Source organism: Humulus lupulus, chromosome 1 (assembly GCF_963169125.1).
Source record: "Humulus lupulus chromosome 1, drHumLupu1.1, whole genome shotgun sequence".
Taxonomy (NCBI): domain Eukaryota; kingdom Viridiplantae; phylum Streptophyta; class Magnoliopsida; order Rosales; family Cannabaceae; genus Humulus; species Humulus lupulus.
In genome coordinates, this window is record NC_084793.1 from 156,514,111 (window position 1) to 156,586,199 (window position 72,089).

General features: G+C 41.8%; 1 long non-coding RNA gene across 1 annotated transcript; it reads right to left on the reverse strand.

The window, feature by feature from the left end:
- Positions 1 to 18,613: 18,613 nt before the first annotated feature.
- LOC133799523 (uncharacterized) lies at positions 18,614 to 20,736 on the reverse strand. The gene is made up of 2 exons (XR_009876419.1): positions 19,500 to 20,736; positions 18,614 to 19,416 (listed from the first exon to the last, which is right to left on the reverse strand). It is a non-coding gene; the product is annotated as an uncharacterized LOC133799523 (long non-coding RNA).
- Positions 20,737 to 72,089: the final 51,353 nt, after the last annotated feature.

Here is a 72,089-nt window from a genome sequence, read left to right on the forward strand (position 1 = left end):
AACAGAGTTGAGTTTGTCCCGGAGCAACGTTTATCCAAGCAACATCGATTGGAGAAGCAACCAATCAATTTTACTAAAGAAGATGCTAGCCAGGTCCAATTCCCACATAACGATCCTCTAGTCATAACCGTCCAGCTCGCCAACCAGAAGGTTAGGAGGACACTAGTGGATAATGAAAGTTCTATGAACCTACTATTCAGGTCTACACTAGAAAAGATGGGATTGTCTGTGACCGAGCTAAAGACCACCTCCATGATGATGTACGGGTTTTTCGGTGAGGGATCAGCAGCTATCGGAACCATCGAGTTAGTGATAACCTTGGGTGAAGGACCACGAACTATTTCCAAGCTTCTCGAATTTGTGGTCGTTGATTGTCCGACCGCATACAATGCAATCTTGGGTCGACCTACGCTGATGGCATTCGAAGCCATAACATCTGTCTGCCACCTTGTGATCAAATTCCCCTCATCTATGAGAATATGTACTATATGAGGCGATCAGATTGCTACCAGGGAATGCTACAACATTTCCATGAAGGGAAAATCACAACTCAGGCAGCAAACGATGGCCATACAGACGAAGGCGAGGAATCCCAGGAAGTAAGGACTGCTCCTAGAATGGAAGAACCTCAACAAGCCAGTGGCAGGGATATTGCCCCGAGTGATGATATGGATCCATGAGTATGCGAAGATAGATTTGAGCTCCGAGTTATTGAAGAGCTCGAAGAAGTAAACATCGATCCCAGAGATGCTTCAAGAGTCATTAAGCTCGGGAAAAATCTTGGCGGTGAGAGGAAGGCGGAGCTGATAAATTTTTCACAAGGGAATCTAGATGTTTTCGCCTGGTCTCATGAAGACATGGTAGGGATAAGCCTGAGTATGATCATGCACACCATGAACTTAGATAAAAGCATGCCTGCGAAATCCCAGAAACAGAGGCGTCTGGGTACAACCCGAGCCAAGCCCTGGAAGAAGAAGTAGCTCGGCTATTAAAATGCTGGTTTATTTGGGAGGCTAAATATTTGATCTAGGCCACAAATCCTATCCTGGTCCCAAAGCCAAATGGAAAGTGGCGGACCTGTATCGATTTCTCCAACCTAAACAAAGCTTGTCCCAAGGATTGCTTCCCATTACCAAGGATTGATCAGTTGGTGGATGCCACTGCGGGGCATGAGCTCATGTCCTTCATGTATGCGTATTCTAGATATAACCAGATTGCGATGAACCTCGTGGACCAGGAGCATACTAGCTTTATGACTCCAACAAATGTTTACTATTATAAAGTTATGCCCTTCGGGCTAAAGAACACTGGCGCTACCTACCAGCGATTGGTCAACAGAATGTTCGCTAATCAGATCGGAAAAAACATGGAAGTGTATGTTGATGATATGTTGGTCAAGTCTAAGACTGTCGATAACCATGTTCCCGATCTGAAGGAATGTTTTGAGATCTTAACGAGATATAACATGAGGTTAAATCCCCATAAGTGTACTTTTGGAGTGGCATCAGGAAAATTTCTGGGATTCATAGTCAATACTAGAGGGATAGAGGCGAACCCCGACAAGATCAGATCGTTATTAGAAATGCCTTCGCCCAGGTCGCGTAAAGATGTCCAGAGTTTTACTGGAAGAGTGGCAGCTCTTAATCGGTTCATTTCTAAATCCACTGACAAGTGCTTTCCATTCTATAACCTACTACGAGGAAATAAGAAGTTTGAATGGGCTGAAGAGTGCGAACAGGCATTCCTCGATCTAAAAACACATTTGGCCGAGCCACCAGTATTGTCTAAACCAGTGGCGGAGGAGCCCCTTTTTCTTTATTTAGCTGTTATGGAAAATGCAACTAGTATCGTATTGGTTCGAGAGGAAGATCGGGTTCAAAAACCGGTATATTATATAAGCAAAAGACTTCTCGGAGCTGAATCACGGTATCCCTTAATGGAAAAGATGGCATTCTGCCTTATTATGGCCTCCAGAAAGATTAGGCCGTATTTCCAATCCCATTCAATCCACATCATGACCGATCAACCTTTAAGGCAGGTATTGTAGAAACCTGAAGCATCAGGACATCTTTTAAAATGGGCAATCGAACTCAGCCAGTTCGAAATACTGTACATACCACGAACTATGATCAAAAGCCAAGCCCTGGCTGATTTCATGGCTGAATGCACCAGATTTTAGGAGGAGCTTTTGAAAGAACCGGTACAGGCATTGTGGAGAATCTTCGTGGACGGTTCATCTAACGAAAATGGGTCCGGAGCTGGGATCATTTTGATCTCTCCAGAAGGGCATCGATTCCACTCTACGCTACGGTTCGGGTTCGAGGTCTCCAACAACGAAGTCGAATACGAAGCTTTGTTGGCTGGGCTTAGAGTGATAAAGGAATTGAAGGCCAGGGCCGTCCAGTGCTACAACGATTCCCTACTCGTGGTAAACCAAGTGTCAGGGGAATACCAAGCGCAGGGGGCCAAGATGGCGGCTTACTTAGCCAAGGTGAAGAAAGAGCTATCAGAATTCGAATATGGCATAGTCGAGCAGATCCCTCGCGAGCAGAATGCCAACGCTGATACGTTAGCAAGACTCTCTACCTCCAAAGAAGCCAAGACACTAAGCATAGTACCGGTGGAATACTTGGAAAGCCCAAGCGTGGTAGGAAATGCGATGGAGGTCGAGATGATCGACACCAGGCTAACCTGGATGACCCCCATAGTTAAGTATCTTACAACAAGGAAGTTGCCTGATGAACGACAAGACACGAGGAGGATACTCTATCAAGCTCCAAGGTATACAATCGTGGATGGGGCATTGTACAGACGTGGCCATTCCTTGCCTCTTCTATGATGTGTTCTGCCAGAGGAGGCCAAAACTATTTTGCAGGAGGTACATGAAGGCTTCTATGGGGATCATGTTGTGGGGGGGGGAACTTGGCCTTAAAAATATTAAGGCAGGGATATTATTGGCCCATTTTATCAAAGGATTCCATTCCCTATGTCTAAAAGTGAGACAAATGCCAGCGGTTCACTACAGTTGCCCGAGCTCCACCAGTCGAGCTAAAAATGATCTCATCCCCATGGCCATTCGCAGTATGGGGGATTGATTTAATATGATCTTTACCCATGGGAAAAGGAGTTGTTCGCTATGCAGTGGTAGCCATTTATTATTTCACGAAGTGGGCAGAAGCTGAGCCCCTGGCAACAATCACCTCAAAAAGAGCCCTCGACTTCATAGTCAAGAGTATTGTGTGTCGATTCGTACTGCCCAAGAAGATTGTATCAGATAATGGAACTCAGTTAGATAGTGATCTCTTCACCGAGTTCTGTGAGAGGCATGGCATAATTCAAAGTTTCTCTTCAGTGGCCTACCCACAAGCCAATGGGCAGGTCGAGGCCGTGAATAAGACCCTCAAAGCGAGCCTTAAAAAGAGATTAGACTAGGCCAAGGGAGTCTAGCCTAAGTAGCTCCTGCAGGTGCTATGGGCATACCGGACCTCCCACCGAACTTCTATGGGACACACCCCTTTCTCCTTAACCTTTGGAAGTGAGGTCGTCCTTCCTGTCAAGACAAGGATAACTATGCACCGGATCCAAACATTCAACCAGGAGCGGAATGATGAGTTGCTCGATGCGTCTCTTGACCTAATTGATGAAAAATGAGAGGATTCGCAGCTACAGCTCGCACATTATCAGCAAAAAATCACTCGTTATTTTAATTCCAAAGTCAGAAGGCGTGTCTTTGGTTTAGGTGACCTAGTACTCCGAAGGGTCTTTTTGGCAAGCAAGGACCCCAAAGACGGTGCTTTAGGTCCGAGCTGGGAAGGACCCTATCAAATAGTGGAGGTATTACATGAGGGAACCTTCAAGTTAGCTTGACTTAATGGTGAAACATTCCCACAGACCTGCAATGATATGACCTAAAGAAGTATTATCAATAATGATACCACCCGTCTATGTAAGGTTTAATTATAAGAGTTGTTTGATTAAAAAACAAAGGAATCATTGTGTACTTATTGCCTTTCATATAATTCATTTACGTATTAGTTCGTGTGATAACATTTTTCCAAGCAACCAAGAAAGTTCACTTTATGATTACTTGGGGGGCATACAACCCTAGAAGGATTAAACCTTGGAAGATAGCAAATCTGATAAACCGATGTTTTCTTTAAAGAAAACACGAGGTGTCAATAAGTCTAGCACGAACTAAGTCTTAATTAAAAATCTTGGACATAACCAGGTCCAAAACTTGGAAGTTAGTAAAATTGATAAACCGATGTTTTCTTTTAAGAAAACACGAGGTGTCAAAAAGTCTAGCACGAACTAAGTTTTAATTAAAAATCCTGGACATAACTAGGTCCAAAACTTGGAAGTTAGTAAAATTGATAAACTGATGTTTTATTTTAAGAAAACACGAGGTGTCAATAAGTCTAGCACGAACTAAGTTTTAATTAAAAATATTGGACATGACCAGGCCCACGACTTAGAAGTTAGAAAAATTGAGGATCCAATGGCTTCCTTAGAAGCTCGGATAGCAATAAAACCTAACAAGAACTAAGTTTGAAATATTAAAAAATCTCAGATATAACTGGGTCCAAGGCCTGATTCTTAACAGGTAGGATATAAATCAAACATTGATTTTGGTTGTAACCGAAATTAAAATACCTATCCCGATCTAAAAAGTCATTTCCTAAGATTTTGAATGTACAAGTCATAATAAACATAAGAAAAATCAAGGAAAAGACAGGTGGATAAAAAAGTAGGTATTCCAATTATAAATAAATTGTCTCGAGGAAAATAACCTCATACCGAGCCAAAACGGCAAATGTTTACAACAAAAAAAAAAGACAAAAGAAAATTAAGACCCTCCAGGGCGCTCTGAGGACGTCACCTCCTCAATCTCCTGCTCGCCAAAGGTGGAGGCCTCCCCGGTCTCAGACGACTCTTGTTGAATTTGAGCCTTGAACTTCTCGAGGTAGGGATCCCACACTTCAGAGGCCAAGAAGGAGAAGTTACCATCCTAGTTGAAGGCCCAACAGTGATATATCATACTCTCCATGGAGGATATCGAGGCCTCCTTTTCCTCCTTAGTAGCAGTCTCGACCTCCAACTGCTTTTCCTTGGCCTCTGCAAGCTCAGCTTAAAGAGCAGCCAAGGAAGCCTTTGTAGCCTACTCACCCTCTTGAGTCGCTGCTAGAGCAGCCTTGGCATCTAATTAGCTTTGCTGAGTAGTTGCAAGGGCGGCTTGGGCAGCGGTCTAGGCGCCCTGAGTGGTCTGGAGCTCGGCCTTAAGCTCTTCGTTTCTGGCCCTGGCCTGAGCTATACTGTGGTGCTGAGCCAAGACCGCCTGCAAAAAGTAAGAAAGGAAGTTAGACACATACCAGGATAAAATCAAAAGAGTATGTTTAATTAAGGAAAATTGGCTTACTGTAAGATTCATCCCCAGCCCGGATTCCATGACGTTCTCCGGGCTCTTTTCCTTGATCACCCTCAGATCCTTCGGATTGGCCTTGTAAAAATGCTCCACCATATGGTTCATTGTCTCGTAGATAGTCCCCCGAAAGGTGTCTAGGATCTTCTTCAGGTCCTGGGCATTGACTGGGATGCATACGGTGGTGGCGAGGAAAATCTAAGCTAGAGGATCAGACGGTGCTGGTTGATCCTGAGCAGGGCCGGAAGGAAATCGGGGAGGAGGTGGAGGCAGAACCCTTTTCTCCTGAGCTGCAGCAACCAAAGCTGTCGAGCTCTAGCCTTTCCCCTTAGTCGGGGATTTGGAGGGCATCCCGGCAGCAGGAAGCGACTTCTTTGGTGTAGGCCGGGGCTTCTTTACGAGTGGCCCGCAGCTGGATTTTCCCTCCTGCAAAATCGCGCGGATATCAGGAACCTCGTGTTGTGCCATCTCCTCACCTGAAAAAAAGTGGGAAGGATGTTAATATACATACAAAATCATCAGTTTACATAAAATATGTATACATGTATAGGATTTAACAAAAAGTCCTACCCTCCGAGCTAATGGAGGAGTCTATTGCCACGACCTCCGGCCTTGGAACCGCTATAGGAGAATGGGAGCCTAAGTCTACAACTTCTTGGATTAGGGGAGGTTCAGGCTCAGGTTCTACCTCGGGGCTAGACTCCTCTACGTATTGCCTAAGTCCAGGCACAATGATACCCTGGAGCAGGGAGGGTCAGGACCTAAGGTTGGTCCCGTACTCTTCAAAAAGGGCTGACCTAAAGGATATGATATTGTCTACAACTACAGTGCCCTTAGGATGGCCCATGTCATGGTGTAACACTAAGTGATCCACGCACTGAAGCAAGGTTATGTTATGGTCGGAATCATTGGGGTGGCGATGTACAAGCTGGTTTGGGTTAAACCTAACTAGCCTAAGGTCGGCGACAACCCTATCTAAGTCCCTAAAGGGGTATGGGTTACCTTGGCCGGAGAGGCCGGCTGCTGCCCCCAATGAAGCTCGCTCTACATCAAGGTCCCGAGCAGCCTCAGGAGCTCACCTCTTCTGCATGAGCGGTATCTCGTCTTCTTCTTCCTCTTCACCTTCGTTGACTTCAGCACCCCCTTCAGGGATAGGTGCTAGCTCGCGGACTATCGGGAAGTTAGCCCGAGTTCTTCTCAAGGCCAGAGTCTAGCCTTCGGTAATTAGCTTACATGCCAACATTGTGTCATCGGACACGAGCTGGCGGTCATCCTTCTCGCTAGGCGAGAGCCTCGAGAGAGTATTGTATTGACCCCTAAGGGTCACAGATTTGGTCGTCCTCGCACAAATTGATGCACGAAGATACTACTCATTTAATATACACGTGAGAGGACTCTAGATACAATGGAAATAATTTCACGAGCTCAGAAAGGAAAGAAGACTTATGAGGACGGTTGAAGTATCGATGTTCGCAGTTGCAAAACCCATTCGACATAAAGAATTGATCTTTATAGTCGTTGGGATGGCTGGGCAGCTCGATGACTGCGGACGAGTTCAGAATCGGGTCAAGTAGTAAAACCCATCACCTCACCCTCGTTGATCCTGGCTGGCCTTGAGGCAGAAAAGTAGAGAATGTCTGCGGGGGTGGGGACCTCCCACTCATGCTTCAGGAAAAGGTACTTCAACCCCGCCAGCAGTCAGTATGAGGTCGGGGGGAGCTGAAACAGTGCCAACTTCATGTAATTGAGGAAGTCAGCAAAGTACTGATCAAGGGGAAGGAAGGCTCTTGCCTTTAGGTGCTCATCACTCCAGGCCGCAAAGTCGTCCTGGAGTGGTGCGCAGCTCCGTTCCCCTTCAAATGGAGATCGAGAAATGAGGATGCCAGTCCCGACCTCAATGTTGTGGGACAACATAATCTTGTTGACCCTTCCTTGGGTTGTGATCTTGGATACAATCCTCTCTGCCTCGAAGAATGCATCAGGTCCGACCACGGCCTCCTCCTCCACCACAGGGCCAAACTGGGGGATAGGTGATTCAGAGGCGACCTCTTTTCCCTTGTTGGCTCGTTGGGACGATGCACCGAATGCACACTTCTTTGGTACATTCTTCTTGGGCACCATTAGATCGCCTAGCTAACAAGAATGATGAATCACTTAGTAGGCGACCTAGAATTTGTATAAAGGCAAGAAAGCACGAAGGAAGGCTGAGGATTTTAATGCACGAGCTGAGGTAATCTCAGGCCGCGGCGTGATGCCACGCGCTACGTACGCTACACGCCTAGGTTTCCCAAAAGACCCCTGATGTTTAGGGATTCGTGTGTCAGAAAATCAGGCCACTATTCTCCTTGGGGGACAGTTTAGTGCAAAACCACCCAAGAATCGTAACCCCTAAGCAACCTAGTTTCGAACCCTAAAAACTCTTTACCTTCTATATCCTGAATGGGTATTTCCTAAAATTCGCCATAAATTGCCTAGGTTTACCCAGAAATTACCCAGTTTTATGAATATCATAGTTCTAAAGATATTTTAAGACCTACTCAGTAAACCTAAGTCGAAGCCTATGTACCTAAAACATTTGGAGAACAACCTAATATTGACTACGGTGAAGTGCGAATGAGCATGATAAAAAAACACACACACAGAAACCAATAAAAGAAAAGTTTTGGCAAAACCAAAAGACTTACAGTGTGTTCTTCAATAAAAAAAAATAGACTTTGCAGGGGAGAGTTCCTGGAAGACTCCTGAGTAACTGGGTTTTCGAGGGTTTTTGCAACAGATGGTTTTTGGATTCTTCTGAGAAGGAAGAAGGGTTTGGAAATGTAGAAGAGAGAAAATGTAGAAAGATTTCAAATGAAAGGTAGTGGATCCTCGAAATTTCCAACCTTATTTATACGTAAAAGGTATAAAACGACGTGGACCGTTCGATCAAACTAGTGCAAGATCCGAGGATAGTGTTTCGAAAGACGAAACGGCAGCAAAAAGTTGACCAGGCCATTAATGCAATCCTCGAAACTTGAACAGATGCCTATCGCGGCGTTCCACGTGTCTAGTACTCAAGTAATAGGCAAACCTGGATAATCGCGACAGAAGTTTAAAAGTCCCCGTCGTGTAAGTCAGAAAATGACGTCATAGAACACGAGCAGGGACTTGGGAGGCAAATGTACGTCCTAAAATTTAGCACGAGTCTTTTAGACAACTCGATTACAGCTGGCTAGCCAAGAACTATAATAGATGATCCACAAGTTCATATTTCCTCTGTAGATAGCACGAGCTAATGAATACAAAGAAATAGGCACGAGCTGGAAACACTTATGAAGCATAGCATCCGAGACACGAGCTGACGCTACACTCAACTCAGGGGACGCTAAAGATCTGCCATTTCCCTGGATCTTTATAAACTTGGATACATTATATAAACATGCATGATCAGACATCACATGTCCATTTATCCCTGAATTCCCAAACACGTAATATAATCGTGCATGATCAGACATCACATGTCTGTTTATCCCTGATGACCAATTGTAATATTTATCATTAGTGTGAGACAGGTTACATGAGGGATTTGGATTCACGTGATGACCCCAATGCCTATAAAGGGATTTTCTCTATAAATGCTAAGACCTTGGATAGGGGGAAAAAGAATTGTTTTTTTTATTTGTTTCTGTAATGCAAAATCTCTGTCAAAATATAGAGAGATATACAGTAATAATACAAACTCATGGACTAGGGGGATTTTAACCTCTGAACCACATAGAAAGGGACGAATGTTCTTGATATTTCGTTTCTAGTGTTTTTACATTTCATTTTCTTATTATGGTTTACCATTAAGCACTAATCCATCCCAGTTATTTTCATAATTCACTGTTGGTGAAAAACCACGTCAACACCTTACCTTCGGGGGAGGATATGATGGTACGGTCTTGGGTTAGAGTCATACCAGTCTGGATAAAAGGTCGAGAGTTGACCGTGGATTTGCTAGTTTTAGATTTACATGAGTACGATGTTATTTTTGGTATGGATTGGCTAACAAAATACAGGGCGGTGGTTAATTACAAATGAAGAAGGTGACTTTTAACCCACCTGGAGAAGAACCGTTTGTGTTCCAAGGCACAACCCACAAGAAGAATTTCGCTATAATCTCAACCTTGAAGGCTAGGAAACTACACGACGATGGATTTATCAGCTACCTAGAGAACGTAATACACAAGGATAGAGAGGCTAAGCTACAACTGATAAAGGTAGCTATGGTGTGCAAATTTCCGGACGTATTTCCTGAGGATCTTCCAGGGATACCCCCAGACCGAGAAGTCTAGTTCGAGATCGAATTATTTCCAGAAACCGAACCCATTTCAAAGGCACCATATCGAATGGCACCGTTAGAGCTCAAAGAATTGCAAGCACAACTACAAGATTACCTAGATAAAAGCTTCATACATCCGAGTCATTCTCTGTGGGGGGCCCCGATACTAATCAAGAAGAAGAAAGGCGGCTCCATGAGAATGTGTATAGACTACCGCGAACTCAACAAGGTGACGATCAGGAAATGATACCCATTGCCCAGAATCGATGATATATTCGATCAACTTCATGGAGCATCGGTATTTTCGAAGATCGATTTAAGATCTGGCTACCACCAGTTGAAGGTCAAGGAATCAGATATTCCCAAGACCACATTCCGAACTTGGTATAGCCACTACGAGTTCGTGTACGTCTTTTGGACTCATCAATGCACCCAAGACATTCATGGATATTATGCATAGGGTATTGGGTGTGTATCTGGATAAATTCATGATTGTATTTATAGACGATATACTCGTATCTCGCAAAACCAGGAAGAACACGCTCAACACCTAAAACTAATCTTACAACGATCATGTGAGAAAATTTGTACGCCAAATTCTCCAAGTGCGAATTTTGGTTGACTCAAGTGAGTTTCTTAGGATATGTGGTGTCAGGAGATGGAATTGCAGTCAATCCAAACAAAATCGAAGTGGTGGAACAATGGAAAGCTTCAAAGAACGCACAAGAATTTTGCGGTTTCTTGGGTCTGGCAGGATACTGTAGGCGCTTTGTGGAAGGATTTTCCAAAATAGCGATGCCTATGACCGTAGTAATCTGAAAGAACGTCAAATTTGAGTAGACGGACAAGTACGAACAGAGCTTTCAAGAGATAAATACCAGATTAACAACTGCTCCTATACTCACCAATCCAAAGGGTACCGAGGGATATGCTATTTATAGCGATGCATTAGGTCAAGGGCTCGAAGTTGTACTAATGCAACACGAGAAAGTGGTCACATATGCCTCCTGACAACTGAAAAACTACAAGAAAAACTATCCAACCCACGACTTGGAGCTAGCAGCAGTAGTATTCGCATTAAAGATTTGGAGACACTGTCTCTGTGGGATTCACTGCGACATATACACGAATCACAAGAGTCTGAAATATTTCTTCACCCAGAAGGAGTTAAACATGAGACAACGGAGATGGTTAGAAATTTTTAGCGATTATGATTGCGATATACTATACCACCCAGGCAAGGCTAATAAAGTAGCAGACACTTTGAGTCGGCAACCAATGGCTTATATGATGACAGTGAAGGAAATGCCCCAAGAACTACAAACTGAAATCTCCACCTGGATTTGGAGATAGTAGTGGGAAGATTAACAAAGTTATCCATGCAACCCACAATCATGGAAGCAATCCAAGGGGGATAACTCGCAGATCCGTGGATCCAACGACTGGTGCATGAGACTACGAAAGATATGTGACCAAGATTTCACATCTCGAAAGATGGAGTGTTGGGCTTCAAGGGTAGAATATGCATGCTTGATGATAAGGAGATCAAGAGGCAAATCTTTTATAAGGCTCATAAATAATTCTTACACTATGCATCCAGGAACCACTAAGATGTATCAAGATCTCAAAAGATACTTTTGGTGGGTAGGAATGAAGAGAGATGTAGCGGAGTACGTGGCACATTGTTTGACATGCCAGCAAACCAAGGCAAAGCATCAGCGACCCGCAGGGTTATTGCAGCCGCTAGAGATCCCTGAGTGGAAATTGGAAATGGTCACCATGGACATTGTTACCGGGTTACCACACACTCCGAAATCGAAAGGGCACAATGCAATATGGATTATTGTTGATAAACTGAAAAAATCCACTCATTTCATACCCATTAAAAAAATGAACGGTGCGGTTAAACTGACAGACTTGTACATTGCGGAGATAGTGCGATTACATGGGATTCTCATCTCTATAGTGTCTGATCGTGATGGCTGATTTACCTCCTTGTTCTAGAGAAGGATGCAAATGGGATTGGGAACTAAACTCAAGTTTATTATTGCCTTCCATCCATAGACAGATAGTCAGAGCGAACGAATGATTCAAACCTTGGAAGACATGTTGAGAGCTTGCGTGCTGGATTTTCAGGGTTCGTGGAGTGTAAAACTGTCATTAATTGACTTTTAAATAATATTTTCAGGGAATTATTGTGATATATTTTTATGTTGAAAATATTTTTGTTTGGATTTAATTTGATCTTTGTTTGCATAAAAAATAACATATTTGGCAGAATTGAAAATGAATTAAAGAATGACAAATTGAACGCTCAAAACAACAAAAATTGGCATTTTTGCAAAGAAAAGCTGCCAAAAAATAGCAGCAGGCCCACACGGCCCAAGACCCAAATCGCCTCCGTGGTGCCATGTGTCGTGTACTGCACATGCCAACCGCTGAGACCCACCTATCCCCTGGAGCTGACTCGCCCAACTCGCGTGTGTGGCACATGTGCTTTCCACCAGCCAACCATTTGGCTCACACACCCCTGCCGTGACTGAAATGCTTTTTGCCTTTTTTTTTACATGCTTCCAAGTGTCCCATTCTCATCAAATGAGGTCTGGACAAGTGTCCCATTGCATCCCACTTCAACCAATGAGTGACTGCCACGTGTCAGTTGCAGCACAAATCAACCAATCAACTTGTGACACGTGGCAAGTGGGAATTTAATATTTTTTAATTGCAAAATTATCCTATGAAATTTGTAGTAAATTTTATTTCATTTTTAGTCATTTTACCTTACTATAAATAGGTGCTTAGGTTTTTAGAAAAAATATACCGTTTAAAATAGAAAAATCCAGAGAAAACGCTGTGCGCGCTCAGAAACATTTTTGTTATTTACTTATTTTTGTTATGGGTTTTTATGTTCTCTTATTATTAAGATGGATGGTGAAACCTAGTGTACTTAATTAGGAATTTATTTTTGTATTTATTCTCAATAGTACAATATAATGTTAATGATTTTCGCTTCACTCAATAATTTATTTCATCTTTAATATCAAGTATTTTTTATAATTAGAAATTATTAAAGCTTTATTTTATATTTTGCTAAAAATAATTTATTTTATTATTTCTAGTTTCATTAAATTGTCTCACATTTAATACTTAGAAGTTATAATTTTAAAGCGAAGGAAAATCTATTTTAGAAAAAATTGTTAGATTGATTTCTAATTAATTATGAGAATCAATACATCAATAAATCCTATTATTTATACTTACGTGGAATCTAAACTCTTAATAATTCTTACTCAAATTATTAAAATAATCATTAAGTTAGTTATTTTCATATCTTAAAAAGTTTAGTTTGATACCAAAAATCTCATCATTATTGGAACTAGGTTAGAATTAAAAAAAAAAATTAAATTGGTTTTTCTTGAATTTTACACAATTCTTTTGGGTTCAACCTCGTGCTTACACAATCTCTATACTCAATTAAAGATTCGTGTGCTTGCGAGTTGATAAATTTTAAAACATACCACTTTTTGGTCCAACAACACACTCATAAGACAAGCAGAAATCGTCTGCCTAATGATATAATAAGTGGATACCATCCATGTACTGATGAGATAGGTCAATACTATCAAAGGCAGAAACTGTCTGCGCAGTCATTAAATAGGCGGAAATCGTCTGCACTGTATGACAACAAGTGGAAACCGTCCACGTTAAAATCACATGTGGAGCGTAAGCACTTCCTAGTCATTGCCTCTAAATGAGCCTTCTCTCTCTAACTAGCGTATAAGCCCTACTTCTAGCAAGTAATACACTAGTTAATTCATGTTGCAAAAATACAAATCATAGAGTGACTTACAAGTTGTCCTTTGTTGCGCACGAGCAATCTTCCTACAGAGACTCCCGTCTTGTTAGCCAACACTGCAACTAGCATACAATGTATTAGGAATGATTATGGTATTATAGTATATTATCATTCTACTTTATGCATTAAGGTCGCAATCGAATACCCACTAAGGGTATTTTCGTCCTCACATGTTTTAAGCCATAACGACATTCAAGGTTTTCGAAAAAATTCCCACAACGGGTTTAGTTATTTGAAAGTTAGCTTTAATAAACTTTCCCCACTCCATTCTCACTATCGAACCTAGACGGAAAATAGGGTTTTGGAAGTTTTCAAGCTTTACCGATTTTAGCCTTTCTTTGATAAGTTACCAAAAATCCAATATTTTTTGGTAAAATCATTTATATCATAAAATTTGATAAATTAGGTTAAATTAATTGATTAAGAAATAATTATAATGATATTGATTAATTTTAGATTATTTTCGATAAAAATTAAGAGAAAGTTGATTTTATTTTAAAAAGATGGTTTAATCCATTTCTTTGCAAAATTAGGGTTTTGGACCCTTTTTAGTTTTCTTTAAAAAATCCATTAATTAATAAAAAAATATTAATTTTCTAAAATCTAAATAACCTTAACAATTATTTAGTGTGCTAAACTCAAATCTATAACTATCAAGATTAAACTACATTTCCTAGCTAAACACTTAGAAAATTTCCCATTTTTTCTAAGTATAAAACTTTGTTAATTTTAGTTCTAAGTTGCCAACTTTATAAAATTGTATTTTCAAAACTATAACTCTAAAAATTCTCAAACTTTTCAGAACCAATATTGGTTATTTCAAGAAGTTCCTTGCCAAACTTTACATAAAAATAACAATTTTTTCTTGGTAAAAATTATTTTCAAAAGACCCCTTCAAACTGCCCAGGGAAAACTTGATATTTTTCTTGAAATTTGAAAATTTATAAAATTCATTTGGTTCATTATTTAGATCTGAAATTTCTTGGACCTTTACTAGGATATGTAAAAATTTCCCATACGAAAAATTAGGTCATTTGAAGAGTTTTTACTTAGTGAAAAGCGTTCCCAAATATTGTTGTCCGGAAGCTATTTTGAGCTTCAATAATTTTTGTCTAACTTTGAAAAATTATATCTCTTAGCCTTTTTAATATTTTTCTTTGAAACTTTTCCAGTTTTTTTTTATCAATATCAAAATATTTTTCAGTCCAAAATTAATCTAAGAATAAATTAATTTACCTATGTAACACACTGTCCAAAGTCGATTGTTTGTACAGTTTTTGAAAGTCATTTTCCAGATTGCACACCAATTTTTGCAAATTCATAACTTGGCCCTTTCAAAACCTTTTTGAATATATCTACATACTATGAAAATCTAATCTTCCTAAAATACACCATTTAACCAAGAAAATGTAGAAAAATGTTCATATAATTTTTGCTTCACCCATTGGAAGTCATTTTCTCACATAAAATCATAGTTTGCCTATGGAATGTTCGGTTCTATCACTAAAAACTTATCCAAACTTCCATGCATATATGATCAGCCAACATATAAGCATTATTAAAAAATTTAAACACATCAAACTACTCAATACATGGAAGATTATTCAAAAACCAAACATACATATGATGAAGGTGGCCATATACCTCTTGTAGACAACTTGGTTGGTTTGGATGACTACTAGCACTTCTATCATTTGCTCAAACCTTTAGTCTACATATTTTTACTCCCCTCAAGTAGAAAAACCAGTTTAAATAAGCCAATAAGTGCAACTAAAAGAAAAAAAACCAACAAAACTTACAACTTAACAAGAGAAAGTCTAGACTTTTACCTTTGGATGTTCTAGCTTTGAATAGTTTTCCTTAGCTTCAAACAAGGACCAATTGGCTTAGAACTATCTGTATAGAAGGAAGGAGATGAGAGAATGAGAGTTTAAGTAAGGGTTTGTTTGAAAAAAAAATCAGAGGAAACACTAAGGGTGGTTGACCAAGCTAGACAGAAAATGTAGAGGAAACTCGGCACCAAAGTTTGTGAATTGGTGAAAATGAAGACTTCTTTGACTTTTTATCTTTTATATGTTGTAAAAATGGAACATGAAATGACTAATTCACCTTCCTAGCCGCCACCCCATATTAACCTGAATTAAGCTTGATTTTATTTTTAATTTAGTTAATTAACCTAGGGTAATTAAATTAAATAGACATTGCTATTTAATTTTTGGCTAAATGTGCATTTTTCACAAAATGAATTTTTAGAGATTTTTCATACAAAAATCAAAATTTTTGACCTTAATATAAATTAATCCAATAATTCAATGCCCAATAATATTTTTCCATAATTATACTTCTCAAATAATAATCTATTCGAGAATTTACCCGATTAGGGTTTCTATTTCGGTCTAGGACAGAAATGCTCGGTTTGTCACCAAACCACACATCTCACACTTTGGCTAACATTAGCAACATGAAAAAAAATTTAAGCACATATTATTATTATTATTCAAAATATTATTGATACATAACTCACCACCCCACTCATAGATACTAGTAGGTGCCTGAAAAGCAGGGCATTATAGGACAAGCGTTGGCAGACTTCATCGTGGAGTGCACAGGAATAGCTAAAGGACCTGAGGAAGCCCTGTCTATTAGGCATATATGGAAGCTTTATGTGTATGGTTCGTCCAACGAGAATGGGGCCGGAGCAGGGCTAATCGTGGTATTACCCGAAGGGCACAAGATTCACAGTGCCCTGAGATTCGGATTTGATGCCTCGAACAATGAGTCTGAATATAAGGCCCTCTTAGCCAGATTATAAGTTTCCCAAGAGCATACAGATAGGAATTCAAAATCTATAGTGATTCTCAACTAGTGGTGAATCTAGTCCTCGGAGAGTACCAAGCCCAAGGTACTAATATGGCTGCCTACCAGGCCAAGACCCAAGAAATGCTACACAGCTTCAAGAAATATACTATTCGACAAGTTCCAAGGGAACAGAACTCCAATGCCGATGCTCTAGCCAAGCTAACCACTACTAAGGATGAGGAGATGCTTAATGTGGTCCCTATTGATTACTTGGCTTCTCCAAGCATCATAGAGCCCGAGGAAGTAGAAATAATCCAGCCTCTGGACAATTGGATTGCGCCAATCACGAAATGTCTTGTCTCTGGAGAACTACCGCATGACAAAAAAGTGGCTCGAAAACTACTCTATTAAGTTCCTCGATATGTGATTATGGACAACAAATTATACAGGCAAGGATACTCATAGCCACTACTTCAGTGTGTGTTTGAGCAGGAAGCAAAGCTCATCCTCTGAGAAGTACATGAAGGCTTCTATGGAGACCACGTTAGCTAGGGCGAAAAGTCTTGCCAAAACGATTTTGGGACAAGGATATTTCTGGCCCATAGTGAATAGTAATTTGCTTCAGCATGTCAAAAGATGCGACAAATGCCACTAATACACTAACATCCCCTAAACTCCTCCTAATGAGCTCACTCAGATGACAAGTCTGTGGCCCTTTTCATTCTGAAGCATTGACTTAATACGTTCCTTGCCCATGGGAAGGGGATGAGTAAAGTATATGATTGTGGCAGAGACTACTTCACTGTGGGTTGAAGTCGAACCTCTCGCTGCTATCACCTCAAAGAAGGCACTAGACTTCGTTTGTCGTTACGGGCTCCGGAGAAAGATAGTCTCCGGCAACAGCCTACAATTTGACAGTGATATGTTCGCTGATTTTTGCGAAAGGCATGGAGTCATCAAGAGTTTCTCCTTTGTAGCTCACCCGCAGGAAAACTGACAAGTGGAAGCTGTCAATAAGACGCTTCTAAAGAAAAGGTTTGAACAAGTGAAAGACGCTTGGCCCGAGGAGCTATCTAGAGTACTATGGAGTTATCATAGCAATACTAGGACATCCACCGGCCATTCACGTGTCTCCATGGCCTACGGGTATGAAGCCATGCTCCTAGTTCAGTATGCCATCTCCACTCACCGACGAACAACGTATGAATTGACTACCATTCACACTTTACTTCAGGAATCATTAGACCTAGTTGAAGAACTCCGAGAAGCTGCTCAGCTCCAAGTAGCTTCTTACCAAGAAAAGGTTGCCAAGTACTTCAATTCTAAAGTGAAGGATCAAAAGTTTGAGGTTAGGGACTTGGTGTTGCAACGATTTTTCTTGGCAACCCGAGATCCAAGTGTTGTAGTGTTTGGCTTGAACTAGGAAGACCCTTTATTAAGTCGAGAGCATTATGTATCCTGGGACATACAAATTGGCTCGACTAAACGAAGAATTGATTACTCACACCTGAAATGTGGAGTACCTCCACCGATAATACCAGTAATGCAAGAACCTATGTATTTTTGTATTTTATTTTTCATATGTAGCCTCACGCGACTAATGTAAATCGTGTGCACAAAATATGATAGATGAAATTTAGAAAACATGCTTTTTTTTATTATTTTTTTAGTTTTTATCACTCAAGGATGTACTCACTCGCAGACCAGGACAAGTGAATGAAGACCTCAGTCTCCGATCACTTGGGGGCATAAGCAAGGAGTTATTCATCCCAGGACAATAACTGCTCACGAAGTAAGACCTAGGGAATTAAATAAGAGGAACCTATAAGGGGTACCTTAGAGTAAACCAAGTGTCACAAAACTTGCGAGAGTTGGTAAGCCTAGAGAACTCATCAAGAGGAACCTATATGGGGTACCTTAGAGTAAACCTAGTGCCATAAAATATAGAGCCTTATACCCAAAAGTAGGCCCGAGAACTTAGCTCACTTCCCAAAGACCAAGCACTCAAGAAACAAGCTAAGTCCTCAAGGACTGAAAAAAAGGAACCCACAAGTCCTGAGTTTGTCTAAAACTTGGGCCGACAAACAAAGTGGATAAAATCAAAGTTTAAATTAAGTTAGTTTTTTCGTGATGTCAAGTTATGTAAGGAGATTGATAAAATCTTATAGTTTTTAAGTCCAATTTGCAACATTACTAAACATTGTATATAAGTGCAAAAAATTAAAAAGGCAAAGAAGGAAAAATAGTAGAGCATGAAAGCCATTAAAAGAAGTAAATATGTACAATATTGCTTGGGGGCTTGAGCACTAAAATTGTCTATGCCAAAAAAATATGGCTTGCAAGCCTGCTATGTAAAGAAAAAACAAAGCAATCTTATCCTCGGGGAACCTTCTTGATGAGATCAAAGACAGGGTTGGGATCGAAGGATTTTCCAAAGGAAACAACAGTCTTAGCCCAGAGGCGCTCCTCAAAGAGCGCACGAGAAGCATCGTCATCACCGGTGAAGCTTAAGTCCATGTTTCAGTTTTGAAACAATGACAAGTAAAAAGCATTCTCGGCAATGTCTTCCTTCTCCTTAGTGAGAGCCTCGACCTCAGAGACCACGACCCTATTACAGTCCCCGACCACTAACTTTTCTCTTCGAAGGGCGTTGACCTCCTTCGTGGCCCGAGAGGCCACTTTCTTGAGGGCCTTCGCTTCCTCTTAAACCTTAATGACCCTTCCTTCGTTGCTTGGGCCTCCTCCTTGGCTAACTTGGCTTCCTCTATAGACTGAGTGGCCTATTCCTGGGCTTTTGCAATCTCCTCATTGGCTGCTTGTGCCTCCCCCTTGGCTGCCTTAGCCTCCGTAGCTACCTTCTCGAAAGACTCCCCAAGCTCCTGAGATCTGGCCTTCTCTTCCTCGAGAATTGCCCACAATTTCCTCAACTCCTCGGCATATGCGCTGCACTTGGACTTCAGTTCGGCCAACCTATCCGTGGCCTGCTAGAGTTCATTTCTCCATCACAATGTTCCCCAAGCGCTAGCACATCAAAGGTTCCTAAAAAATAAAAATAAAAGTTAGTACTAGCCACCAAGTACATCTACCTCCAAAACACAACTTGAATAATGGAGGACATTTACCTTCACTATGGTATGATGGCACGAGGAAATGACAAAGGTTTCATTGTCATCCCCCAGTTGAGCATACCTCCTTGCAGTCAGATCGTACATCGTGGAGCTGGCCCCCTGGAGAAGCTTCGTGGCCAACGGAGTGATTACCCCAAAATTGTGACTTCCACTAGCAGTAGTCGTAGTATAGATGGGTGGTTGATTCCATGAGGAGGTAAATTAACAAAGAGACAAGCAAAACGGTTAGAAGGTAAGTAATGTGAGGAAAAGAAAGAGAACAATTGATATTTTTGTGGTTTTTGTGAATGATTTAAACTAAAAAGAAAACACAAAGATAGGATGTAAAAAATGGTAACAAATTAGGTAGGCATCAAGATTCACCTATATGCAACACTCATTCATTTGGATCTTTGATTCACAAAAAGAGTTTTCACAAAAAGGTGGTTGAGTAATTAAATTCTTTACAATGTAATGGATGGGATAAGTCTTATGAGAAATCTATATATGAAACTTTACCATTGGTAATAATGCAATAAAAGATTTGACATAAAACGTAATAAAAATATTACTTTTATTATTTATAAAATACATAGAAAGAGTATGACTAATCCTATATAGTTTTAGAAAAAATGAACATATATGAAGAAGGTGGAGGAAATTGTAAAGATGTTATCTATATTATTTTTACTAATTTATAATACATAGAAAGAGCTTGACTAAGTCTATATACTATTAGTAAATATAAATAGAGATAATAAGATGAAGATGAAGATATGAAAGAAGATAAATTACTCAAATATATAACCTTGATGTATATGGTGAACCAAAAATACCAAACAAAGTCATGGTGCATATAAGATCATCCTAACTTCCTAAGAATGTTAGCTTATTATGCTACACATTCTCACCAAATTCTAGAGATAATAAGATGAAGATGAAGATATGAAAGAAGATAAATCACTCAAATATATAACCTTGATGTACATGGTGAATCAAAGATACCAAACAAAGTCATGGTGCATATAAGATCATCCTAACCTTCCTAAGAAGGTTAGCTTATTATGCTACACATTCTCACCAAATTCTAGAGAGAAAAGATGAGAAGGGGGACTAGAATGTGATATAGTTTTGCTACCTAAAATATTACATTCAACAATGGAAAATGAGTCCATATTTATAGGGTTTTTATGGGCAAAAAATACAATTAAATAAGCATAGGGAATTATAAAAATAATAAAATAAAGAGAATAATAAAAGATGATTAACAATAATAATAATATTGTTGGTTGTCAAAATTCTATTTCTTTTGCTTTTTGCATGTTCTTAAAAATGGATGATAACTTTGAGAATCTTGAGCATGTGGAATAGTTTGAATTTGTTGCTTTGTGCTTTATTCCTTCACTTTTTGAGTTGGAAGAACAATAATATGATCATCTTTCATGTGATAGAGTTGGCATTTGGACATTAATCTAAAGAAAAGATGAGCTTGAGAGAAATATAGCATCTTGGACCACATGGCGATAATTTTGTGCAAGTATTATGAAGTTTGAGAATAAATTAGTAAACTTTTGCACATGGAGGAAGCTAGAATTGGAAGTAAATGGCTAGCAATTATTTTTGGGCTAGAAATTGAAGAGAAATTCGGACTGGACACAAGTAAAAAAAGAGATGGAATTGAAATGATGATGTTTCTTCAAAAGTTGGTATTTTTGCAAAAGTTGGTATTTTTGCAAAACTTAAAGAGAATCTGACTTGTGCTACTCATGGGCCTAACACTATAGTGTGTGGGCTGGCTGGGTCAAAAATAAATGAGCATGGGTCATCCTAGGTTTTCATCATTTTGCCTTCAATTTTGCCACTTTTTATTTCCTTCTTTTTAGTTTTAATTCCTTTCTTTTCCAAATGCCAAAATATTTTCATTTATAAAATATATCACATTAATTTCATGAAAATATTAATTAAAACTCAATTTATTTTGACAATTAAAATCAATAAATGTGCCTTTTTGGCCCTTAGTCACGGAGCAACAAAGACGCCGAGCTTCTTGGCGAATAAAGTCTCTAGCTCTGCTCGCTCAATCGGAGTTTTCAAGGCGTATCCCATGGAGGCTTAAGCTCCCAGATATAAGCTCCCATCTCGTGAAGTCAAGCATCACCCTCCTCTAGTTGAGCATTGAAGTGCTCCACCGTGACATTGTACCTCTCGACAAGCTCTCCCTCATAATGCTCGGGGTAGACGAGCAGGCGAGGAGGACTTCCAACCTCCAGTGAGCAAGGCGAGTCTTAGACTTCCGGGACCTTAGCTGCCCCAGGGACTTCAGCAAATCCACGAAGAGGCAACTCCCCCGAGGACTCCTCCAAAACTAGGGTGTCAATCACCTCTCAAAACTCCTCGACGGAAGCCTACGCTACACCACTTGCTGCCTCTTTGCGGGAGGAGAAGGTTCCACCCCCTCTCAAGCCCTCTTGGACCCTCCGGTCTCGGATCCACCAGCCTTCAAGACATGCTTGTTGGCTACACAAGCCAGCGGTCCAAACCTCATTTGATCTGCAAGGAGAAGAACAATGTCAATATTTGACAAAAACAAAGGAAATAATGCAATAAAATAAGAAAGTTGGTCGAGAGCACGCGAGCTTCTCGGGAGGCCCCACAACTAGACAGCTCCTTCGGCTAAAGCATTGAATGTACAAAGGCCCTCATCAGTTGTCCCATTTCATGAGTAGTGTTCGTATCGTATTGAGAAAACCACGACACATGGAAAAAAAAAGTCACATTGTTGACGGGTGCAAAGAAATGAGGAGGCAAGCGCTCCTTCGAATGGTGGAGATAACAATCTATGAGATCCTTGTAGTCTTTATACTCCTCCCGAGTCTATTGGTGATTATGGGCAATGTCGCATCGAAGAATTGTGGGAGAAACCCACACATGCTCAGGGCTCACCCCTTCTTCAACTGATTTAGCATGATAGACAAGCATAGGAGATTTACCCTGATCTAGGGAGGAAGCTCCAACTCCTGCTTCAATTGCCTCATTGATATCCTGCTTGAGGAAAACTTCTTAGAGTGGTTGGATAGCCTGAGTATTCTCACGGCGCTCATAAGCCAACCGTTGAGTGTACATGTTTCTGGCCAACGGGACCTGGTGGAGTTCCAGAACCTGGTGAGATCCAGATTCCCAATGTTTTGTCCATCCCAGAGAAGCCCCACCTGGACCAGGATCTCCGTGGTCACCAGTGGCTCAACTCCAACTCCATGTCTGAGAATTCCCTCATGGCCTGTAGACGCTCTTGGTATGCAAGAATGTACGTGGCGCGGAGGAAAGGTCCTAATACGAATAATAACGAAGGAAACTAGGTCTAAGTCTAAAGAACTATCGAGGATTAACAATTAAGTACTTAGAAAGTGACGAGAAGACTTACCAACCCTGGAAAAATCCAGGAGTAAGGTCGGGTAGGCTTGAAGAGGAAAGCCAGTGGTGGAGAAGAAGTGGTCCTTGAAGTCTTGTGCATGGCTCTCATTTTTGTAGAGAGCCTTGTAGATGAACTGGGCGTATTTCATTAGAGTGTAAAACACATCCAAATCGCTTCCTTTATTCTTGAGATATCCTCGGAAGCTATACAGATATAATATCTCTATTGGAGAAGGTTTGGGCCACCGGTGATGCTTGTACAAGACATACAAGCCTGCAAGGACCCTATAACTATTGGGGATCAACTGGAAGGGTTCGATCCCCACATACTTCAAAAAATTCACGAAGTTTTGGTGGAGTTGAAGTGTTGCTCCTGCCTGAAGGTGTGACTAGCTCCAGGCCCCAAACCCATGGATGCTGTGGTGGGACATCTTTGTAACGCCCTACTTCCTTAGAGCCGTTACCAAGTGAGTTTTAAAAGAAAACTTTGTGCAATTAACTCACTAACCGAGATTTTGAAACGAAAGTGTGACTAATTAAAAGTTAAGGCTGTAATCTTTGAAAATGCGTTGTTTCAATAAAAACTTCTAGTATTAAACATTTGGGATCCCAAAATAAGGTTTGAAAACTATTTACATCTTGAAATAAGTTTATAGTTGATCAGTTCTAAAAAAAATCATAGATTATTACAGCCATTTTCGAATAAACCCCCAACCAAAGCAGTCGGGCAGGCCAAACATGTACGCGTCGCTTCACGCTCTCCGTACTCATGGCTGGTTGACTCAATCTTTGCCCTTACCTGCAACACAGAGCACCCGTGAGCCGAAGCCCAGCAAGAAAACTCATGCAATACATAACATATGCAAATTATACAGTTAATCATACCAGATAGTCCACAGATAAACAAGTCAACCATTAGACTAAGCAAACACGGCCGTGCCGCCCCAAAAACCTTACCAAAGCCTGGGGTCTTGGTCCTTACCGTAAGGATATCACATTTATCCACTAGGTCCGACCCTGACTATAAGCATCCCAGGTGCTAAGTGCTACTTCCGGCCCCACTGCCGTTCTCGGCCTTTCGCCGTTCTCGGCTCCATTGCCGTTCTCGGCTCCGCGCTGTATCATTCAACTATAATCACAGATAGTCTAACTCAAATAACATTTGAACATATATATCAATTCAATAAAGTCTACACCCTAACATATAATGCAATATAGGGCCGTGCTCTGCAATCACACTATGGGCCCATGCCCTATCCTACGGGTGTTATAGTTTTCTTACTTGTATTCCGAGCTTTCCGATGCACCAAGGTCACAAGCACGGTCTTCTAGCACGACCCTCCCCGAAATCCTAGTCACAACACACATAAAACACTTTCAATAATAACCGAGCCCAAGACCACTTCCCGGGACCAATCCCGCACTCCCGGGACCTCTAAATCCATAAAACAAAACATCGAAACCATCCCCCGTGTCCCTGGGCAAAAGCCCTAAAAACCCAACTTTTTGGCTGCCAAAATGGCCTAGGGCCGCGGCGCCCAGCGGCTTGGCCCCCATCCTGAAGCATCCTCGCGCCGCGGCGCCCAAGAACAGGGCCGCGGCGCTCCATCGTGAACCCAGATTTTCTGGGTTTTCCCATGCGTTTTTCCCGAGCTTCAACCTCTCCAAATCACCCCAAACAAATACCTCAACCCCAAAATCAAATCAAAACCTCATATAAACCATCTAACAACCTATAGATACTAGAATCAAGAGCAAAACACCATCACACCCAAAAATCCACTCCTTAATTTCAAATTTCAGCAACTCAAACCAAAACTCAAAAAAAAACTAACTCAAGCTTTAGATTCACAAGTCAAAACAGAAATCAAACTTAAATATGCATAAGATCCTTACCTTAAGTGGAGAATCCACCCTAAAATTTTTCTTGATCTCCTCCTAAACTCCCACTTCAGCCCATTTTTCTCTTCTTCTTCTTCTTCTTCTTCTTCTTCTTCTTCTCATTGCCCTAACTTTCCTTCTCTTTATTTTTAACAAAGCCATCAAATAACCCAAATGCCCAAACCGTGTACCCTATAATCCCAGCTGAAAATTGTCTAAACCCCTTGCCAAATGACCATGCTACCCCTCCAAATAATCCTTTCCCAACTAAGTCCTCAAGGGCACTCTAGTCCTTTCACTAATATTTCAATTCTACCATTTTCCAACTAAACTTGTTACTCACAGCAGTAACTAATGGTTACCCAGGTTACTCAATCACCAATAACCATTACCCGCTAAATCTCAACTTAACCATAGAATTCCCAAGGTACCCCTAGGCTCCTCCCGAGCCGGGTATAGAAATCCCGTTGTGACTTTTAAGTTAATTTGCTCTCTAGGACCGGCTCGGCACATGCATCACAATAATAACACCACACTCACGTGGTACAATTCACAGAATACAATTATCACATATATGCCCTCAGCAGGCTAAAATTACCAATTTACCCCTATCATGCAAACGGGGTCCACATGCATATTTATTTCACCTAACATGCGTACTAACCACGTAGTCATGCATCTCGAATGTTCAATTAGTCATATAACATGCTTTAAATCATAATCATGCATTTAACTCATAAAATCGCACATAAATCCCAACATGCCCTCCTGGCACACTAATCAAGGCCCTTAAGCCTTATTAGCGATTTTGGGTCGTTACACTCTTGATTTCTCAAAAAAGATGGATGAGGTATACGTCCTTGCGAATCCCATAGTGGGATTTTATGTTGGCTAAGGCATCCAAGTTTTTCAACTTGGTCGCTCCGCCTCGAATCTTGAAGCCTTATATTCAGCTACCTCATTGGGGATTGGACCCATGTTGACCTCGGCCTTAGTCAAAATATGCACTCCAATTTGTGTCGCCCCCGTTTCTGGCCTCTCTGCCACTGGAGTCCCCTCCACCACAGCTAGGTGCTCCATTACGCAGGCATCCCCGGGATTGTTGGTATTAGTTGAGAAAAATAAGAATACACTGCAGAATAGGATCTTTTAAAAATTTATTAATACACGCCAAGATCATACATATATAGATATATTAAAGGGTTTTTGGCGGCGAAAATACTTAATATTTTCGTAGTGTTCCACTTTTATACCCAATATTTTTTTTTTTTTTTGCGGTGAATATATCCAAACTCACTCAAAGTATCTCTCTGTCACTATCCACCCATTAACATCGTTTACAGTGCTTATGTGGCATTGACATGGTCTGACAAAGCTGAGGTGTTATTGCCACGTCAATGCCACGGAATTTTAGAAAATATATTTATTTGTTTTCATAACTAAAAAATATATAATTTTATAATTAAAACAAATAATTTTTTTTAATTATAAATCTATCAATTAATTAATATAATTTAAAGAAAGCTGGTGTTGACAAAAGGAATGGAAGATATTCAAGCTTTGATTTTGTGGACAGCATAAATTTGGTTTGAGCTTTCTTTCCATGAAAATGAGGCAGGCGCTTTCAATGAATTATGCAAGTACTACTACTACTCTCAAGTTGTGCCAAAAGTGTTTGAATTAAGTCCCCAAAGAAAAATACACATATTAACTCATACACAAGACAAAGAGGAAGGAGAGAATTGAACGACCACCCACGTGAGGTAAGCCCCCCTCTAACCCTCTCTCTTCTCTTCTTCTATCCCTATAAGAAAAATCTTAATGATCATCTTGGCTTGGCCAAGGAGAAGAGAAAACATTTGTTTGTGTGAATATATATAATATCTTATCCTATACTTCTTCTTCTTCTTCTTCAGTCCAAGTTGTAACAGTTTCTGTTTTTGATGATGAAGAAGCTGCAGAGAAGAAAACGACAAAGTGTACATGAGCTAAGCTAGTAGCTTAGCTATATAGGTATTATAGAAGTACTTGCTGTTATTATGGACAAAAGAAAAAGAAAATAATACACAAAAGAAAGAGATGCGTTAAATGCAAGTGACGTCATATCTTTATGCAAACAGTGTATATTGCTAAATCATTGCACTTGCCTTTGCCCTACTTTTCCATTGGCATTGACTTTGCCTGTTACTGTATGGAAGCATGAACCAATTCAGTCCCATATGCTTCCCTGCCATTCTTCCTCCTCCTCTTCTTCTTCCCAAATCCAAACCAAATTTGATTTGGGTACAGTAGCCAAAAAAAAAAACCCTTGCATTTTCCTGAGAAACAAACAGAACAAAAAACAATTACACCCATATAATTTATTATATATATATATATATTAGAGTAGGAGGTGGTGGCGTTGGCAACATTTTCTTTGAAGTGTTTGGAATCTGAAAAATCAGGAGAGACATAGAGATGGTGATGAAGAAACTCATATTTGAAGAAGACAGAGAGATGATGACGAGATTCGAGACTTTAGGGCTGAGCTAACATCTGCAAGGGGAAGCCCATGGCATGATGCGAGTGCTAGTCAGAGGCTTGGTGGTTATGCGACCATGGCCAGTCGTGGCAAAGAAAAGAAACGATAGGGAGAAGCAGAGAGTTCATGGAGAAAGAAGAAAGTAAATTTTTAAAAAAAAAATCTATTTTATTTTATTTTAATTATAAAATTATATAATTTCAAATTTTCGAATTATATTTTAGATTTTAAATATTTTTTATTTAAAATTACGTGGCATTGATGTATCAATAACACATCAGCTTTGTCAGACCACGTCAATGCCACATAAGCACTGTAAACGATGTTAATGGGTGGGTAGTGACGGAGAGACACTTTGAGTGGGTTTGGATATATTCACCGCCAAAAAAAAAGATTGGGTGTAAAAGTGGAACACTATGAAAACATTGAGTATTTTCGCCGTTAAAAACCCTATATTAAATCAACGATCTTCCTATCATTTTTGAAAGCTCACACCTTAGCATTCCAAGTCAATCCTCAAACACACAAAGACATGTGTGGGGACGTAGGATTCAAAGGTTGATTTAGACTCTCTAGAAGTACTCAACACATGAGATCTAAAGATGTTTGAGAAGGGATGATTAGTGCTCAAAAATGTCAATTTATTAGTTTTAAAGTGTAAAATAAATTAAGTTTTAATTAATATTTCATGAACTTATTGTAATATTTGTTTTAATTGAAAATATTAATTTTTAATTTAATTTATGTTTAATTTTAAGAAAATAATTTGCATTTGGACAATAATAAAAAGATAGAAGAAAGAAATAGTTAAAATTGAAAAAAAGAGAAGAGAAAATGGTATTTTTGAGATTAAAGCCCAAGAAGGAAGGCCCAAAACCGAAGGCCTGGTCCCCTATCTTCCTCTCTCCCAACGCCAGGTGGCGCGCTTGCATTGCGCCACTCGTCTGCGCCTGGCCTCAGATCCCTGACTCGCGCCCCATCTGGCTCCCCAGCAAGCCCAACAGGCCCAGCGGTCCAATGCGCCCAGCAGCTTGCCTCCTTCAGCCGAAGCTTCCTCCAACCCGAGCCCAACCTTCCAGCAGGCCTAGGCCCAACGCACCTTTCAGTAGCTCTTGCACCGAGCTTCCAGCGGCCTAATGCAGCAACCAGGCCCAACCTGAGGTCACTCTCCCCCAGCCAGTCTTCCACGTGTTGTCTCCCCATTGGCTGGGAATGGGTCAAAACCCACTTCTGCACCAGCCACCTTCAACCCATATTTTGTGGGTATTGGGCCTTGCAAATTGCTATTTTGAGCTTTAAAGTTCACACTTTGTGGTATTTTAGGAAAAATGCATTTTGACCATGCACCAAAATAACTAGGTTAATATTTATAATAAGATTTGATTTTTCAAAATCATATTTTATTATTATTATTTCAGATTTATTTTGTAAACCCCATTTTGTTGTTTAATTTCTTTTTAGTCATTTTCTCCCTCTATAAATAGAGACTCTTTCTTCATGTTCAACCCTTGAATTGGCCAACGACACGGAGTCAAATATACAACAAAATATGGAACGACACTTGAAAAGATAATCTAATGAAAAGGAAAAAAACACCAAGGAATTATAGTGGTTCGGCCCCAATGATTGGTAACAACCTACGTCCACTTAGTGTATTGTTATTATTGAACTTCAAAGTCCTGATCAAAGAACTGAGGTTCTTTGAGTTTCACAAACCTTGGAAGGATTACAATAGAATGATGAACAATCACTATAGCTCTTTCTCTCTCAATATTAAGCAAAAAAGCTCATGAATCCAAAAGTCCATTCCTTGAGCTATTTCATGCATATTTATAGGCTCAAGGAGGGTTACACATGCTAACGTGTCCTATCTTTCCTTAATAATCGCATATCAAGGATAATTATGAAGAAATATTCAAATGCGGTTAATATTAGATTACAACTTAAGAATGAAATAAATCAGGCTTCACGATCAGCCTGGTCGTATTAAAAATTAATACTGACGATGAGGTGTGCTTCTGGTCGATAGCCAAACAGCACCTTTGCCCTTCAATTCTGCCACGTGTCAATCCACGTGCGAGAAATCTTTGCCATGTCATCAATAGCCAATTTTGGGTAAACATTTTCCTCCCAAGTTTATTTATTGCGACCAGCAATAAGTAAACTTAGGAAACCGACTCTTCGAATACCCCACGAAATCTGTCAGAATCGCCCATGCTTTCTCGAAAAAGGTGACCAATCATGTCTAATCAGGTCTTTTCGGTTTCCCAAGAATGTGTCCGACGACCATTTCACTTCCCCATACTTAGAAAAAGTAACTCATGATTACCTCTCTTAACGTGCCCTGGTCTTTATAAATAACCCCCAAGTTATCATTTTTACCCTTTACCTACTTTTGCCTTCTTGAAGAACATTGAAGAACTCGTGCTCTGGAGCCCATAAATTTTCAAGCATCTACACTCGGACGTTCAAAAGCTTTCACCTTCGGACTTCGATCTTTATCTGAGTAAGTTTCACTAACTTTCTTGTCTTTTGAGTTACCATACGAAACTTCCTTACGCTTGCTTTCATCTCTGAACCCTTTCATGTTCTTGGCTAAAAATGTATGGGGATTGTTTGCATGTTGACAGATGATTGATAGGGTAGTGAAATATTGTTCCGTAGGAGTTAGGAGCCAGTTTGGTAGTCGAGATTGTAGATTTAGGGCGTAAATTCGATTTTTAAGCTAGGTGAAAAACTGGGTTTTTCCCGTCCTTTCGGAGTTGAAAAAGCTTTTTCCTGAAAAACTTTTTATTTCCGCTTTTCAATCTTTTTTTCAAACTGCTCATATAGAACTTAGTGTTTATGTTAGAATGCTGCTGGTCGTATACACGAGCAACGTTATTCCAACTTTCAACACAAGCTTCTAAGCTTTACGTCTTATCTCCCCCTTTCTCTGTTCGCAGCTTTCATGCAAGATCCGTGGGGAGGAGAAAGTGTTATATTATTTTATAATATAATATAATGTAATATTATATTATATTATAATATAATGTTTTAGAATAAATAAATGTGACAAAGAGTGTCACATATTGTAACATATAATAGAGAGTTACAATATTCAAATATATGAGATATATCCAAATAATGTAACATATTTGGTGTTACATATTTGTAACTTCCAAATATTACCATTTATTGTGTAAATTTGTTGTTACACAATATTGAGATGAATTTCATAAAGCCATATGTGAAATGGCTGTTAGAGATATGATTTTAACCCCAATAATGTGTTTTGAGAGTTACAAAATCATTTGGGAGGGTTTGGAACCGTTTGGAAAAACAACACAATTTTTGTGCTGAAATTGGTCGGTGGCCGCGGCCACTGAATGTTGGTGGTCGTGGCCTGTGGGATAGAGACTAATGGTCGCGATCACTAATGTCTCTGGCCGCGGCCACAAGCCAAAAACTGACCAATTTTTCAGTTTTTTCAATCTTTGTTGAACGGCTCAAAAATCTCAAATAACTCCCAAATCTCTTTTTTAATTCCATATTAATCCAATTAAACATTGGTAACAGCCATGGGGGTTGGTGGAATTTGAAATTCAAAGGGTGTCTCTAAACTCTATAAATAGGAGCCTATAGCTCACTTGTAAGACACAACTTTTCTATCAATTAGAGCACTTGACTAGAAACACCTTGAGGCTTGATAATTCCAGAAAGCATTTCCTATAATCTGTGAGAGATCCCTTAGTGCTTGAGTTAGTGGGAAATAAGCTTTTGGACAAAGGTTTCAACCTTGTTCAAGTTGGTGATCCCCAACACTCTTCACTTTGGTAGTGTGAGTGAGAGTTGTTCATCTTTTGTTTCTTGTTCCTTTCATTCATTCTATTTCTTTTCATCTTTATATTGTTCTTCTCTATTTACTTGTATTTCTTATTCAAGAATTTTAATCTTTTCTTTTCTTTTGTTTCAAACACTTTACTTTATTTGTAACCTTTTTCTTAGAGTTGTATTTTACTATTCTCTTCTTCTTCATCATCTTCTTCATTTTCTTTGTTTATTTGTAATTTTCAGTTATAGAGTTGTAACTCTTTTTAATCAATAATTATTTATTTGTAATATATTGCATAGAGTTGTAATTTATAATTATTTCCATTGAGGAAAAATACATATTTTCCTAACATTCAAAAGCTTATTCCTTGTTTGTTTCAATGGAAGGTGAGACCATCAAGATCATGAACCAAGACCTAGTGAGGTTGGATAGGTTTGATGAATGCAATTTCACTAGGTGGCAAGACAAGGTGAAATTTCTTTTGACAACACTCAATATAGCCTACATCCTTGAGTCATCCTTGGCACCTCTAGCCGAGCCATCCAACAAAGACACTCCCGAGGAGATGGAGAAAAGAAGGAAGAGGGAGGAGGACAATCTCCTTTGTAGGGGTCATATCCTCAATGTCCTATCTGATAGGCTCTATGACCTCTACATTGAGACCAAATTGACCATGGAGATATGGGATGCACTTGAGAAAAAGTTTAAGGCGGAAGAGGAAGGTACCAAAAAGTTTTTGATATCTCAATACTTCAATTTCAAATTTTTTGGTGATAAACCTATTCTTCCTCAAATTCATTAATTGCAAATAATTGTTAACAAATTGAAAGTGTTAAAGATTGAGCTTCTCGAGGCCTTTCAAGTTGGTGCTATAGTGGCTAAATTACCACCAACTTGGAAGAGCTATAGGAAAAGAATCCTTCATAAAAATGAGGATTATTCTTTGGAGAAGATCCAAAAGCATATTCAAATCGAAGAGGAATCGATATGTAGAGATAAACTTGTAGAGGGGTCTAATGGAGAGACTTCCAAAGCAAATGCGGTGTCACAACCAAAACATCCCAAAAACAAAGGGAAAAGGGTAATGAGAAACCTTTGGGTCCAAAAACCAACCCAAACAAGTTTAAGGGTGAGAAAGGTCCTTGCTTTGTGTGTGGGAAAAATGGTCACTATGCTAGAGAGTGTAGGCATAGAAAAGATCAACAAGGACCTAAGTTGAACGCAACTCAAGAGGAAAACATAGTTGCTACCCTTAGTGAGGTGAATGCGGTCCAAGGCAAGGTGAAAGGGTGGTGGTATGATACATGTGCCACCATCCATGTCACCTATGACAAATCATTGTTCAAGACCTTTGAAGAGTCAAAGGGCAACCATGAGATACAAATAGGCAATGAGGACAAGTCCAAGGTACTATTGAAGTTTACTTCACCTCTGGTAAGAAAGTTACATTAGTGAATGTACTTTATGTTCCCGAAATGAGTAGAAACTTGGTAAGTGGTGATTTGCTTGGCAAGCCCAGCATTAAAGCCATTTTTGAGTCCGGTAAACTTATACTTACCAAATCAAATGTATTCTTGGGAAAAGGGTACTCTTGTGAGGGAATGGTTAAATTGTGCACCAATGATGTAACTTTCAATGTTATCAATAAAAATGCTAATTCCGCCTATATTATTGAGTATGATTCTTTATTTTTGTGGCAACTTAGACTATCGCATATAGGTTTTTCAACCATGAAAAGAGTAGTAAAATGTGGTATGATTGCATGCAATATTAAAAACTATGGTAAATGTGAAACATGTGTTAAGGCAAAAATGATTAAGAAACCATTTCCTAGTGTAGAAAGATCATCTAATTTACTAGATTTAATCCATAGTGATCTTTGTGAATTAAATGGTGTTTTAACTAGAGGTGGTAAAATGTATTTTCTTACTTTTATAGATGATTTTAGTAGATATACATATGTGTTCCTTTTAAAGCATAAAGATGAAACTTTTGATGCTTTTAAATTGTATAAATTAGAAGTTGAAAATCAACTAAATAAAAAGATTAAGGTGATAAGAAGTGATAGAGGAGGAGAGTACTGCTCTAATGAATTCAATACATTTTGTGAAGAAAATGGTATAATTCATTAATGCATTGCACCTTATACACCACAACACAATGGTGTTGCCGAAAGGAAAAATAGGACTTATCTAGAGATGATAAATTCTATGTTAGTGTTTTCTAAGTTGAACTTCAACTTATGGGGTGAAGCGCTTTTAACCGCTTGTCACATTCTTAATCAAATACCGATGAAGAAAAATGAGATATCTCCATATGAGTTATGGAAAGGAAGAAAACCTAACATAGGGTACTTCAAAGTGTGGGGGTGTCTTGCATATTGCAAGAAAAACGAACCTAATAGAACAAAGTTAGGTTCAAGAGCCATAAAGTGTGCTTTTGTTGGTTATGCCAACAATAGTAAAGCTTATAGGCTATTAGACTTAGAGTCTAATGTTGTGATTGAATCTAGAGAAGTTGAATTTTTTGAGAATATGTTATGTGACAACAATTCTCAGGCTTCAACATCTTTAAAGGAGAATTTGTTATATGAGAATAATTCTCAAGCTTCTACATCCAAAGTTGATTCTCAAGAGGAGAATTCTCAAAAGGATGTAAAGCAACCCTTTGAACTCAGAAGAAGTCAAGGGCTTAAAAATCATAAAAGTCTAGTAGTGGATGAGATAGATTCTCAACGAATTTCATTCTACATGGTAGAAGGAAATAGAGAGGAAGTCCTTAGGAAAATTCCTATTGTACTTCTCGTTGAGGATGATCCTAAGACTTATAGAGAAGCTATGTGTTGACGGTCAAAACTCGTCAACTAAGTTAAGTCAGAAAAATTGCAAAGTAAAGATTACCAAAAGAAAAGCTTAAGGAATCTAAGTATCAACTCCAAGAACAATTGTAGAAGAACAATGGTGAAATTCGTTTTTATTCACTATGGTGCACTTGCTACAGTAAATATTCCCACCCCCTTCCATGTGGAAATGGGATTCATTATATAGTGGGCTCTAATGGCCCTAGTTACACTGTGGTCTAGGGGACCAGGTAGTACATAAGTACACTGTCTGGAGAGTGGTTTCAGAGGCTGTGGTCTTGCAACGAGTACAGGGACAGGTGCCAGGAGGATGTCTCCACTATTTGTCCGTACCAATGTCAGAGGAGTGGTGCAGGTGATAGTGGTGTCGACTCTGACATCTGACTGGGAGTATGCAGGCCATGTCCTTTCTCCTAGTGCTCCCACTACCTGACTAGCATGAGGGCCACGGTCAGACGTACGGGGCCTTACAAACCGTACCCCGTACGAGATTGTACCATCATGACCCTTCGGAATTATACTTGGGCTTTCACTTCCAGACGGTGGGGTTTCCATAGGTCTCCATAGGAGATGCCATCTCGAGATGAAGGGCGCGAGATGTTATCACGCGAGGCCCTCGCGGTGTAACCACAGCGGGGCTATGTGAGGTCACCCCTCGTGGAGATGCCATGAGATGCTCCCACGTGAAGCCGTCGTGGCTAGGAGAGGCTCCCACACGAGGCCGTTAAGGCTGTGGGATACTCACCCGAGGCCGCCTCTTGAGGCTAGTAGATGTTCCCACGCGAGGCTAGGAGATTCCCCACGTGAGGCCGCCCCTCGAGGCCTTTGTGGCGCGACCGAGGTGGGGCTATGCGAGATGCTTGCCGAGGCGCCGAGGGCGCGCGGGGCGCGGGGTGCCGAGGGCGCTAGGGGCGCGGGGCGCTGAGGGCGCTCGGGGCGCCGAGGGCGCGCGGGGCGCGATGCACCGAGGGCACGCGGGCGCATGGTGCCGAATGGTGCCGCGAGGCGCCAAGGGGTGGCGCGAGGCGTCGAGGGGTGTCGTGAGGCTGGGGCCTTGCGAGACACCATGCTCCATGAGGTGATGCGAGGCCGTTGCAAGAGGACCGTTTCCCGAGCGTCCCGTGGCTCAGACATGTATTTAGGCATGTATTTAGGCCTTTATGTGACCTTAGCACGCGCCTTGGATCTTTTATAGGCATGGAATATTGAACATCCACACTTGCCCCCCAGTCTAGGAGAGGACCTTCAGGTGCTCTTGTAGACTATTCTCCTTAATTCTTATAAATAGGCCTGCCTACAAGGCTTATTATTTTCACCTTACTTCCTTGGCTTAGTGGTTTTGAGAATCCTCCCTCTTTCAAGAGGTAAGGGGTTCAATCCCCCACTCCCTCATTTTTTCCATAGTTTCCTTCATTTTATTTTTTCATTTCATTTTTTTTTAAATATGAGCTATTTTTTTGGTATGTCTATTTGGAGGCTAACACATCCTTTTTGTCTATTTTTGCAGACGCGTATATTCGACCATTTGGTGCCTTTGGCCCTCGACCTCCTTTTGACCTCGACAACGCTCCATCTTATCTGCTTGAGGTATATTTTCTTTTTCCCTCACATTCATTGGGTCCAAACTAGCGTCACTGGAAATGGGGTATTTTGGCTTAGGCTTGCCGTGAGTAAGCCCGGTTGCATGCCCCCCTGTTTATACCTTGTAGTGGATCATTTAGGGCGTTTGCACCTAGAGGTTTTAAGCCCATTCCTTTGTGTTTTGTGGCAATCCTCTCATCTATTCGTGAACCCCTTTTTGCTTTCGGGACGAGGTCTCAAGGCCAGCAACGGTCCATTCGACATACCTCCGGGGGTTGAGTTTATTGACCTGTCCTCAGACTCAGAGTCCCCTGAGGGAAACCCTAACCAGGACAATGATTCCTTAAGGCAGGCCCGTATCCGCCATCTTGAGCATATGGCTGAACTTAGACGTAAAATTTGGGTGGTGGAGAGTGAAATCGATTCGGTGCTGAGAGGAGACAGGGCACCTTTCCCCCCAGACCTTAGTGACCATGTAGCGAGCCTTAGGGTGACCCTTTTAGAGTTGCAGAGGGAGTTGGAGTTTATGGAGGGACACCTTCCGCCTGAGCCCTCCAGCCCATCCTCGCCTGATGACTGTCATGGGGCCACTTCTGCTTCCCCTCAGCCCTTAGTCTCGGTTTTCCCTAGCTTAGCGCTTCCGCAGTCGCTCCCTCGATGGAAGACTCTTGCTAGGAAGAAAAAATGGAGGGTTAAGTGTTCCGTCTCTTTCTCACATTTTTCTCTTGGTTTTGCAGATATGCTGAGGGCACGATGACAGGTGGCTTCCAATGAACCGGATGATGCTCCTTTACTGGCATCCGAACTGGTGTTGCGTGTGTCCGAAAACAAACTGAGGGACATTGTGGATCACTATCGCGTCCCTCCGGAGTAAGCGTTATATGTTCCTCTGGAGACATGCCTGGCCGACTGTCCTAGGCCCGGCTTCGTGGCCCTCAGCGAGCACATCCTGAAGGCGGGTGGTACAATCCTGTTACACCCGTTCTTTGTTGCGGTCCTCAACTACTTCGACCTTGCCCCACTTCAGCTGGCACCCAATGGCTGGCTGACTTTAAGCTGCCTTTTCGTTGCATTTATGAAGCTGTTGAAACACGCTCCTACGGCGACAGAGGTGCATTTCCTCTACAACCTCATGCCCCTTCCCAAGTCAAAGGGCTTTTACTATTTACAAAAAGCCAATAGTGAGGCCTCTTTGATAGAGGGCTCGGTGTCTAATCCGAGGTCCTGGAAGCAGGACTTTTTCTTCGTGCAAGTCCCATTCTCTGTCCGTGAACATTTCCGAGCCACTCCCAGTAAGTACCCTAAGCATCACCTTCTCTCTTTTCCTTTTTTTTTTTTGCAACTTATTGTTTCGCGCCTTACATTCGTGTCGACCGTGGCGTGTATTATGCAGAGCAATTCGTCGAACCCGCAGTTGTCGGGTCAGAAGCGAGAGACATGAGAAAGTTCCTCAGCGCTGACCCCGCTACGAAAAAGGCGGTGTGCCTATTCACCGTGAGAAATCTGAACTACCATAAGCTGTCCCCCGTCTCCGACCCCAAGTTGCTATGGACTATCTCTGGGGCCAAGAAGATGAAGGCGGTGTCGGCCGAGCCCTGCTCAGACGACGATGAGGCTGAAGATGAGCCGGAGGAAGCCCCCCTTGAACGTGGGGGACCCCACCAGCCGCCTTCGTCTCCTGGGGGTACCCTCCATTTGCCTCTTATGATCTGGACATAGCCTCTCCTTCTCAAGACCAACAGGCCGTTCCGGGGGGTTTTGTTTGCCCCGACTCTGAGGGTTATGACACCTTCACTCAAGCTCCCCCTGATCCTGGTCCATCGGGGGCTTGCTTTGCCGATCTTCCGGAGCCCCCCTCTGACCTTCCAGGGCCTCAGGCTTCCACTTTTTCTGCGCCCCCTCCCGTTTCAGCGAGCGGGTCATCTATCCTTACCCATCCAGATGCTCCCGACCTGGATGGGGCACCCTGGGTGAACCGTATGTCGACCACCTATGGGCGGCGGTTCACCCAACTCGCCTCGGACCTCCTTGAGCCCGACTGGAGCAGTCTTGGGAGTGTTGCTTTGCTCGGGGGGTGTTACTGGTAGAGTGTCGAGTCCTCCCATCATCTACTGGTACGGTAGTCCCTACCCCCTCCTGACCTTTCTCCTTCCTCTTGGGTAAGGTCACGCTCGACTTACCCTGCAATAGGCCATTCAGCACCTCTTGCATGTTCTCTAGGGTGGTCTCCAACCTTTGGTTCTTACGGTGGAGCTCACGTATTTCTTCTTCATAGAATCGAGATTTCAAACTCGAGCTCACGAAATGGACTCGGGGATGCTTATCATGCCCACGCATAGAGGGGCTCGGGTCCTGCCGGCCGGAGTTCGGTACTTGTGGTGGTTTAGGGAGTGGGAACTCGTTAGCATTTCCCGGTGGTGCTCTTGGAGGACTCTCTCCAGGCGAAACGGCCGGTGACGAGGCCTCTCTATCACCCTCATGAACCTCAGGGTCCCTTGGGGGCTCCACGTCTCTGGGTGGAGGAGGGTCCTTCATGGAGGCCTTCAGCTGGACTCCTCTAAGGTGGACCTCCACCTCTCGTGGCTCCCTGAGTCGCTTTGAACGTCTTGGAATTACTTCTTGCCGGAAGAAATGGTAGAACAGTAGCTTGGTACTTAATTTCCCATAGACGGCGCCAAAGTGTTGACGATCAGAACTCGTCAACTAAGTTAAGTCAGAAAAATTGCAAAGTAAAGATTACCAAAAGAAAAGCTTAAGGAATCTAAGTATCAACTCCAAGAACAATTGCAGAAGAACAATGGTGAAATTCGTTTTTATTCACTATGGTGCACTTGCTACAGTAAATTTTCCCACCCTCTTCCATGTGGAAATGGGATTCATTATATAGTGGGCTCTAATGACCTTAGTTACACTGTGGTCCAGGGGACTAGGTAGTACATAGGTACACTGTCTGGAGAGTGGTTTCAGAGGTTGTGGTCTTGCAATGAGTACAGGGACAGGTGCCAGGTGCCAGGAGGATGTCTCCACTATTTGTCCGTACCAATGTCAAAGGAGTGGTGCAGGTGATAGTGGTGTCGACTCTGACACCTGATTGGGAGTATGCAGGCCATGTCCTTTCTCCTAGTGCTCCCACTACCTGACTAGCATGAGGGCCACGGTCAGACGTACGGGGCCTTACAAACCGTACCCCGTACGAGATTGTACCATCATGACCCTTCAGAATTATACTTGGGCTTTCACTTCCAGACGATGGGGTTTCCATAGGTCTCCATAGGAGATGCCATCTCGAGATGAAGGGCGCGAGATGTTATCACGCGAGGCCCTCGCGGCGTAACCACGGCGGGGCTATGTGAGGTCGCCCCTCGTGGAGATGCCATGAGATGCTCCCATGCGAGGCCGTCGCTGCTAAGAGAGGCTCCCACACAAGGCCGTCAAGGCTGTGGGATGCTCCCATGCGAGGCCGCCTCTTGAGGCTAGTAGATGTACCCACGCGAGGCTAGGAGGCGCGTGGGGGCGCGGCGTCGAGGGCGTACAGGGGCACGAGGCGCCGAGGGCGCGAGGCGCTGGGCGCCGAGGGGTGGCGCGAGGCGCGCCGAGGGGTGTCGTGAGGCTGGGGCCTCGCGAGACGCCATGCGCCATGAGGTGATGCGAGGTCGTTGGAAGAGGACCGTTTCCCGAGCGTCCCGCGGCTCAGACATGTATTTAGGCCTTTATGTGACCTTAGCACGTGCCTTGGATCTTTTACAGGTAAGGAATATTGAGCATCCACACTATGCAATCGAGAGATAGTGCATTTTGGAAAGGAACCATCAATGATTAGATGGATTCCATTCTTTCCAATAACACTTGGGAATTGGTAGACCTCCCACCAGGGTCTAAGTCAATTGGGTGTAAGTTGGTATTTAGGAGAAAATACCACACTGACAGTACTATCCAAACCTTTAAAGCTAGATTAGTAGCTAAAGGGTTTAGGCAAAAAGAGAGTATCGATTATTTTGATACCTATGCGCCTGTTGCAAGACAACTTCTATAAGAATTTTGTTCGCTTTAGCTTCTATACACCACTTGTAAGTTCATCAAATGGATGTCAAAACGACATTCCTTAATGGTGACCTCAATGAGGAGGTCTATATGGAACAACCTGAAGGGTTTGTCCTACCAAAATATGAACATAAAGTTTGTAGACTTGTAAAATCCTTATATGGATTGAAACAAGCTCCTAAGCAATGGCATGAGAAATTTGATCAAGCATCATGTCTAATGGGTTTAGACATAACAATGAAGACAAGTGTTTGTATTCCAAAGCTTGTAAGGGATATGTGATCATTGTTTGCTTATATGTGGATGACATGCTTATTCTAAGTAATAGCATGAAAGGGATAGAAGAAACGAAGAGGTTTCTATCATCAACCTTCAAGATGAAAGATCTTGGAGAAGTTGATACCATACTCGGTATCAAAGTAAAGAAACATAGTGGGAGTTCTGTGTTAGGGCAAGCCCACTATGTCGAGAAAGTATTGAACAAATTTAACCATCTCAAGGTTAAAGACGCCAATACTCCATTCGATCCTAGTGTAAAACTAGAGAAGAATGAAGGAAGAGCGGTGGCTCAATTGGAGTACGCTAGTGCTATAGGGAGTCTAATGTACGCTGCCCAGTGTACTAGACCTGATATAGCATCTGCGGTAAGTAAACTTAGTAGGTTTACAAGTAATCCAAGTGTGGATCACTGGAAGGCAATTGGAAGAGTCCTAGGTTATCTCAAGAAAACCAAAGGACTAAGCCTTCACTACTCCAAATTTCCTTCGATATTAGAAGGATATACAGATGCAAGTTGGATATCCAATCTTGGGGACAACTTGTCAACAACTGGTTGGGTATTTACACTTGGTGGAGGTGCAATTTCTTGGGGTTCCAAGAAACAAACCTGTATATCTCATTCCACTATGGAAGCAGAGTTCATATCTCTAGCTGCTACCAGCAAAGAGGCCAAATGGTTAAGGAATCTGTTGATAGAGATTCCCCTAATCAAAGAGAATGTATCTACTATATCCATACATTGTGATAGCCAAGTGACATTGGCTAGAGCATATAGCAGAGTGTATAATGGGAAGTCTAGACACATTAGTCTAAGACATGGATATGTAAGAGAATTAATTCAAAGAGGAGTCATCTCAATATCCTATGTGAGAACAAATGAAAATTTGGCGGATCCTTTCACTAAGCCACTAACGAGGGATTTAGTGGCTGTATCATCTCGAGGGATGGGACTTAAACTCCCTAAAGAGATTCACGATTGATGGTAACCTGTCTTAACACTAGTTATTCAACTAGTGTTAGGTTCAATAGGTAACAACAAGTCAATCAAGTGAATATTAGTTGTACTCAAAACAAGTCCCATATGAAATATTGAGTACTTGTGTGTTACCAAGTGGAGGGTTAAAACTGAAAGGTTTTTTAATAGAATTCAGTCTTGTAAAGACAAGTATTTTTGGTAACAAAATACTGTAAGAATTCTACCTATATGGACCTAGGGGTGGTACCGCCTCTCATGAGAATTGGGAGTATTCTCAAGAACGTCCATGAATGGAAAGTGCACATGGCCATTAACGGTGCAAAGCGAGACATAGATGTCTCAAGTGAACATCGCAAAGGTGTGTGTGTTATCACCGATTTGTTATCATGAAAAGATGGTTCAATGCCTAGTGCAACCAAATTTTCGACAAATTTTGTGATAATGACACTATAGTAAAGTTCAAGTTGAAAAACACTTTGCTTTATGCACTAATGCAATGACTCCTATAAGAGAGAGTTCTTATTTAATCAAGTGGGGGATATGTTATATTTCAAAATATAATGATTGATTAAATAAGTGTTACAATAGATAACTATTTAATCTAGTGGGGGAATGTTATATTATTTTATAATATAATGTAATATTATATTATATTATATTATAATATAATATAATGTTTTAGAATAAATAAATGTGACAAAGAGTGTCACATATTGTAACTCTCTATTGTATGTTACAAAATCTCTTTTGTAACATACAATAGAGAGTTACAATATTCAGATGTATGAGATATATCCAAATAATGTAACATATTTGGTGTTACAAATTTGTAACTTCCAAATATTACCCTTTATTGTGTAAATTTGTTGTTACACATTATTGAGATGAATTTCATAAAGCCATATGTGAAATGGCTGTTAGAGATATGATTTTAACCTCAATAATGTGTTTTGGGAGTTACAAAATCATTTGGGAGGGTTTGGAACCGTTTAGAAAAATAGCACATTTTTTGTGCTGAAATTGGTTGGTGGCCGCGGCCACTGAATGTTGGTGGCCGCGACCTGTGGGACAGAGACTAGTGGCCGCGGCCACAGGCCAAAAACTGACCAATTTTTCAGTATTTTCAATCTTTGTTGAACGGCTCAAAAAATCCAACTAACTCCCAAATCTCTTTTTTAATTCCATATTAATCTAATTAAACATTGGTAACAGCCATGGGGGTTGGTGGAATTTGAAATTCAAAGGGTATCTCTAAACTCTATAAATAGGAGCCTATAGCTCACTTGTAAGACACAACTTTTCTATCCATTAGAGCACTTGGCTAGAAACACCTTGAGGCTTGATAATTCCAAAAGGCATTTCCTATAATCTGTGAGAGATCCCTTAGTGCTTGAGTTTGGGGAAATAAGCTTTTGGAGAAAGGTTTCAAACCTTGTTCATGTTGGTGATCCCCAACACTCTTCACTTTGGTAGTGTGAGTGAGAGTTGTTCGTCTTTTGTTTCTTGTTCCTTTCTTTCATTCTATTGCTTTTCATCTTTATATTGTTCTTCTCTATTTACTTGTATTTCTTGGTCAAGAGTTGTAATCTTTTCTTTTCTTTTGTTTCAAACACTTTACTTTATTTGTAACCTTTTGCTTAGAGTTGTATTTTACTATTCTCTTCTCCTTCATTTGCTTTGTTTATTTGTAATTTTCAGTTATAGAGCTGTAACTCTTTTTAATCCATCATTATTTATTTGTAATATATTGCATAGAGTTGTAATTTATTATTATTTCCATTGAGGCAATATACATATTTTCCTAATAGAACGACCCATCGACGACGACTTACTAGCTCAACTGCTTGAGGACGAGGAGCAATCGCCATCGCTAATACCTGACATTCCCTTTTCTCGTGCCACTTCAAACACTTCATCTATCCTCATCCAAAATCTAGTCCAAGCAAAAACTACAACCCAGAAAAAGAAAACTCCCAATCCTTCAAATCAACTTGCTCCTTGGGCTGAAATTCCCTTAACTAGTGGTCGAGCAGAAAATATTCCTGACCCTGTTATCCAAACTCATGCTCAGCCTCGAAATGCCATTCAACCAGATGTTGAATGGTATGTTGTACCTGAGAGTCATGTGACGATCAGAATGATCATCAACTACATTAGAAAATATGGACTCCCGGGGGTGACATTAGTTCGTCCCAGTCAAGACCAACGGGCGAACTTGCCCAGAGGCGCTTTCAGTGCCTGGTCCAGATACCATATTGAGGCAAGGGCTACCTTGCCTCTTCATCCATTCTTCCAAGGGGTGGCCAACTACTTCGGGGTCGCCCCTTTCCAAATAACTCCCAATGGGTATAGAATGCTCGCAGCACTCTATATCCTTTATAGCCATAAAAAATGGCCTGTGTCAACACCCCATGAGGTTAAGTATATGTTCGACCTCAAGTCTAACCCCAACCAAGAAGGTATGGGGTTTTTTCATTTTTGTCATCAGGAAACAGGGCGCACCTTCCTGACCGACACCACTCACATATCGAACGTGGGGAGGTACTACCAGGAGTATTTCCTTACGACTGACATGGTCGCGAACAATCTGGCCTTTACTCAAGGAGGTAACACTTTTGTACCCCTGATCATTAATCTTTCTTTAATTTTTCCTCAACACATAGACTTTTAATGCCTTTCAGGCCCATGGCTGCGACCAAACCCCACTCCTGACATGGAGTTAAGATCAGCCCTCTTGGCCAGTATGACTGATGTGGAGAAAAGCTTTAAGTATCTAGTCACAGAGGCTAACCTTAGGCTGGTCAGCCTTTTGGCCCCTCATCAGGACATGAGGGAGTCAACAGCGGGGAGTGCTACTGGCGGAGAAGCTTCCGAGCAGTACTCGGACGTGGAACAAACCCTTCCGAGGAGGGCCACTGGAGTAACAATCAGGGAACCTTCCAGCACCCCGCGGGCTGCTGCTCCCCTCGCCCCAAAGGGAAAAAGGAAAAAGAAGGCCATCGAACCTCTCAAGCCCCTCAACGAATCTTTGGATGAGAACGGTACTGATCTCTCGCTCTTAGATAGCTTGCCAATTCCCTGTCACTTATTTGACGGGGATGGCAATTTTAAGTACGCTCCAAATTTAGATTCAGCCTCTTCATGCCAGAGAGTGAGTGTAAGACTAGTAGAGTATATAATGTAGCGACCAATAATGATAGCTTGGGTATTTCACTTACAATTGTCTTTGTTTCTTTTCCTGACATAACATACTTAATTGTTTATACTATCTCAGTGTTCGAATATTTGCTTCTTTTCCAGATATGGACTTTGAGGGCATCTTCGACATATACAGCACCCTTGAGGCTCCCGAAGCTCCCTCGAGCAAAAAGAAATTGAGCAAGAGGCATCCCAGAGAAAGCAGTAAAATGCCTCAGGCTAAGAAGTCTCGCACTGTAGACCTCTCGGAGGACGAACCCACAGCCAATACAACACCACCCTCTTCTCCTCTCGAGCAGCAGACTTCCCCTGCTCCTGCCGGGTCGACACCATCTCCACCGACCCCAACTGATCAGACTCAGTAGGCTGGTGCTGCTTCCACTAGGGGTGAAGTAACAAGTTGTGCCTTCAGATCGGTCAAAGACAAGGTCGCAAAAATTGTGAAGAATGATCGTTGCCGAGAGGCGATGGCTACGACTGAGACAATGGACGTCGACCAGATCCTAACCCACGCCTTGAATGAATTTGCCAATGTAAGTTATCTTTTTTTGTGGAGACAGCTTCCTTTATACTCTACAGTCAGTCTAATCTTTGCTCTGATCGCAGGCATTTCTAACCCTTACTGTCGGCCGGCTACGCTCGGGCACCGTCACCGAGTAGTCCAAATCTTTGGGGCAATGGCATGCTGATGAACTTAAAGCTGTCAAAGTGAAATACGCTGAACAACTTGAGGCGGTGCTCGGAGAGAAGAACAAACTGGCTGAGGAGTTGAAAGAGAAGAAAAGTGCTCTGGATAAGGCCATCGAGCAGAGAGACAACTTCAAGGAGTCTAACCGCGTCAATTACCGCGTGGCTAAAAAGCTCGAAGAAGACTTGATGGCGAGTAGACATGAGACTACAAATTTGGAGGGCTGGATCGAGGAGCTTGAAAAAGCCAATGCTAGCAATTGGAAAGGTACAAGAACGCCACGAGTAAGTGTTTTTATGACTTCTGGAAACACAACCAAGGGGCAGACTTCAGCTACCTTCCCGAGTGCGCAAGGCAAGCCGAGATAGCCCGTTGCGCTGCTCGACTGGAAGAAGAGGATAGGGCAAGGGTACCTGCCTCACCCGAAATCTCCTTTGCGACTGGCATGGATGGGGCAGACAATGAAACTACAGATGTCGTCGACCAGGGTACCCCTCAAGATCCTCCGGCTTCGTAGTCTGCTATTTCTTTTAATCTTTCAAGTACACGACCTACGGGTTGTAATGTAAAGACATGAATTTTTTATTGCTGCATGGGCAGCTATTTTCCTTTTAATCAGACAATTACATCCGAGCAGTACTGCTCGCAGTGTAAAGTAATTCGTTTTTGATATTATAACACATATTTATTTTAATATAATATCTGCTCGCATGACCGAACTTAGCATAGCACTTTGGTTTGATTTAACAAAATACAAAATTTTGAAAAATACTCTAAGTACCCTAGCATGCTTTCACTTATTTTGCTCATGTGTTTACACACCTTTCAATGATATGCTTTGCTTACTTGTACCTTATATGCCCCCCAAGTGATCGAGGAGCTTTAGGTCCTTGGTCACTTGCCTTGACCAAAACCTGTTTGAACAATGCTGCTCAAAGCAAAATAATTGAAATTGTAATACAGCAAAACAACACACGTAATGAGCAAATACTTGTAATAAATACAATAATTGGCAAGAAATGACTGGCTGCGCACAGTCCCTTATATTTCTCGTAATAAATGGATGAAACATGTCTGTACGAGTGATCAATAAGATCTTACACTTATAAGCGATCGGTCACATAAAATGACCAACCCTTTTTCAAAACTTGTAAAAGTAAAATTAATACAAGCCAATTCTTTAAGAAGAATTGTTTATTGATAGTACTTGCACAGGTGTTCTCCATTCCAATAGCGAGGAACGAGATCTCCATTTAAGCGAGCAAGTTTATAGGTGCCTGGGTGAAGGACTTCTTCAATCTGGTATGGCCCTTCCCAATTAGGTTCGAGTACTCCAGCAACTTGGTCGCAGGTGTTTAGAAAAACTCTTCGGAGTACAAGATCTCCAACGTTGAACTTTCTTTCTCGCACTTTAGAGTTGAAATACCGAGTGACCTTTTGTTGGTACGTAGCTACTCGAAGTTGGGCTTGCTTGCATTTCTCATCGATCAAGTCAAGGGATTCCATCAATAGTTGGTTGTTTGAGCCTTGGTCGTACGTTATTCTGCGATGCAAAGGCGGATCTAACTCAACAAGCAACATAGCTTCATATCCATAAGTCAAAGAGAACGGAGTATGATCCGTTGCTGTTCCGTGGGAAGTTTGTACGATCAAAGTACTTCAGGAAATTGTTTTGGCCACACCCCCTTAGCTTCTTCTAGTCTTTTCTTTAGTGTGTCCTTCAGCATTTTGTTGACTGCTTCAAATTTTCCATTTGCTTGGGGATGAGCGACTGAAGAGAAGCTCTTAATAATACCATGCCGCTCGCAAAAGTCCGTGAAAAAATCACTGTCAAACTGGGTGCCATTATCCGAGACGATCTTCCTTGGAAATCCATAGCGAAAAATGATGTTTTTGATCACGAAATCCAGCACATTCTTGGTCATTATGGTTGCAAGCGGTTCAGCTTCGGCCCACTTGGTGAAGTAGTCGACGACAACTTTGACACCGCCTTTTCCCTTGGGCAAAGATCCGATTAGGTCGATACCCCAAACTGCGAACGGGCATGGGCTTTGCATCTGCTTAAGCTCATTAGGGGTTGCTCATGGGATTTTGGAGAATCTCTGGCACTTGTCACACTTCCGCACGAATTCCATCAAGTCTTCATTCATCGTTGGCCAGAAATATCCTTGCCTTAGGATCTTTTTTGACAAACTCTGCCCCCCAACGTGGTCTCCACAAAAACCTTCATGCACCTCTTTCATCAATTCTTTGGCTTTCTCCTTCGTAATACATCTGAGGAGTGGCATTGAGTATCCCCTTCAGTACAAGATTCCAGCGACCAGGATATACCTAGCAGCTTGCCGCTGAAGGGTCCTGGCTTTGTTTCTGTCCGTTGGTAACACGCCTTGCGTCAGATAGTCTAAGTATGGTGCCATCCACATATCTGCCATATGGATCACCAGAGTGGTCTCCTCTGTTTGGATGCTTGGTACAGATAGTCGTTCAACTGGCACTATGTTCAGAGTATCAGCATCTTTTGCACTTGCTAGTTTGGCCAAAGAATCAGCGTTCGAATTCTGGTCGCAAGGTACTTGCTGAAGGGTGTACTTATCAAACTGTGCTAACAAATCCTTTGTTTTGTTCAAGTAGGCAACCATCTTTAAACCTCGGGCTTGGTACTCTCCTATGACTTGATTCACCACCAGCTGAGAATCACTGTAAATGTCAAGCACTTTTATATTCATGTCCCGGGCTAACCGCAATCCAGCGAGTAGTGCTTCATACTCGACCTCATTGTTAGAAGCAGTGAAGTCAAATTTGATTGCGCAGTGAAAACGGTGCCCCTCCAGCATTATCAATATCACTCCTGCCCCAACATGGCACTCGTTAGAAGAACCATCTGTAAATAATTTCCACATGGGTGCTTGGCTTTGACATCCAGGCTCGTCAGGTTCTTCAATCTGCTCGCCATTCGTAAGTTGAGTGAATTCTGCAATGAAGTCAGCCAGGGCTTGCCCTTTTATCGCTGCTCACGGTAAGTAAGATATGTCAAACTGCTCCAATTTGACTGCCCATTTTAACAATCTACCCGCAACCTCTGGTTTTTGCAGGACTTTTCGAAGAGGCTGGTCGGTCAAGACCGTAATTGGATGAGCTTGAAAGTAAGGCCGCAGCTTCCTGGAGGCCAAAACTAGGCAATAGGCTAGCTTCTCGATGGGCGGGTACTGCTGTTCTGCTCCAATCAGCCTTTTGCTTACATAGTAAACAACCTTCTAGATGCCTTCTTCTTCCCTTACTAAAACGGCACTAGCAGCGTATTCCGTGATCGCCAGGTAGATGAATAACGTTTCTTTATCGACCGGCTTTGATAGGATGGGTGGTTGCGCCATATGTGTTTTTAGCGCTTGAAAAGCCTATTCACACTCCTCCGTCCATTCAAACTTTTTATTGCCCCTAAGTATATTAAAGAATGGGACGCACTTATCTGTTGACTTCGAAATGAATCTACTTAGAGCGGCAATTCTTCTGGTTAAGCTTTGAACATCCTTAATCTTTGCTGGCGATTTCATATCGATCAGGGCTTTAATTTTCTCGGGATTGGCTCCAATTTCTCTCGAGTTAACTATAAATCCCAAGAACTTCCTTGATCCTACTCCGAAAGAGCATTTAAGGGGATTTAGCTTCATCTGATATTTGTTCAAGATGTTGAAGCACTCCTGCAAATCCCTTACATGCCCTTCTGCTTTCTTCGACTTAACCAGCATGTCGTCGACGTAGACCTCCATGTTTGTGCCGATCAGCTCCTTAAACATGTGGTTGACGAGTCGCTGGTAAGTCACACCAGCGTTTTTCAAACCGAAGGGCATCACTTTGTAACAGTAGAGCCATGTATCAGTCCGAAAGCTAGTGTGATCTTCATCAGGGGGATGCATACTAATTTGATTATACCCAGAGTACGCATCCATAAAGGAGAGGATCTCATGTCCTGCAGTGGCATCGACCAGCTGGTCGATCCTTGGGAGTGGGAAACAATCTTTGGGGTAGGCTTTATTTAGGTCTGTAAAATCCACGCACGTACGCCACATGCCATTCGGCTTGGGCACTAGTACGTGATTAGAGACCCATGATGGATAAAACGCCACCCTGATGAACCCATTCTCCTTCAGCTTCTTGACTTCCTCTTTTAAGGCCCTTGATCTATCTTTGTCAAGCAGCCTTCTTTTTTGTTGCACTGGTGGAAAACTCTTGTCAATGTTTAGGACATGTGTTGACGCCGTTTTTCGTCAACAGTGAAAGAAGAGCACGTAAACAATTACAAGTAATGACCAATTAAAAAATAACAACACAAAACACGATTTTTACGTGGTTCAACAGTTAAATCTGCCTAGTCCACGAGTCTTTGTTATTAAACTCAAGATTATCTCTGAAAATTCTTTTAGCAAGAATTCTTCAGAGTTTTCTCTCCAGGTTCAGAATTTTGGTCCATTACAATGGTGCATGACCTCTCTATTTATAGAGAAGGTTGCAGAATACTATCCCACATATTTTGGGTAGTTACTCTTTTTGTGTAAATAAAATTAATGGCTTTAAATGCCTATAATCAGATATAAAAGGAAACGTCCCCTGAAGACCAGGGGGCGTATAACTAACCAAATAATATCCCACGACTTTAGGGGATTTACAGTAATAAATGAGGATTACGTCTCTTATGGACAACACTTATAGATATTCTCGGTTTTTATCATATATCTCCAAGGCCTTAGCCTCCCAGGTTTCTCGTCAGCTTTCGAGCTAATGACATCTCCCGAGGTCACACGGCTTTCGAGATCATATGTGCGTCGAGCTCGGGACCCCTGATCCAAGGTCATCCCTGAGGATAGATGCGTCTCCGGAGCTACCTTCCGAGATCGTGAATACTTCGAGGTCACCATATTCGAGGTCGTCTCAGTCTTGCAGGCTCAATATTTAGTCCTGGAGCATACTCTAAACCTTACGAGTCCATTCGTTTGTGAATCCAACTTTCGAGGTTACATTTAACACATCTCGAAATCTGGGTATAACATCTTGCCCCCTCAAAAGTATTTGTTCGAATCCTAAGAGAAGGAAACTTTTGAACTACTTCCTTCGGGAACCGTACCGTCATACACTTTTGAAAATGGACACGCGTCAGCTGGGTATTGCTCATTTTTGGTACTTGAGTACCTTGGAAACATGCCCACGATCATCCGTCTGCCACCTTTTCAGCGCCATCTTGTCATTGATCCCCATCTGTTGGATCTAGCAAGGATTTCATTCAACGCCCCAGATTAATCCCCCTTTTTCCATCTATATATGCGAGACCCCACTCATCATCTTCTTTTTTATTTTCGTTCACCAGAAGCAAGAAAAGAGAAAGAAAAAAAAAACGAAACCAGAGACCTTCCTATAAAGCTTCTATCCCGTGCATGTTTTCTCAGCCAAAGAAACAAAGAAACCTTGGTTTGTTCGAGTCCGTGAGTTCTTATTTGCAACCTCTCCTTCATTCAACGATCTCTCTGCAATCGCCATTATTGTGTAAGTATGCAATCTCTGTTTTCCATTTTGTCAGTTTTTGTTCATGCTGTTCTTGTTGTGTCTTTGTATGTACTAGTTTACATTCTTAGCATAATACGATAGGAGATTTCTATCCGATAGGCTCTTATGCTTTTTAGATTTCCAACACAAAATTTACATCACTGGTTCATACCCAGTTTTGATGTTTGAGCAAGATTCCTGTTTCCTGGGTTTTAAAATTTTAAGAGACGTTTCTTGTACACCAAGATTTCGGGTAAAATACTTTGGCTTTGGCTAATGCACGAAACCCAAGGCTGCCTTTTCTGGTTAACCGCCACTCTTTTTTCCCTTGATTTTCGGGCTTTTCAAAAAATTATCCACTCTCCTTCTTTTCTCGTGGAACGCACGTCCTGACTCTTTAATAAGGGTCTTAATATATAGCTTGTTTTGTTCCTAAACCCCAAGCTCGTCTTTTCGAACTCGTAATTCTTGCATGCATGGCCCTCACCATTTTTTCTTTCTCGCTAGATGTCACAGAATCTGGAAAGACGGTGGGAATCGTTCCTGGCAATCCCTTACGAGCCAAAAACCCCGAGCCCAGAATCGATGTTCGCTCGGAATCAACGCCGGATTCGGGAGTACGAGCTTGCACGTGAGCAGGAGGATATTCGAGCTCATTACGGCTGCCAGATAGACGAGGTCATAGAGGGGAAGAGGAGAATTCTTCGGGAGGCCTTTTATCTGGAATCCAATTCAGAACCTAGGCCGATTCCCCTCGACCCTGCACTAAAGGTCACTGTCGCATACCATCCAGGAGAGCTCCAATTTTCACTAATGGGGGTACCTTCTTCCTCACAGCCGAGGAAAGAAATGTTCGAGGCCGAGCACTATTGGAGCTCGGTTACCTCGACTAGTCAGATAACTGACATCTTGGCCCTCCATGGCCTCAGCTTGTCAGGTTCTTTAAAATGTCGGGCTCCGACCGACCACGAACGAAGCTGCTTCGCCCCTGGGGGCCGCGACGCCAAGGTGAAATACGCGGCATGGAGCCAGGAACACATGAGGGCGGGAGCACTGTTGCCCTTGAAGTCTTTTTTCAAGGACTTCATGGATTTCATTGGGTTGGCTCCGTTCCAACTTAACACCAATTCTTACAGGGTGCTGTCTGCCCTGAGGTCGCTATACCACGAGCTGACGTGGGAGGGACCTTCGCCTCAAGAGATTTTATATCTCTTTTGTCTGAAAAGCAACCCCTCCCGAGCTCGGGGAGGAGATGGCTTTTATTATCTTTCGAGCTATCCCAAAGAGAAGAAGGTCTTTGAAGATCTTCCCAACCATCCGCCTGATTTCAAAAGGGCCTTCTTCTGGACAGACGGTCTGTCCCCGTCTCGGCACTACTCGTTCAGGCGGATTCGTAAGTATTCTCGTTATTTTTGTTTCTGTGCTCGGGACTTTAGCTCTTAGATCCGTACTTAGTTGAAATATGTTCTGTCTTTCAGCCAATTTTCAGCGTCCCACCCCTGACGAGACAATGAAGGGGCACAGAGAGACCCTGCTCCAACTCCCCCATGGCAGGAGGTCTCTCTTATACCTTTTACACGAGGACAGGCTCCGAAAATGCGGACTTTTGGGGGAGGGCCAGTCCACCTCTGACTGGTCCAATAAAAAGTATGAACACTGGGAGCAGGTGCCTTTGCCCACAGGCACCCTCCCTCCGAGGAGAGAAGCAAGGCCACCACTTCCAGTTCGCATAAGGAGTCCGCTGTCGAGGAATGAGGCTAATGACGAAGCCTCGAGCTCAGATTCGGATGAATGTAAAGCCCTTCCTACCTCGAGAATGTGGTCCCCCACCTTACTAAAACATAAACCCAATAGGTTAGTCTCATGCCCACAGGATAGATACCACTTCTACATATGGAGTTGGGTAGACGACTGTGTCCATAGGTTTGATAGTGGGCTCGAAAAGTACGACACCATGTATACTACGGACAAGGTGTGGAACGGGATAGTTGTTCAGTACGGGACCAATGATTATAGGGACCTTTCGAGGTTATCACCCACATTTAGGGAAGGCACTCCCCCCGCCTCCTCTGAAGACGGGGGAATTTCATGGTCCCCAAGCTCTAGCTCGAGGGAGAGTTCCAGTTAGGTTTCCTCTATCATCACTTTATATGTCTGTGTGATACTGAAACGACTTATATGCTTTTCTCTTTTACTGACTCACACTGTGTTGTGACTTGTGCAGGCAAGATGGATTCCGACCTTGACAACATCATCGAAAGTGGTGGCGCCAAGAGAAGCAAGTGTCCCAGAGCGGGGTCGCTGAAGACTGACCGGCTGGGCAAGGGCCCCAAGAGGTCCAAGAAAACCCCTCCTCCTACTCCGCCAGTTTCGAGCTCCATCGCTGCGGCGACTTCCCAGGCCGGCGCTTCCACAGCGGCGCCGTCCTCGCAGGTCGTTGCCTCTGTAGTGGCGCCGACTTCGCTGGTCGGTCCCTCCACTATGGTTGAGCCCCAACCTCCTGTGGTGGTTCAGTCATCCTTTGGTCCGCCTTCTAGAAAGCCTTCTGCTTCTCGAGCTCAGAAGCTATCAGTTTCCACCCATATGGATGCATATGTGGTCGACAATGCTGCTAGGTCCCATGGGTCTACGCTGGTCTCGGATGTTATGTCCCGGATCGGCCAGAGCTTTGGCAGTCTCGAAGCTCCCCAATGGCAATTCTTGAACGATACCCAAGACTGCACTGTCCTCTATGAGAAGAGTATCGAGCTCGCTGCCACGGTAAGTGTCCTTCTTCTTGGTTATAATCACACTGACCTGGGGCTAATGATTGTTTCTTCTTTTCCCAGTCTCTTGCCTTTACTGCCCAGCTCAACTATAAGTTGAACAACGAGATCCACTCGAGCAAGTCTCATGCCCAGGAGGCGAAGGATCTCCACCTCAAAGCAAGCGATGAACTGAAGGCAGCCACTGCAAAGCTTGATGCAGGAGATAAGGAACGTGAGGGCATGGCCTCCGAGCTCAGGAAGCTGAAATCCAAGCTCGAGGAGCTTGAGAAGGAGAATGCCGAGCTCGCAGGTCTTAAGAAGGAAGTCACGCGGCTCCAGGAGGCCAAAAAGAAGCTTGAAGATGAGAAGGCCGCCACCTTTGACATCATGGAGGATGAAAAAGCTCGTCTCCTTGCTGAGTACAAAGAGAAGAAGGATCAGGCGGTTGACTCAGCCATGTACCGAATGTGGGCCAACAATGAAGATCTGGATACCAGCTTCTTAGGTCCTCACGAGGCGACACTTCTTGACAGGTGGAATGCTCGGCTCGAGAAGGAAAAGGCTGCTCGGGAGGCCGTTTCGGAGGGAGCTCAGGAGGATAGCCATGCTATTCGTCTTGAGGAGTCTGGTGCTGCTGATGCTGAGAAGGCCAAGGAGACTCTTCTTTCTTAAATCTGATCTCGGGGAAACCATCTATTGGGGCTGCGTCCCCTTATTTTTGTGATTATTTTAATTTATGCCCACGGGGCTGATACAATTTCTTATATATGCTTTACATTTCTTGGCTCGAAATATTTTGCACACTTTATATGGATGAATCATTTATGTTTATTTATTCATACAAACATATTGTGGATTTAGGCTCGAAGCTCAATGCATTCATGCATAGTTTGTTCAAATTACCCGCTTCCGACCTCGTTATTTTTCAAAGTCGGATATTACTTTAACCATGAACCCGAAAGTACTTATACGGTATGTAATGTGAATGATTTGGTTATATCTTTTTTGCTTAGTCACTTTTCCTCATCCTCGGTCTTTGCTCCAAGGTTAAAAGTTTGAAACTATTTTTCTTTAAGACATTCCAGCCTCGATCTCGATTTATCTCGAAGTAGGTTTAGGTTCCTACTTATCGTCGATTAGTTTTTTGGCTGGTTTGTTCCAAACCTGTTAAGTTTGCACATTTGGTTAACTCGAAACGTTTCCTGTTTTTGATAATTCGGTTATGTTCGAACTATCTAAGCTCGCGTATTTGGTTATATCCAAATACTTTATGTTTTTGATAATTCGGTTATGTCCGAACTATCTAAGCTCGCGTATCTGGTCATATCCAAATACTTTATGTTTTTGATAATTCGGTTATGTCTGAACTATCTAAGCTCGCGTATCTGGTCATATCCAAATACTTTATGTATATATATATATTTTTAAGTTGATGGTATATATACCAATGATGCCCCCTTAATATCCTATGAGTACGACCATAGGTTATTAAATTAAGAGAGATTGCAAAAATGAAAAATAAAAAGAGATAATATATTGATCGAAATAAATCTTTATTTGATGGAATTCAAAAAGCGAACAAACTAATACAGATAGACACTCATGGTTATAGGCAACACTTTTCCTATACTACTGATAGTAAGGTCTAAGGTGTTCGCCATTCCATGCTCGTGGTACCATGCTCCCGTCCAATCTCGCAAGTTTGTACACACCGGGACGGATGATTGACTCTATCTGGTACGGTCCTTCCCAATTCGGTCCAAGCACCCCAGCTGCTGGATCTCGCGTTGCCAAGAATACGCGTCTCAACACCAGATCTCCCATTCTGAACTTTCGATCTCAAACCCTCTTGTTAAAATACCTGATAGTTCGTTGCTGGTAAGCAGCGTTTCTCAGCTGAGCCTCTTCTCTTTTTTCTTCAATCAAGTCTAAGGTTTCCTCAAGCTGAGTGTGGTTTGAACTTTGATCGTAAATCTGAGTTTGGATCGTTGGAATTTCGACCTCGATGGGCAACATTGCCTCGCAGCCGTATGCTAGAGAGAACGGGGTATGCCCTGTGGAGGTTCGAGCTGTGGTCCTGTATCCCCAAAGGACTTGGGGCAATTCTTTGGGCCATCGTCCCTTGGCTTCCTCCAACCTTTTCTTCAGAGAACTTTTGAGAGTTTTGTTTATGGCCTCGACCTGGCCATTCGCTTGAGGGTGGGCCACTGACGAAAAACTCTTTATTATGCCGTTCTTTTGACAAAAGTCGGTGAACAAGTCGCAATCGAACTGGGTTCCATTGTCGGATACGATCTTCCTTGGTAACCCATAGCAGCACACGATGCTTTTTACTACGAAATCAAGGATCTTTTTTGAAGTTATAGTCGCCAACGGTTCAGCCTCCGTCCACTTTGTGAAGTAATCCACGGCGACCACAACATATTTTACTCCGCCCTTACCAGTCGGGAGAGAGCCTATGAGGTCGATGCCCCATACCGCGAAAGGCCATGGGGAAGTCAACATGGTCAGTTCGGATGGTGGTGCTCGGGGTATTGTGGCGAATCTCTGGCATTTGTCGCATTTTTTCACGTATTCGAAAGAATCCGTTTTGATGGTTGGCCAGAAGTATCCTTGGCGTATGATCTTCTTGGACAGGCTATGCCCCCCGGTGTGATCTCCGCAGAACCCTTCATGAATTTCTTCAATGATTTTTTTAGCTTCGGGAGGGGTTACGCACCTAAGTAACGACATGGAATATCCCCTTCTGTATAGCTTTCCGTCCAAAATGGTGTAACGGGGAAGTTGATACATCAACTTTCGAGCCTGGTTTCGATCTTTTGGAAGAACTCCATTTTCGAGATAATCAACTATCGGGGTCATCCAGGTCGGCTCTGTTTCGATCATACACACATCTTCCTCGTCTGGCTCGTTAATGCTCGGTGCTGATAGGTGTTCTATGGGTACAACATTCAGCTCTTCATTTTCGGTGGATGTGGCGAGTCGAGCTAAGGCATCTGCATTTGAGTTCTGTTCTCGGGGAACCTATTCGATTGCATAAAACTTGAAATACTCCAATGCGGATTTTGCCTTCTCCAGATAAGCTGCCATTCTTGTGCCACGGGCCTGGTATTCTCCTAGGATTTGATTAACCACGAGCTGGGAGTCACTGTAGCAATGTATAACTTTAGCTTTAAGCTCCTTTGCTATACGAAGTCCCGCGAGTAGAGCCTCGTACTCGGCCTCATTATTCGATGCTTTAAAGCCAAATCTTAAGGCAGAATGGAATCTACTCCCTGCGGGGGTAACCAGAATGACCCCTGCCCCCGCTCCATTTTCATTTGATGAGCCGTCGACGTAAAGTTTCCACAGCTCGTGGGCCGTGGTTATTACCTCGTCGTCGGCTATACCAACACATTCCACTATGAAGTCCGCCAACGCCTATGCCTTAATGGTCGTTCTCAGGTGGTAGGTGATCTCGAACTGTCCGAGTTCAACAGCCCATTTAAGAAGTCGACCTGAAGCTTCTGGTTTAGACAGGACTTGCCTAAGCGGTTGATCAGTCAGTACATGGATGGGATGCGCCTGAAAATAGGGGCGGAGTTTATGAGATGAATGAATTAAACTGAGCGCGAGTTTCTCCATCAATGGGTATCTTGACTCTACCCCCAGTAATCTTTTACTGATGTAGTAGACGGGTCTTTGCACCTTCTATTCTTCTCGAAGGAGCACAGCGCTTATCGCGTGTTCGGTGGTTGAAAGGTATAGGTACAATATTTCTCCCGTTTTAGGTTTCGACAGGATGGGTGGTTCTGCAAGATGCTTTTTGAGCTCCTGAAAAGCCAGCTCGCATTCCTCCGTCCATTCAAATTTCTTACCTTCTCTCAATAAGTTGAAAAATGGAAGACCACGATCCGTAGATTTCGAGATGAATCTGCTTAGGGCTGCCATCCTGCCAGTCAAGCTTTGGACATCTTTGTGCTTCCGAGGCGAAGGCATGTCAATTAGGGCCTTGATCTTGTCGGGATTAGCCTCGATTCCACGAGAGTTTACAATAAAGCCCAGAAACTTTCCTGAAGATACCCCAAAAGTGCACTTCTGAGGATTTAGCTTCATGTTATACTTCCTGAGCACGCCGAAGCACTCTTCGAGGTCATCAACATGGTTCTTGTTAAGTTGAGACTTGACAAGCATGTCATCAACATAAACCTCCATGTTGTTCCCTATTTGTTCTGAAAACATCATGTTTACGAGCCGCTGGTATGTGGCTCCAGCATTCTTGAGCCCGAATGGCATGACATTATAGCAGTATAGCCCTTTATCCGTTATAAAGCTCGTATGTTCTTGGTCAGGGGCATGCATGGGAATCTAGTTATATCCAGAATGGGCATCCATGAATGACATCAGGCCGTGCCCCGCCGTGGCATCCACGAGTTGGTCAATCCTCGGTAGCGGAAAACAGTCTTTTGGGCAAGCTTTGTTGAGATCTGAATAGTCAATACAGGTTCTCCACGTCCCATTGGGCTTTGGGACCAACACCGGATTGGCTACCCAGTCAGGGTAAAAGGCATCCCTAATGAATCCATTTGCCTTTAACCTGTCGACCTCCTCCTTCAGTGCTTTCTTTCTGTCTTCGCCCAGCTGTCTTCGCTTTTGCTGCTTCGGGGGGAAGCTTTTGTCTATGTTCAGTGCGTGGCTTGCTACATTCGGGCTTATCCCCACCATGTCTGAGTGCGACCATGCGAAGACATCCTGGTTTTTCTTCAGAAAGCAAATTAATTGCTATTTTGCCTCATCTTGGAGGTGTTTTTCGACCTTCACCTTCTTCGAGGGATCAACTTCCTCAAGCTGAACTTCTTCGAGCTCCTCTAAAGGTTCGAGGTCAACTTTCTCCTCAATCCTTGGATCAATCTCTTCGTCAACCTCTAAGATCGTTCCGTCTTTGTTTTGTACGATGACGAGTGCTTGTGCGCTCGTCTGTTTCTTTCCTCTCAGGGAGATGCTGTAGCACTCCCTCCCTGCTAACTGGTCTCCTTTCAATGTCCCGACTCCGCTAGGGGTTGGGAACTTAAGGGCCAGATGCCTTACTGATGAAACTGCCCCCAGCCCGGCCAGGGCGGGTCTCCCGAGTAGCACATTGTAGGCAGATGGTAAGTCTACTACCACGAACTCCATTATCTTGGTTACCGAGACTGGATAATCTCCCAAGGTCACGGGGAGCTCGATGGATCCCATGCAGGCGGTTCCTTCTCCTGAAAAACCGTACAACGTAGTTGCACACGCTTTTAGGTCATGAAGGGAGAGTCCCATCTTCTCGAGGGTTGCTTTGTAAAGTATGTTGACTGAGCTCCCATTATCTATGAGAACTCGGTGGACCCTCTTGTTGGCCAGCTGAAGAGTAATGACCAGCGGATCATGGTGAGGGAACTGGACATGGGAGACGTCTTCCTCGGTGAAGGTTATTGGTTGTGTCTCAATCCTCTGACTTTTGGGAGCCCTAGGTTCGGGTTCATAAGGAGATCCATCCCTAGTCTTTAGTTCGTTAACATATCTCTTTTGGGTGTTTCTGCCCACTCCTGCGAAGTGAGGCCCTCCTGAGATGGTTATTACATCCTCTCCATCTATCGACGGGGGCCTGTCTTCTTCCCGAGCTCGGGAATTATTGTTTTGCATCGTCAGAGGCGCGGCTACTCTCTGGCTCGCGGCCGTCTGACCCGTACTTTGGTTTTTGACATACTGTCGGAAGTAACCTCTCGAGATCAACCCTTCGATCTCGTCCTTCAATTGTCGACATTCATCGGTTGTATGCCCGGTGTCTCTGTGGAACCGGCAATACTTACTGGAATCCCTTTTGTATTTTTGATTTCTCATCGGGTCCGGACGCCTAAAGGGGACCTGGTTTTCATTAGCCAGGTATATGTTCTCCCGAGACTCATTGAGCTCGGTGTATACTCTATACACGGAGAAATACCTCTCCCCTTTCTTCTTCTTTCCTCCTTCAACTTCGGGGTTACTTCCTTCGTTCTTTTTCCTCTTGGAGGAGTTCTCCGTGGCAGGCTTTGGAGCTGCTGGGTCCGCCGAGATTGAGGTAGAGTTGATGTTTATCGTTGTAGTTTCGGGTTGGGAAGTCGCATTGAGCGTCGACCTCGCTTCCTCTACATTGACAAATCTCTGCGCTCGTCTGTTAAACTCGGTTATTGACCTTACCGGTTTCCCTTGCATATCGTCCCAAAGGGTACTTCCCGGCAATACACCAGCTCGGATAGCCATCAGGTGCCCACTGTCATCCACGTCCCGAGCTCGGGCGACTTCCAGATTAAATCTCGTTAGGTAACTTTTTAGTGTTTCGCCCGGCTGTTGTCGGACGTTAGTTAAGGTGGATGCCTCTGGTCTGACCCCCATCATTGCTCTGAACTGCTTCTTAAAGTCTTTAGACAACTGTTCCCAAGAAGTTATTGAGTGTCTCTTATATTTTTCGAACCAACTTTTAGCAGGTCCTGCCAATGATGTTGGGAACAACATACACCTGAGCTCGTAACCCACGTTACTGGCTCTCATGATAGTGTTGAACGTGCTCAGATGACTACACGGGTAGGTCTTTCCTTCAAACGTTGGGACGTGAGGGATCCGGAACCCTTGAGGAAATGGAGTACTGGAAATATGAGGAGCAAATGGCTCGAGCTCCTCGTCAGAGTCCTCATATCGACCATTTCCTCGTTCATTCTTCAAAAGCCTAAAGGCTTTTTCAAGCTGATCGATTCTTTCTTGGATTGGGTCAGTAGGAGGTACTGTCTGGAATTGATTGTCATTGATCGTGATTCCAGGCTCGCGTCTCCGCGAGGGATCTCTACGCCTATTCAGGCGATCCCTCAGGTCTGGATTTGTTTGATCTCCATTACCCCGACTCTGGTTCAGATGATTTCGCAGGTCGGGACGATTCTTGTGGCTTCTAGTATTATTACGACCTCGGTCATGTTTACTGACGGACCTGGTATCTCCGGACTCATCACTGGTGAAACTCATTGCTCGGTTATTTCGTGATGGATTCTTCCCACGTCACCTCGTCTCCGCCGTGCGAGATAGAGACGTTTGACTTCTCTCAGATGGGGCACCTCTCCGCTCCTGGAAAGTCTCCCTGTTTCCTTGTCTTTCCCCTGCACGCCCTTCATTCTGATCTCGAACGGGTTGAGCGTTCCTGCGGGGGGGCGAAGGATATCTTATGGGTGACGGTGGCTGCCACCCTTGTCGCGGCCTAGAGGGTCCAGAATTTGCCCGAGATGGGTCGGTCACATTTAGTGCGCTCCCAGGTACCTGAGTCCGAGCCTCTGCAGGGGTTCGATTATTCTCAGCTCCCGCAGGCATTTCCACAGGCGGGTTAGCCAGGGCCCGAGCCCGAGTACTCCTCTGGGGCCTAGGTGGAGCGGATGGCTCTGCTGGTGCTGGAGGTTGAGTCGGCCTCCTTGTGGCAGCATCTTTTCATGGACGCCCACGGGGTCTCCGGGGAGGAACATGCACGTCCCTTGGAGGAGGGACTTGGTTTTCACGCGGAGGCGGGGGCTGAGCCACCTGCGTCTCTGCGGCTATCCTTGTCAACTCCTCATTCCGTTTGTTGGCCTCTGCCAACAGCTGCTTCAATTGCCGGTTTTCAAGTTCTACAATAGGAACGTACCGCTCAGGATTGTAGTACATATCCTCATCCCTTGGTGGAGGAGGTGGTCCCCGGGAATCAGAAGACCCACTTCTTTCTTCAACATCCGGGTTCTCCATTGGTTGTTTTCCAGGACGTCTTGGGTAATTTTCCTCAGGTGTGTTCTGATTGTTTGTGGCCATGACTTTCTCAGGGATGAATGCTTAAGGCTCTCAATGAAAGCACCAAACTGTTGACACCGTTTTTCGTCAACAGTGAAAGAAGAGCACGTAAACAATTACAATTAATGAACAATTAAAAAATAACAACACAAAACACAATTTTTACGTGGTTCAGCAGTTAAATCTGCCTAGTCCACGAGTCTTTGTTATTAAACTCAAGATTATCTCTAAAAATTCTTTTAGCAAGAATTCTTCAGAGTTTTCTCTCCAGGTTCAGAATTTCGGTCCATTACAATGGTGCATGACCTCTCTATTTATAGAGAAGGTTGCAGAATACTATCCCACATATTTTGGGTAGTTACTCTTTTTGTGTAAATAAAATTAATGGATTTAAATGCCTATAATCAGATATAAAAGGAAACGTCCCCTGAAGACCAGGGGGCGTATAACTAACCAAATAATATCCCACGAATTTAGGGGATTTACAGTAATAAATGAGGATTACGTCTCTTATGGACAACACTTATAGATATTCTCAGTTTTTATCATATATCTCCAAGGCCTTAGCCTCCCAGGTTTCTCATCAGCTTTCGAGCTAATGACATCTCCCGAGGTCACACGGCTTTCGAGATCATATGTGCGTCGAGCTCGGGACCCCTGATCCGAGGTCATCCCTGAGGATAGATGCGTCTCCGGAGCTACCTTCCGAGATCGTGAATACTTCGAGGTCACCATATTCGAGGTCGTCTCAGTCTTGCAGGCTCGATATTTAGTCCTGGAGCATACTCTAAACCTTACGAGTCCATTCGTTTGTAAATCCAACTTTCGAGGTTACATTTAACACATCTCGAAATCTGGGTATAACAACATGGCTGATGACTGCAGGATCTATCCTGACCATGTCTTTGTGCGACCAAGTAAAAACCTCCTGGTTCCTCCTTAAAAACTCCACCAGTGCCTGTTTTGTCGTTGTCTCTAAGTTTTTACCGACTTTCACAACTCTGGTCGGATTTTCTTCATCGAGTTGGACCTCTTCAAGGTCCTTGATGGGTCCCACTTCTTCCTCAAAATCCCCAAAGCGAGGATCTAAGTGTTGATAATAATAATTACAACTCTATGCAAAATATTACAATAGACAAGGATTGATTAAATAAAGTGTTACAACTCTATAACTGAATATACAAATGAACAAAAGAAGAAGAAGAAGAAGAGAATAGTAAAATACAACTCTAAGCAAAATGTTACAAATAAAGTAAAGTGTTTGAAACAAAAGAAAATAAAAGATTACAACTCTTAAACAAGAAATACAAGTAAATAGAGAAGAACAATATAAAGATGAAAAGCAATAGAATGAAAGAAAGGAACAAGAAACAAAAGATAAACAACTCTCACTCACACTACCAAAGTGAAGAGTGTTGGGGATCACCAACTTGAACAAGGTTTGAAACCTTTGTCCAAAAGCTTATTTCCCCCTAACTCAAGCACTAAGGGATCTCTCACAGATTATAGGAAATGTTTTCTGGAATTATCAAGCCTCAAGGTGTTTCTAGCCAAGTGCTCTAATGGATAGAAATGTTGTGTCTTACAAGTGAGCTATAGGCTCCTATTTATAGAGTTTAGAGACACCCTTTGAATTTCAAATTCCACCAACCCCCATGGCTGTTACCAATGTTTAATTGGATTAATATGGAATTAAAAAAGAGATTTGGAAGTTATTTGGGTTTTTTGAGCCGTTCAACAAAGATTGAAAAAACTTAAAAATTGGTCAGTTTTTGGCCTGTGGCCGCGGCCAGAGACATTAGTGGCCGCGACGACTAGTCTCTATCCCACAGGCTGCGGCCACCAACATTCAGTGGCCGCGGCCACCGACCAATTTCAGCACAAAAAATGTGCTGTTTTTCCAAACGGTTCCAAACCCTCCCAAATGATTTTGTAACTCCCAAAACACATTATTGTGGTTAAAATCATATCTCTAACAGCCATTTCACATATGGCTTTATGAAATTCATCTCAATATTGTGTAACAACAAATTTACACAATAAAGGGTAATATTTGGAAGTTACAAATTCGTAACACCAAATATGTTACATTATTTGGATATATCTCATATATATGAATATTGTAACTCTCTATTATATGTTACAATATGTGACACTCTTTGTCACATTTATTTAATCTAAAACATTATATTATAATATAATATAATATTGCATTATATTATAAAATAATATAACACTAAGTCCCTGTCCTCACTTTGGGCAACGCCCTATTTGGTGACATTATCACCTGAGTGGGCTTGAACATCAGTCGCCATTTGCAACTCCTTTCTGGTGGCATCTCTCGATACACCCTTCTTTGATTTTGTGATCGAGGCATTGTAGCATTCCGTTGCTTCCCGCTGATTTCCCAACACGCACCCTATCCCTGCGTCTGTTGGGAATTTCATGGCGAGGTGCCATATCGAGGTGACAGCTCGTAGGTCAACCAAAATTGGTCTCCTAATTATAGCATTGTATGCCGAAGGACAATCAACTACTATACAAGTAGTGAGTAATGTCATATTAGCAGGTGCGGTGCCTGCCGTAATTGGGAGTCTAATTGACCCTGTCGAGGCGATCCCTTCTCCGGAGAAACCATAAATGGTTTGGTTGCATGGCTCCAGGTCCTTCACGGACAACTTCATTCTTTCCAGCGAAGACTTGTATAGGATGTTGACTGAACTTCCTGTATCGACCAACACCCTTTTCACCATCATGTTGGCAATCTGCACGTCCACGACCAGCGGATCGGAGTGTGGGAATCGCACTTGTTGGGCGTCGTCGTCAGACAAGGTTATTAGTTCCTCCTCTGTTTGAGCCTTTTTTGGTGCTCGATCCTCAACACTCATCATCTCGATGTCCTGGTCATGGCGCAGGGTTCGAGCGTATCGTTCCCTTGCCTTCCCACTATCTCCTGCAAGATGCGAGCATCTGCAGATGGTGAGTAGAGTGCCTGCCACAGGAGCTGGCTGTAAAGGTAGCGAGCGTTGGCATGCAAGCACCTGCTCATTTCCACCTTGAGCCTCTTCCTGAGAACCTCTTGTGGCACACACATATCTTCTTAAATGTCCCTGCCTTATCAGGAACTCAATCTTGTCCTTTAGCTGGTTACACTCATTGGTGTCGTGCCCGTAATCGTTGTGAAAACGACAAAACTTTGTTGTATCTCTCTTGGAGATATCTTTCCTTATAGGTGCGGGTCATTTGTAAGGCATGCTTGAGCTGGTCGCCTGGTAGACCTCAGCTCGGCTTTCGACAAGGGCAGTGTAGTTGGTGAATCTCGGTTCATACCGATTTCCTTTGGGGTGCTTACTCTCGGAGGTCGAGGGTTCATTGCTCGCCCGCTTTCCACCATTTCTACCATTTCCATTCCCGTTGCCTTTGCCGTTGCCATTGGTTTTTTTCTGACCCGTTGGTGGCTTTGGCGGGTTCTTCCTTGGGCCCCTTGTCTTTTGTTGGCGATTTCCCTTCATTGGAAATCGCGTCTTTGAGCTTGATGTACCGATCAGCTCAATCTAAGAACTCTTGGGTGCTCCTTACCCCATTCTTTCTGAGGCTGCTCTAGAGGGGTGAATGGTGCCTAACCCCAGCAGTTAGGGCCATCATCTTACCTTCATCACCCACAATTTTGGCTCCAGCTCCAGCTTGCATGAAGCGCTGAACATACTCCTTCAAGGGCTCTCCCTCTTTCTGGCGTATCTCGACCAGCTGGTTGGCCTCAGTGGGGTGCACTCGACCCGCATAGAACTGTCTGTAAAATTCATTTACGAACATTTCCCATGACACTATACTAGCAGGATGGAACTTGAAAAGCCACTCCTGGGCGGTGTCAGACAATGTTGCAGGGAAGATGCGGCAGCAGGAATCTTCTGACACCTTTTGTATATCCATTTGTATCTCAAACTTATTAACGTGAGATACCGGGTCTCCATACCCGTCAAAATTTGGAAGTGTTGGCATCTTGAATTTACTGGGGGTTTCAGCCACAACAATCCTCTGTACGAAGGGGGTGCCTCTCCTTCGATCGTACTCAATGTGGGATCTTCGCCCCCCGACCAGCTGCTGCATCGCCTGGTTCAGGGCATCGATCTAAACCTGAACAACTTCTGGGATTGCTGGGGCCACTGGTGCCGGGGGAACGTACTCATCGTGACTTTCACGACGATCGTTAAGTACGTCCCTCAGATCATTGTCTCTTCGTCTCTGCTCACTGGCACCCAACCGACTAAAGACGTTTTACTGCCTGGGCTGCCCCCCAGCATTATGGATCGCTAGTCGGTCCTCTCTAGGTGGGGGGCTCCTGCCTCCACCTCTTTCTTCGTTCCTCCAACCAGCATTTCTTTTGCCAGAATCGGCTTCATTGTAGTCGTGGCCATCTCTGAATTGTGGCTGACTATGGCGTGATCGGCTATTTACGTTGTTGCCTCCTCGGGCTGGCATTTCTTGAGCGTCAGGGGGAGGCATGCGCTGGTCGGTGGGTCCCCGTGCATTGTTATGCCGTGGGGGGCCCCTGACCGCAGAGCCTGTCTCGGAGTTCCTTCTATTGGCAGAAGGACGCTGCCCCCTGCTTGGTAGATTCGGCTCTTGATCCCCTAGGCGTCTAGGGCTGTGAGGCGGTTGCTCGGCCCCATTATGCCTTGGGCGCTGGGGATTGCCTTGACCAGCCTGAGATGGAGGCTGCTGCTTAGGATCCCTAGGTGGGACATCATCCTGAGCCATAGGAGGCTGCTCTGGCCTTTGAGGGCTTATCGGCTGGAGCGAAGGACTAGGATTGGGACCCCTTTGAGGCGGCCCGTTTGGTGGCTGATTTGGCTGGGAGGCTGGCGCAGCCTGATTCCTAGCCAGCTGGATGGCTGCTTCAAGGGCGGCCATGGCATCCCTCTGCCAACGATCCATCTCAGCCTGCCGTTCGCTCAGCTCCTGACGCTGGCGTTCTATTTCTCTTTGCTGCGATGCCATTATCTCTGCAGCATTCTCTTGATTGGCCTTCAAATTGGCCAGCTCATCCTGCAACACCCCCAGCGTTTCCTTCAATGTTTCAGAATCTAACTCCTCCTCATCAAACTCCAAATGTGGTTCGTCCTCAGCCACATTTGGGGGAGGAGGCTGGGATGATGCAACGCCAGCGCCCTGTCTGGTCCTCTTGGATGTTTTTGCCATTAGATTCTTTCACAAGCTCTCAATGAAAGCACAAGAATGTTGACCCTTGAATTGGCCAACGACACGAAGTCAAATATACGACAAAATATGGAACGACACTTGAAAAGATAATCTAATGAAAAGGGAAAAACACCAAGGAATTATAGTGGTTCGACCCCAATGATTGGTAACAACCTACATCCACTTAGTGTATTATTATTATTGAACTTCAAAGTCGTGATCAAAGTACTGGGGTTCTTTGAGTTTCACAAACCTTGGAAGGATTACAATAGAACGATGAACAATCACTATAGCTCTTTCTCTCTCAATATTAAGCAAAAAAGCTCATGAATCCAAAAGTCCCTTCCTTGAGCTATTTCATGCATATTTATAGGCTCAAGGAGGGTTACACATGCTAACGTGTCCTATCTTTCCTTAATAATCGCGTATCAAGGAAAATTACGAAGAAATATTCAAATGCGGTTGATATTAGATTACAACTTAAGAAGGAAATAAACCAGGCTTCACGATCAGCCTAGTCGTATCAAAAATTAATACTGACGATGAGGTGTGCTTCTGGTCGATAGCCGAACAGCACCTTTGCCCTTCAATTCTGCCACGTGTCAATCCACGTGCGAGAAATCTTTGCCACCTCATCAATAGCCAATTTTGGGTAAACACTTCACAATTGGTATGTAATTTTTAGAGTAAAGAAACTATAGAAAAATTTCTACTCACTTTCTTCTCATATTTTCTTAGAATTTTGTGAGAATCATGTGCATAATGGCCTAATCTTCCTAGGAAGGTTAGGCATGATTCCATATGCTAGTGATGTTATTTTGCTACTTTGATTTACTATGTTCTTAATATAATATATTTGAGTTATTTATGTTCTTTCATCTCCATCTCTATTTTGTTATCTTTATTTACTTATGCTAATAGTATATAGGATTAGTCGCGCTCTTTCTATGTGCTTCTAATTAGTGAAAGTAATATTGATACATAATTTTATGTCTAATCTTCTATTGCATTATTGCCCTTGGGTATTTTGTCATTTTTAGATTCTTCATAAGATTAACATTGTACTTTTAAAGTAAAGAACTTTATAACTCAAATGGACTTTTGTTAGAAAAGAATATGGACTTTAATGTTAGATTTTCCAAGTAAATTTTGGGATGTGAACTATTTCCTTGTGTATTTTTGTAAATCAAGTAACCAAGTAACTAAACAAGCATATGGATGATCTTGAAACCTTTCCATTTCTCAAACTCTCGATTACATCTTACATTTATTTCACTTATCTCATTTTATCATTTCATCCAAAAGACAACACCAAAATCTCAAATCTCTTTTCCTTTCCATTTTTTTTATTTATTTCTTGTTACTAATTTTTTGTGTTATTTTCTACTAATCTTTTGATTTTAGGTTACCTCATTGTGGATCAACCGCCCGATTATACTACAAACATCGCTTAGTGGTTGTCACGATTTGGGCGTTAAACAAGGGAAAGGCTATAGAAATTTCTAGAATTTCACATTTAGGAAATTCTATCATTTCTTTATTTGAGAGAGTCTAATAGTCAAAAACAACTTATTGAACTTCTTCCGAAAGTATCGCTTCTTTCAGCTTTATAAAGAAAATTAACTAATTTAATTAATTTTTATTTTATTTAAAATAAAACTGATAAGTTACATTTAATTATTTAATTTAAATCATATTTAAAAAATAATCAAATATAATTAAATAAACAAATTAATTTGAAATTCAAATTTCAAATACCAGGGATAGATTATATCCCTGGGTGGCGCCACTTATTGGCTCTCCCTGATTTTCTCATTTGTTTATTTAATTAATATTTAAGATAATATATTTATCCCAAAATAAATATCAATTTTAAATAAATAAATAAATATCTTATAATAAGATAATTATTAGCCTCTCTCTATATTAATCCAAACATGATTAATATTTATTTTAACATATAGTTTTTCAAAATAAAAACTACACAGTTAAATAATTAATTAATTCATAATTAATCAATTATCCATAATTATCCATAATTATCACATAATTATTTCCTTGCCCTAGAAAATTAATTCATTTGCAATTAAGTCTTTCTCTCTACAAATCATCCCTATGACATTGTTTTTAGGATTAATGTCCTAAAAGTATGTAAAGACATTTTATTGGTTTTAAATAAAAGTATAATTTTATTATATTTGAATGTTATAATTATTGTTTGAATTAATTATATAATAATATCAAGAAAATTATCTATTCATTCGTGATAATATGATTTTGTATTAGTACGAGAGAATTAAGATCATATATAATGAATAAAATAGTCAGTAACATATTAAAGTAGTGAATCTTTAATGATTGGTTACTAGTACGGTTTGCTAAGCATACAAGATGCAAGTAATCTAGATTTGGATTACTGATGTGGATAGACATCTTAGTAAATGTGTTGTATATAATAGAGATTATATATGACAGGACCGATGAGAATTATAAACTTGTCATTTGCATAAAGATTTAATTCTTGTCATAATAATTGATCATTTATAGATAAGTCTAAATCCTGATTATTCATGAACTCTTGTTTATGTTTATTGGATCTTTTGATTCACTCATTAAGCTCTCTTAGAATAATGAGGCTAATGACTTTTGTTTTGGAGATTCAATATCATGGATGGTTGGGAACATGAATTACAATATTGGAATCAATGCTATCCTAACAGATCGAATACTGATTCCCTTAAGGGTTGATTCTGGAATTGAATAGTTATTGAGCTCAAATCTATAATTAGATTATTGATTAATTATTCACTAGTGAATTAATGGTACTTAAGGATAAAAAAGTAATTAGAAGGGTAAAATAGTAATTTTGACTAATTCTAATTAACGAACCGATAATCGAGGACATAACTACATATATTGATTATATCAATGGACTACTAGAGAAAACTCTATAACTATAATTCTATAAATACTTAGAGTGCAATTCCATATTTATAGTGGAGTAATCATGGAATTAATAAATAAGATTATTAGATTAAAGAGTTTAATTAATAATCTTGTTTATTGGAGCTTCGTATTATAGATCCATGGTCCCCAGATCACCTCTGTCCTACACTATCAAGGGTAAGGATGTCAAAAGAAAGATTTGTTAAAAGAAATGGCTACATTGTAAAGGAATTAATTTTCCAGAGAAAGGAAATAATTATTTGATAATTATGGGTAATTGATTAATTGTGAATTAATTAATTATTTAACTATATAGTTTTTATTTTGAAAAACTATAGGTTAAAATTAATATTAATCTTGTTTGAATTAATATAAAGAGATAAAATAATAAATATTTTATTTATAATATGATTTTATTTATTTAATTTAAAACTAATATTTTAAGATAAAGTTAATTTTGAATTAATTGATATTTATGTTGGAATAAATATCTTATCTTAAAAGTTGATTAAATAAACAAATGAGAAAAGTAGTGCAACCCTAATAGGGCTAGGCGACACACATTGTACAGTACAGTGTGTAGCGCCTAGCATCAGGGATTTTATCCTTGGGATTTGAATTTTGAATTTTAAATAAATTTGTTTAATCAGCTATTTAATTGTTCTTTTTAGATATGATTTAAATAGATAATTAAATGAAAATATATAATCAGTTTTAATTTGAATTATATTTTAATTAAATAAAGATTATTTAATTAGATTAAATATCTTTATAAATCTGATATATGAGATATTCAGAAGAATGATGGATAATCATACTCTCTCTCTAAAGCGATAGTTTTCTCTAAACCTGAAAATTATTCGAAACCTTCTCTCTGTCAAAACTCTCTAGATCTCATGTGTTGAGTTCATCTAGGGAGTCACATAAATCAACCTTTCGAATCCTACGTGCCCACACACATCCTTTTGTGTTTGAGGATTGGTCTGGAAGATCAGGGCGTGAGATCTTAGAATAATGGATAGGAAGATCGTTGATTTATACAAAAAGACTCAATGACACTTGATATGCTACAAGATGTAATTCCTGATCTATTTGTATGTGATTTAATATTTGTATATGTGTATGATCATGGCTGGTATTAATATTTATTAAAATGGGTCTATATATTCTGTTGCGTACCTTTGATTTGATCATTTAATACCAATAATTGGTACCAGAGCAATTTATACATATATATTAGATATTGTGTGGATTTCTTGCATTTGTTATATGTGTGTTAATATGTATATTGAATGGATGGATATATTTTTTGAATGTATGGTTGAATGATGGATCGTTAATTATATGGTACTATTGGGCTAGGATTTTATTATTTTTTCTAGATCTTGTGTAAGCCATAAAGGGCATAGGTTTTTTGTAAATTTATTTTTTGTGTAAGCCACAAAGATTAGCAGGAACCCGACCCATGCACCTAAGAGGCACACGGCCCGAGCCCCTGCTCACCCTCATGCACGCCTAGGCCCGAGCCTCCACCTGCTGCCGTGCGCCAGACGCACCCCAGCCCCACGACTCCCTGCGTGCAGCCCCGTGGCTCCCTGCATTCAGCCCCATGGCTCCGAACGTGCACCCAACGCCCAAGCGCGCGCTCACCCGCCTGCCTCCACTTGCACCAGGCCCCTGGTCAAGCCCTTGCACGCCAGCCTACCACCAACCCGATCCCTTGGCTCCTTGTGCCGCCGACCCAGGGCACCATCTTGGTGCCCAAAACCCTAATTCCTAAGTTGTTATAAATTATCTTTTATTTAATTATTTTATAAATCATTTGAATTTAAAAGTTTAATTTTCTTATTTTATTTTATTATAAAATAAAATATCTTTTAGTTGGTTAAGATATTTTAATGTCTTAAGTTTAAATAATTATTTAAATTTGATTTTATTAATTATTTAAATTCAACTAAATTAAAAAGATGAAAAAATGGTTATTTAATTAAACGTTAGTTTTAATTAAATAAATTAATTAGAAATTTTTTTATAATTAATAAGTTGGGCAAAACAAAGTTCCTAAAGATTAGCACGAAAGCCTAAAGGAGAGGAGGAGCATTCTTGGAGTCTTGAAAGCTACATAGGCTTAGATTGCAATTTTATTTCTAATTTTTTCAAAGGGATGTAAATCTTAGAAATACCCATTAGTACTCGGTTCATCATTTATTGTTTATTTATTTATTGTATTTATTTAAATAAATGTTCACTGATGTTTGATTGATAACATGATCATGCATTAGTTAATTACATGTCATCATGAAACCCCACACATTTTCTCATTAATCATGCATCTTTTAGAAACATGATTATCTAGGATTATCCTATTTGTTTATATGAATTTTTTTTGGTGAAATCAATTGCATGTAAACTACTAACCATTAAATTAGTTAAAACTTTCTAACTCGCACCATAATAAAGGCAATAGTTTTTTATAGGCCTTTAAGATAACCAAGTTTATGTAAAAAGCGTTTTAGTAAAGTTAGATGAATGTAATGGGTAATTACTTAGATCACATTAATTATAGAAACAAGCTCTTTTATAATTATGTTTTTTGTAATTAATTACATTCATAGGGTTATTAATAAACTAGTAATTAATTTTAAATTAATTGATTAGTTTAATAAAACACATTAAATCTAAAATAGTAAGTGGGAGAAGGTGAACATCTCAATGTGACCTATGGTCTCCATTATTAGTACAACACCGTGAGATATGAATAGGGTCTCAAGGTGGCTTTGTTTTCGTCCCCCTAAGGAAGGTTTCTAGACATATCAATATCGAGGTTGGCTTCTTACGAAGATAGGAGGAAGTGATGTATTCTAGGCTTGACCGACCCTAAGGTGGCACTCTCTAAGTTAAGTCGTGAAATTTGAAATAGTAGGTTACACTTACAAAGATATAATTAAGCTTTTGCGGTGAATAATTGCATCTTGACCAAATAAGCGGTACTTTATATTTAAAAGAGAAAATAAAGAGTTATTTTAAGTTTTAAATTATTAAGATAAGATTGTCTTATAAGCTATCTGAATTTAACTTGACCGACCCTAATGCGGCACTTTCTTTGTTGGGTAGTTTTATCGTGGAAAAGTAAATGTTAA